Source organism: Rissa tridactyla, chromosome 2, assembly GCF_028500815.1.
Source record: "Rissa tridactyla isolate bRisTri1 chromosome 2, bRisTri1.patW.cur.20221130, whole genome shotgun sequence".
Classification (NCBI taxonomy): Eukaryota; Metazoa; Chordata; class Aves; order Charadriiformes; family Laridae; genus Rissa; species Rissa tridactyla.
Window position 1 is genome coordinate 99,135,176 of NC_071467.1, and position 72,089 is coordinate 99,207,264.

At 41.7% G+C, this 72,089-nt stretch overlaps 1 protein-coding gene across 3 annotated transcripts; it reads right to left on the bottom strand.

Moving 5' to 3' along the window:
* Positions 1-1,167: 1,167 nt before the first annotated feature.
* Positions 1,168-58,857, bottom strand: MBOAT1 (membrane bound O-acyltransferase domain containing 1). Of its 3 annotated transcripts, XM_054192793.1 has the most exons (14): positions 58,730-58,798; positions 49,673-49,786; positions 35,060-35,205; positions 34,441-34,518; positions 30,626-30,721; positions 21,009-21,064; positions 18,735-18,789; positions 15,834-16,017; positions 14,029-14,221; positions 10,831-10,934; positions 7,954-8,018; positions 6,437-6,569; positions 5,081-5,232; positions 1,168-3,007 (listed from the first exon to the last, which is right to left on the bottom strand). In XM_054192793.1, exons 4-14 carry the CDS (start codon positions 34,488-34,490, stop codon positions 2,875-2,877), a joined length of 1,221 nt encoding a protein of 406 aa, XP_054048768.1. In that variant the 5' UTR covers positions 34,491-34,518; positions 35,060-35,205; positions 49,673-49,786; positions 58,730-58,798; the 3' UTR covers positions 1,168-2,874. The 3 variants fall into 3 exon arrangements, with proteins under 3 accessions (XP_054048768.1, XP_054048766.1, XP_054048767.1); XM_054192791.1 differs by lacking the exon at positions 49,673-49,786 and having other exon boundaries at positions 58,730-58,857; XM_054192792.1 differs by lacking the exon at positions 49,673-49,786 and having other exon boundaries at positions 2,868-3,007; positions 6,502-6,569; positions 58,730-58,857.
* Positions 58,858-72,089: the final 13,232 nt, after the last annotated feature.

Below are 72,089 nucleotides of genomic sequence, written 5' to 3' on the forward strand. Positions count from 1 at the left end.
CTTTCTATAAACCCAAATTTTCGCCCCCTGAGAAGAAGAAAAGGAGATGAAGACTCAGCGCAATGGATTGAGAAAGGTAGCACAAAAGTTAACAGCCTTTTTTCAAAGAAAAATTTTACAGCGATTTAAATCCACTCTGCATTAGCTTTGCAGGACTGCCGTGTTTGGCTAGGTAAGCTACCTAGCCTAACAGCAGACCCCATACAGCAAAGATTTTAGCTAATGTCCTTCTCGACCCCCACCCGCTCCAAGCTTTAAGACTAATTCAACCGATAAGTTTCCCTGCAAATACATTTAAAAAGACCATTTCAATTTTAATTCACGTAACATATCATATTAAATCCACACGACCAGTTCTCATCGAAGCCCGGGGTTCCTGTTTCCAGGGAGAGGTTCAGGCTGAGAAGACAACGTGACAGGAGAACAAGAGTTTGCTCACTAGCCCTGACTAATTCATCACATTGCAGAAGCTGAAACTACAACAGAAGTTGACGGTATTAGAGTTAAGCAAGTTCCACTTAGGTGAAACACCAGAAACCGCACTGATAATATCTGGCCTCTCTTGAATGAGCAGTTTGGGAAGGGCTGCAGACCAAGGTACAGAGCAGATGATACAAACCCGCAGACCCCTTTGAGTGCATTTATTTTTCCAAAGCAGGCGGTAAAGCCAATCTGCCGGAAACATTTGCCTTCTGCAGGCTTGCCGAAGCCCGGAGTTGATGCGCGTTACGCTGCCTCTGCCAGCACTCATAGCAATTCATTCCAGTTTCTGGGAGGTGAAGGCAGACTGGCTTCAGCCCACAGGATCCCATGGCCAGCAGCACCCAAGCCCCATCCTCCCTGGGGAAGCGCCCCGGTTCCCTCCCACAAGAAACAGGGCTGGTGCAGCCAGACCACAAGGGAAACATTAGATGCCCGAGACGCAACTGAGGCCAGTGCCACAAGGAGAACACACGCACGAGGACAAATAAGGACTGACCAAGTCAAGGACAAAGCTGCCACGAGAACAAGTGGGGGTCGTCTCTGTTTCAGCAGGAGCAGTGTGTAAAGCCCCCACGCTCTGTAAGATCCAGTAGACCTGAACATCTCCCCTCACAAGCGTGAGGGATCTCACACCCATTCACCCGTTTTCACATCAGACGTTTGCGATTAATAATGCCAGACGGCGACACAAAGTAATTTGTTTATTCAGATCAACCTTTTAATCCCATCTCACCTTCAAAATAAATTACCAAATAAACTCTTTCATGAACTATGCTCTAAATCATGAGTTGGTCACAGGACAAAAACTTCCCACCAGAGAAAAGAAAAAAAATCAAACTTTTTTTGGAACTTGTTTTGGTTTCACCAATTTGTTTCTTCCAAAAATGTTAGGATTCTGCAAAATTTTAATCTGACATAAAGATCAGAACGCAGTAAACAGCAGATTCTTTGCTCAATCACACGTCAGTTAAATGATCATAAAGCAATACCAATACTTTAACAAGGGAATTTCTTCTACTAAATCCAAAAAAAAAACATTCCTCGAAAACAGTAATTTTAAAAAATGGTTTAGTCGGTTTTGATGTGTCGTACCATCCCTGTTTTATTGGGGTAAGTGGATTTTAGAAAAATGAAATAAAAAACCTGACACAGCATTTTGCAGCGGGTTATCTCAATGCACAACAAGCTCTTAGAAATTAAGCCTCAAAACATCCCTGTAAGCCAAGGACTTTACAAGCAGGGAAAGTTGAACCAACAGGCTAAGTGACATGTCAAGATCATATAAGGACGTGGTCTTGACTCTTGTGATGATCATACCACATCACAATATTTTCTGGAGAATGATTTATTAGGACTATGATAATTACCGCTCAGATTTCATGTTAGTGTTATACCGCTGGAAAGTGACCCCTCCACAAGACAGGATGTTTTGGAGTAGAACAATCTGATCCATTACAAAACCTTTTCAGATTTAACCCGTAACTGCAAGCTTTAAAACACTAAACCTGCATGGCCCCTCAGTTATTTTGACAGTGAAATGGAAGTGCTGCATCACTCTAAAACCTCAAAGTAAGGCAGACGTAGCAACGAGCACCAGCTGCATCATTAAAGAAGCACAACACAGGGTGTATGTCCCTTCTTTTACTCTAAAGGGTGTTGGTTTTTTTCGTTTTGCTTTTACTTGGCTTTAGATTTTGGCCTAGCCAGTTGCCAGTGCTCCCAGACACCTATTCCCAAGGGACGTGTCTTGCCCTCATTACCAGCAGGTGTCACGTTTGAAGGGACGTGAAACACCCTTGCTGCCGAGCTCAGGCTGAGGTCCCTGCTCCTGGGGATTGCTGGGGAAAGCCCCGCTCCCTCTTCTCCCTGCCAGGGCAGAAGTCAGCACCAGCACCTTGAGCAACCCCCTGCCCGTAGTTCTCTAGTTGCATCATCTCTCTCCAGAGCCAGGAGGTGAAAAGCTTCCCGGGCCAGCTGCCCACAGCGCCAGGCTATCAAAAGCAGCTGGTCTAACTCTTTATTAGCTGCTTCCTGTCCCTCTAATCACCAGATTACTGATTAATTGTATATTTCTGTAAAAGAGCAAAAAATGCCTCTCTGTGTGAAAAAGTTTAAATATATAAAAACACTTCATAAAAATATTTACTAAAAAAAAAATCAAAATGCCCCATGAGCCTGTAAACGTTGCCTGTAAAAGCTCTCTTAACTGGAATAATTTGAAATACAGTCATCCAGGCTCTTTTCTGCCCTTTCCAGTAAGGTTTTAAGATAACCAATAGAAATGCCACCTGTTTGCTACTTCGACCCTCATCCCACCCGTTTTTCTTCTTCTTTGCTTGTTTCCAACATGACAGTTTGATTTCCCAATGTCAGCAATTTTCTTTGGAGGCATCATTTGTCTTTGCTTTTAACAGAGTTCTGCGTGGCCTGATTCTGAGGCTTTCTTATGGAGTGGGCTTGAGGTCTGATCGGTAACACGAGCAACACCAGGATGCTTAGAACGTGCATGTGAAAATACATAGACCTGGGAACAAGAGCAGAAAGAGAATGTTATATTTTTGTTGGTAATAGCATGAATTGCACAACCTCAGTAAGTCCATGCAGAGTTCAGTGCTGAGGGATGAATGCAGAAAGTATGAACCTGACCTAGAATGCACAAAAACACACCCTTGAGTTTCACACAGCCTATCCATGTGGTATCTGCTGGCGTCGATGAAAACGTTGCTGTGGATGCTAATGAGGCAAGGAATCAATCAGCAAACTCCATAATCCAAAGTCTAACAGCTCAGATGAACCCATGTAATTCAAGTCTAGTTTTATTCAGCCCATCTCTCTTGTAATGTTAGAGCGCACTAAGCCTGCTTTCTGAAGAAACACCCTTCACGCATAGGATATAAAACTTGTACAAGTTTGTTTTTTTTTTTTAAAAAGTGACAGAAAGAAAAAAAAAGTCATTCCAAGTGCTGAGAGCTGCAATAAATCAAAACACTCAACTTTTAACTGGGGAAGGTCCAGTAATAATGTTTACAGAAGGGTTGTGTTTCTGAAGGCAACTATTCTGAGACATCATGATTTGACATCTAATTAAATATCACCTATTTTTATTTCAAATAATTTGGTATACACAAGATTGAGCAGAAATAAAAGATACTTAAACCAATTACTTGAGGCTCTGTCAGCCTGGGAAGGACCACATTTGGCAGTGGTGTGGTCCAGCTCTTAACCACAGAGATGTACCTGTCCGTGGTCTCATTTACGCTTCCTATCACAGTTCGGATATCCTTGTAAGGTGCTTAAGATCATTGCTAGGTGTGCAGTGCTCCAGATTTCCTTAACAGTCTCTAAATTTAAGTGTTAACTACATTCAAAGTCACTAGGGCAAACAATATTAAGGTGATGACCCAACTTGGGGCAAAGATGGAAAATCATTTTCTTAGTTCAGAACTTCGGTAAAAGTAACATTTCTGCCTTCGTGGATGCTGGCATAGTGCTAGCAAGTTCTCTATATGTATTTATTTCTGTAGTTTTGATGTTAACAATGTAATCTCACACAATTACATTAATATTTGCTACATGGAATGGCCTTTTGTAGCACAAAGGGAACCAACTTCACTTAGAGGGCAAATTTATAAACCAGTTTAATATCTTAGTCTTTTCTCTCCTTTTTTGTTTGATTGCTGTTTGCTACTTTTGCCTTGAAAGACAGAAAAATTAGATATTAACAGGGTACTTGGGAAAGCACCTTACCGAAACTAAGAATGATTTGGAGTCATTTTTATATGGTAAGTTTTCTGTGTTGAAATCAAACGTTTTAAGAAACAGGGACTGAAAATGTCAAAATTCAACCCCCTTCAAACAGTCTTCCTGACAGCGGCTATCTTGACTACCAGTTTTATGTCTTTTATGTTAGAGGAGGGAATTGTCTTTCTTCTTAGCCAAAACCTGTTACTCTATGTTGACAGTTCACTGTAGAATGAAAGAAAAGTAAGTAAAGCAATGTAGTCCAGTCTCCCTTTTCAAATTACTTTCTCAACTTCTTTATTTCAAATTATTTTTATTAGGGTATATCCAATATACTCTGCAACACCACTGTTTTCTTATTCATAAGGAATCTAGGGAAGTATTCAAAAACAAAAGCATACTCATTTCAAGAAGTAATGCTCTGCATTAGGGAAGGCACCCTCCTTATCTCCTGCTGACTGATCACTTCTCCTGTTCTACACATTTGGCAGCTGGAAACGTGGTCTTTTCTCATCGAGTCCTTCCAACTGCCAACTCGCATTACTCTTGAACTCTCCAGCCTTGGCCACTGTTAATGGTTGAGACTTGACTGTTTGGAAAAAGGAAACTTAATACAAGAAAAGTCACATAAGAACACAGAAAGACTGAGAAATAGAAGTGAAGTGCTCTGCTTTGGCATAATTATTATCTCATTAAGTTACAGGAGTGCAAAAATCACCCCTTACACGTTATTAAACATCCTGTTTGAACTCCTTTCAAATTTGATGAAATGCCAACTGCTTTTCAGTGTGGTTTGGATTATTTAGTAAAAGCCTGCACAGGTCTGGAGAATAACAGTCAAGAGTAGAGAACTTACTTGTAGAATTTAATTGTGGGCTCAACAGCCAACATAACGAACGGTGCAACAGTATAGCACACGGCCAGCTGAGTGGCAACCCAAGTAACAACATCGTAGGCTATCTTGAGAGGCACTGACGAGAGGAAGTAATGTCTGCAATTGTTTCTTATCTGCAGGTCAGGGAAAAGTAAACAGAAAATTATATAAATCCATTTCTTAGGCAAAGTCATGCAGACACATTACAGCATATGACTCTCCACTTATCCTCGGCATCAGTATTACAGAAAAGTTCGTACACCCGTTAGAAAGCACTAAGACTAGGAAGACAGAAGTGTATTGACTGGCATATCCAAGATCCCACAGTCAACCAGTGGCAAACAGAGAAGCGTCCCCCAGTTTCCTCTGCGATAATGACAGAGAGCAGACTCTCATGCTGGGTATCTGGCACAATATGTTTGGGGAGGGGAGTTGTTATGATTTGATCTTTCCCTCTCCTGGTTTGATTTTTTTACTGGTAATCAACAGTGAAACAAAGTTACTTTAAATGAACAAGTATGTTTTTATACCTGCAAGCATGTGCTGTTCCCTAGAGATAATGGTTTAGCTTCACATCTATGAAATCCTCATAAATGAGAGGCAAAGCACATGTTAAGACTGCATGTTCAGCAACCTGCTCTAGCCACAGCGGTTAATATTGATCACTAGTTTAATTCACATTTCAAATTGACCTGGTTATTTATCCATAGTCAAACTCTGAAAAACCATAGTGGTGCTTTCCAGCCCTGCACAACTGCCTGGTTCAGCATGAAAGATCAGCAGTGATAAATTTAACAGCGATAAATTTATCACTGTTCTGTCTTTGGTGACTCTACCCAAGATGAGGCCCATAAACACAGAGACCAGTTTACTGCATCAATTTCATCCACATGAAAGAGTTCAAATTTGGGCTAACGCTCAACCCATAACACCTTCTTGTGAATGATTGCACCCAGAGCTGATTACACGCCAGCGTATAGGCAACATGACCTAGCAAAAGCCTGGACTTGAGCTTAATCTTGGATCCCAAGCTAATCTGACGGCATGGACATAGCCGGTGGCTGTACTACCAACTGTACACTCACAAGCAATGTTTCCTCTGACAGCCAAGGACAGCATTGCAGCACATGCAGAACTGGTGTTGGTTATAACTGCTGGGGGTATTCGGTAATTAGCATCAACACAGAACAAAGTTCCGGTGAACATCAAGGCCACGAACGCATGAAAGAGGGTTCACAGCAGGGACAAGTTGCTTGACTATGTCAGGGTGGTTCCTGCAGTTGACAGATGGATAGTATCTACTATGGGCCTTAGAAAAGAACAATGAAAGGTACATACTGCTCTGGCTGCGAGCGTGATAAGGATTCCAGTGAGAAATGTAAAATAATATCCAGGATAGATACCATGCCACAGCGCCGACAGGATAAATGTTAACGCCGTAGGGTACCAGGGAGCTCTGTCATAGCAAACACTGCAATGACAAAAACAAAACAAGAAGCAACTGAATACAACTGATCAATGGAAACTGCACTTCAAATCCTTCTCTGTTTTTAAGGTCTTATTCTGTTTTCTTAACAGTTTTATCTTTCCTCAGTTACAGACAAGGGCATGAGGCACTCTCCCTTCATTTACAAGGAGCACTACATGGAAAGAGGAAGCACGCTTTTATGCACTGAGTATCCAAAGAGCACCTGTACACATATTCCTGGTGCGCATAGCGTTTAAACAAATAACGGGGCAAAGTAAACAAATAACGGGGCAAAGGGCAGGCAAGACTTCTCTTTCAGCTTTATAGCTCTATCTGGAATCACACACTACCCTTCCAAACGCTGATGGCAGATCGAGAGCAAGTCGAAGGACAGAGACGTGACCCCATCCTTCACTGGTGAACAGCGGTATTTTTAGGCACTGTTATCTGTCATGCTGGGAACAAAAGGGAGCGCTATAAGCTATTGTAAAGCAGGAGATTCCTGCTAACTTCAGCAGCCCAAAACCTTACTCCGAAGATGCAAGCGAATGATACCAGTTCAAGAATGCACCAACTGGTCTATTTGGCTATCTGAGGTTTAACTGAAATGCTGCGTTCCAAAGAACTGAGTCAAGATAATGCACTTTTTATCAGGAACATCATTTGAATCATGAAAAATAGTAGCCATTGACTTTTAAGATGTATATATTTAACAACAAAGATAGCCATGATAACTACAATAAATCTGTGCCTGCATTTCAGACCTCACCACTGGCTGTACACTGAGCTTTAATCATGCCAAAAAACATAACAAGTCTCACTTGGACTTATGCTAATATTTATAAGTGCCTTAACAGTCACGGGTTAAAATCAGATCATCTCAGTGCTTTAAGAAGTCTCTTCTCTATATCCTAAACAGGGACTCCTTAGCAAGCATCTTCTGGTAACTCCAAACTGGACTACAATGGGGCTCTGAAGATTTCAACTTCTCTCCAGTTCTAGCTGAAATAGATCCCAGTGACACAAGGCTCACCTCCAGGAGTCGTACACATGGGAAACATAACATAGCAAAGTGAAACAGTGCAACAAGAATAACGGAGGCAAAGAGCAGCCTAAAAGATGCCATCAAAATGCTATTACTTTTTATTATGGAAGATCTGAACAGTTCGTTTATGGCTTTGCTGCTCATATATAAAACACAGGCATCTTACATTTGCAGCAATAAAACTACTGTACCAAATACCCTTGTATTCCACCAACTGTTGCAGACACAGGAAACAAAGATAGACAAGAGGCCATACGTTTATGAGATTCACCAGTCGGTGTTTTTCCAGGCCATCTAGAGGTTTTGGGTTTCACAAGCACATTACTATTTCATTATTCTTACCGTTTTAGCCAGGCAGCTGTCTGAATGTTCCAGTTTTCAATGTACATTTTAAAACTTGTCGCAGTCTAAGAAAGAAGTTCACATGAAATGTTAGCACTGAAACCTGTAAGATAATACTTGCATTTTAAATTAGAGAGGAGATACATGGAAAAATATTAATTCTAGTAGTAAACTGTTGTGAAGACTGTGCCACAGTCCATCGTTGCACTAATATGTTTTGGGAGGGACATTAACTAGGCTGATTGCTCACCGCTAACATTTGGCACTTGCTGTAAAATCTCACTTTGTTTTGCAAAATTAAATACAATGTTTGGTTATTTTTCAAATTAAAGGAAATCTGAAAAGCTTTCTTGTTCTAAATGCTTGGCCTTCCCTTCAGTTCATAAACAGCTTCATTTTTGGAAGAGATATCTTGCCACCCATTACGCAGTCTGGATTTCCCTAGAGTGCTACTAGAACAAAGTGTTATGAAAACTAAAAGAAATGCATTATTATTTGGAGATGGAAGCGGGAAGACTGAAACACATGGACCAAAAAAAAAAATAAATTTGGGACTAAATTTAGAACCCAATTCTCAGCCACTGCCCAGCTTGAGAAACCAGAGTGGACTCCAGGGTCCTGGGAGAACCACCTGTACCCTCACATAGCACCAGTTCCCCCAGCTTTAGGGGACTGCTGGGCTCTGTTCAGCACCAGTTCCCCTAATCCTGGTCAACTTCACCTCTGGTGGTTCCCCATGCCCACTCCCTCTTGCTCCTTGCCTGCTGACAGAAACTTCTGAGGACCCCCTCACCAAGCAAGGACGTGATTCTGTGACACCACATTATTTTCCTGTATCAGCTGAAGGCAAGGGCACACTGAAAAGATGGATTAAAAGCAAAGGTTTCCAAGGGGAAAATGCAGACATTTTTGCACTTCTACACAGAATCCTGAAGGCTCGCACTTCAGCGTCTGTGTTTAAAGAGTTAAAATGATTAACAATTCCCAATGTGGTACTGCCACATTTTAATTGCATTACTGCACCAAGCGAAGCCAAGAAAAATATCATTTCTCTTCCAACTAATTTTGTCACTCTCTTTTGGCCTCCTTTAAGTTCTTCTGTTACATTACCAAGACAGACAGTAGTCACTGGCTGTCAAAATATGCACGCTGCCAAGGCTTTCAAGTCCCCAACGTGTGTTTAGCCCATTCACATTTTAATGCCCTCACAGCTCTTGCTATGTGCTTATCTTTACTACAGATCAGGTAATTTCTTAGCCATATTTAGCACTGAAGTTCCCAACTCTTAAACAATTTTGCATATGCAGGTGGCTATACCTGCTGAAAACGCACTGTACAATCACACTCAAACTTCAGCTCCTGGAATTGTTGTTGGTGCGTACAGTGACAGTTCAAGACTTTCCTAAAGTAATGGTCTCTGTAGCCTCTCTTTTGATCATTGCACACGTGACCAAATCAATGGAAAGCACTCTACCTATGCTCCTGAAAATAATTTCTCCACCCTGATCTCTATTGTCCGTGTGACCAGGAAAGGAAAACGTTTTGAGGGGCCTACAGTTCAGTTCGTAGAGGGGAACAAAGGCTCCTGTTTCCTTAATTTGGCTTGAATAAAGAGCGTTGCCTGCACTTCACTTTCCTCCTTCAAGCAGAAATTGCCTCAGCCCATCAAGGTAGGAATCACCTCCTGCCCCCAAAACCAAATCAGATATTGATTCAAGATCTCAGAGTAGTATCTAGAGTGCTGCCATCATCAAGGAGCGTAAAGCATTTCTGGGCTGTGTATTCTGTACCGCTTAAGGAGAGATGTTCACTGAGGATTAATTAAAGTAAAAAAAAAAAAAAAGGCAGAGAAAGGATGTTGAGAAAGAGAGAATGTATAAGGATGCTTCCAGTTTTGGCATCTTTCAATGAAGAATTACACGGGCTCTTTCGTTTTTGAGAAGAGCTATTACAGCACATTCACTTAGTCACAGATCATTCAGCAATAAAGCAGTCAACTTATTTTCATCTGCTTTTCCTTTTAAAATCATAACTACGGAATTACAGGAGGAAGCTCCTCCTATTTCTGAAGAAAAGAAACCTTTAGAAAGCAGTCTCAGACACAAACATTATCACATCTCACTGGCATTCACAAAATAGTCTTCGGGGCAAACAAACTACAATTGCCATCTTTTGCATTAGAGAAACAAACATAAATAGCTTACAAAAGACTAATGGATGTTAAAAGTATACCACAGTCACAAGAAACATGTGTGACAGATGTTTTGAGAAACAGTGTGGTTTGCTGGATGGAGCTGCAGATCGGCAGCCACCTAAGCTCTATGTGGCCCTGCCAGTTCCCACTCAGGTTGCTCAGTTTCCACCTGTTATCTCTCCAACCCTTGCTTTTCGGCATTTACAAGAGGCACTCCAGGCATGTGCAGGGACCCAGCCCTCGCAAGTGTTTGTGCAATGCCTACTTACGGCAGCCTCTTTCGCTAACACCACCCATCTCAACTGGGTTGCAAAAGTGGAAGACTGTTAGAAGTAAATAAACAGAATCCACCACAGATGGTAGAGAATCATAGCTGCAAGCAATTTCCTGACCTGCTGAACTCAGCCACTATCTACAGTAATTGACTGCTCATTTATTAAACATCTGATTAATCATTTATTAGTCCTCTATAAACTATTTAGAAATGCAACCTGAATACAGAGAGTGATGAAGCCTGTGTGACAGGTGCTTTTTATCTGCCCAACAGATAAAATACAAAACCTCTTCACGTTAAAGAGGGGCAGCCTGGTGGCACGGACTTATTTTCCTTCCAGCAAAGCTTCTCCCCATTATCGTGCCCATTTCTCTATAACTATGCCAATGCAGTCACTTTTTTAACTCACCTCAATGTTCCAGATATTCAAATTGGACAACAGGTCCCAGCGGAAAGTGCCTTTTTCATCAACTCCACTGAATCCATAGCCAGCTGCATTGTTCACTGCATCTGCTGCAATGTCAAAGCAAAACAGGTCAAATCAGACTGCTGGAGGAGTTGTGTTTTCTTACAAGTCAGTATGACACTAAACACGCGTTCAAGCCAGCTCTCTTTCAAAGAGAGGCTTACTCTTGGCAAAGGGGCATTGCTATAAGGCAACAGAAGAGTCATTCCCTCTAGAGGAAAGACTAGAGACTCCTTGGCAGAAGAAATAAAATAGTAAAAAAAACAATAGATAGAAATCACTTTTCCTATTATTTTGCCTTTATTATCCATCTGAGATAGATAGACAAGTCGCCGTAAAATGAATGAGCATTTTCCTCAAAAGGGTACCTGGATGTCACAGCATTTTCCAGAATTCCGAAAAACTGTAGTGTCTCAAAGACATGCTTTACCGTCTCTATTAAGAGTTCCAACATGGTTGTTTTAATTAAGACTTTCATTCAGACTTCCACAGACAAAGCCTTTGGTAATCCTGTTGCTCAGTGCCCCACCATCTCTACAAACCAAATATTGAATAACTTCAATTATAGACTTAACTACTTTAAGTGCAAATAAAAGCTTGGGTAACAGTAGGCATTTCACATGCTGCGCTCCCGTTCTTTTCCAGGGCGCCAGTCAACTACCTCCCCTCTCGGCCTTGCCTGGGAGCCACCTCATCACTGAGTTTCAAGATTCTGCTTTTAATGTTCCCCTGACAGAAATCCTCTCCCAGAGTACTAAGAAAACAGAAGGGATTCATTATTTCTGGATCACTAGGTGTAGCCAACACTGAGGATTACTGGAAGAAAAAGGAAAGCGAAAAATACAGGTAAGGCTTTTCATTCTAGATCATTTACAAAATACAAGCCTGGTTAAGTTACGCTTTAAGAAGGTCACCATTTCTTTCCCAAGAATGAAAACTGATTTTGCTTTGTAAATGCTATGAGTACAGGCACAAGGTCATGGAGAAGCCCTAATGCACAAAACCAGGGACAGAACCTAATTAAAAGCAACAAGACTAACAATAAATAAATAAATAAATAAATGAGCAACCTTCTCTAACCTGAAACTTTCAATTTTATTTTCCACTTTACTAAACGAGCTAGATTCTACTGAGGGAAAGAAAGGTCTCCAAGTTTTTAATTCTCTCCCTGTTTAAAAATACCCAATAAACAGCAACCCTGCCTGAAACTGGCCCATAGGACCCTGCCCAGTATCAGAGACTGGAGCTGCATGTAACTGTCACCCCAGAGAAGGGGGACTCCTGGATTTGCTCCTCCTTGCCCCAGAGGTAGCAGGGACCAGTTAGTGTTTCTCTGCCAAAAGCAACAAACCAGAAATCCAGGGCCATAATAATACAGCAGAACCGTCAGCCTCTCGCTTCCCAGCCTGCTGCCTGCAGAGCAAGGTGTGAAGCGCAGAAGAATTGCAATTGTCCACCCTCGAATTGCTCACAAAACCCCCATCTCCGCAAAGCTCAGCAGAGGTTTCCCTGCTGACTTGAACGGCTCTAGGGTATCGCTTTCGCAGCTCCTTGGCTGTAGGTGCTCAGTCTCGAATTGGTTTCATCGACAGCTCTCAGTTAGCTTTGCAGCCACGTTCCCACGACTATCGCTAATGCAGCAAGAAGCCAAATTTTCCATCTTTCCATGGATCTGGAGGAATTCAGCAGTGTGGCTCAAGGACAATAACATGCCTGTCCTTTTCTGAGGACAGGACGTGCTTGTCGGCCGTTTCAGCAGGCACTTCCGTAATGCCCTGGGCCATGTCACTGGGAGCTAAACTGCGAAAGGATAAAGTGCCTGCTGTTCTGCCTGGATTTGCAATGTGACTAGTAAAGGCCTCACCCTCCAGTATTGATGCATGCTTTTCCCAAATCCCCTCATTTGTAAGACGTTTCCTACAGCCTCTGTGGCTTAGTCATGTCACAAATCCAAGTTCAGTTTATCCCTTCGATAATGGACTTTTAGTTAAATATAATGCCAGAAAAAACAGAGGGAACAATTTAACATTGGATCCCACAAAAACAAGTTTCTGAGCAAGCAATTCTTTATCTAGCAAGCCTTTCCCATCCCACACATGCCAGTCCTGGCTGTCTTCCCTTGTTCTGTCAGTTTTATTCCCAGCAGTTTAATCATAGCCTTGCAATGAATTTCCCTGGCTCTTTCCATCCCATCTCAATGACACTCTTCTCAGTTTCAGGTGCATGCATTACTGGCTGGGCTTTCAGGATCTCCCCTACGCACAAAGTCTTGTAACACCAGCAAAAAAATTCAGTGTCTCAATTTTCAGCCTGGCCTAGAACAATTTGACTCCTCACACATAGATGGGAAAGGTGACTTCTGAAAGGAACAAGGTAAAATACAAAAAGATTATTCTGACCACCCGTCTAGCTGGCTCCCAGTAAAAGAAGTTTGCTTCTCTCTATAATGAGCCCTCTTCCTTCTCTTCTCCTTTTCCTTGCAGAGATCCTTGGGTCCTTCCTATCACATCCTTTGTTCCCCACGGGTTCTCCAGTCCTTTCTCTTGACCGCTCAAAGCTGTTGTGTACACAGGACCCCAGAGTGCCTTAGAGGCAAAGCCTAACCTCAGCCCCACAACAAGCACTACAGCCTTCTAATACAGATGCACGTGCTAAAGATGTCCCTAAAGGAAGAGAGAGGCCTTTTTGCACTGTAATATACTTGTAAAGCTTAAGCCAGTGTGACAAATTTTAACTTCCTAACCCCACTGATATAAGTGGCAAATGATGAACAAAGCATAAAAATCAAGGTTTAGAGGAGGCAAACTTTTTTTTCCTAATAATTCCTGAAAAATTATTTTGGTACAATCACAAAGTTCTAAGTAAGAGGCAATCTTTACATTGACTTTACTGGTAAGAAGCTGAAAAGCTCCAGAGGCAGGGGATGTCAGACAAGCTAGAAGATATTTTATGCACATTTTTTCAAAACTTTTGACATTTCCCCACTTCAGTGGGGTCCACTGCCTACAGGAGCACATGTACATTTCCCACATGAACTACAGGTTTAGCAACTAATTCCCCCCCCCCCAATGTTTCAGACCCCCTCCCCCATTTATGAACTTATTTGTTACCCACAAAATTAGGGGATGTAGCCAGACTTACCTAATGTCCATGCAAAGTAATACTTTGGTTTTGCTGCCTGTGTTACAACATACAGGTAACCAAGTCTTGACAGGAAGGGTGTTTTATCAAGAAATTCGTTATCAATAATATATGCCATAGGAAAGTTCTTGGTAAGTGTCAAGAATAAAATGAGAGATACTAGTGTGATACACAGCTTGTACATCACTGCTCCCTAGAAAGCACAAACAACAATGAAACATTCATTAGAAATGTTTGCTTAAGGGGAAAAAAAAGGCAGTGCTCATGACATACAAAAACAATGCACTTCAAGAACCAATACAGTTAGCAGTTAGCAGTTATGATAATAATTAATTTAGAAGAGGTGACAAAGAAAAAGCCACAGTCAAAGCTTTGGTTTAATTTGGTTTACTGAACTATCTATAGACAGGTAAAAAGGACAACCAGAAGTCAAAACTGGTGATGAACTTCATGAGAGATTCCTACAGCAGTCAGTGGAGGTCTTAAAGTGAGCAGGGAAACAAAAAACCAAAACCCTACAATGGAAAGCAGAAATCTTCCCTATATGCACTGTCACCTCCTAGAACTAAAGACTGGATTCCTCCTGGAAGCCAAAAGCATTGGCCTTCAGTAGGTCTTACTGTCCTGCTACCATCCAGAGGTCTTGCTAAAAATCACTTGTCCAAAAAGCGCATACCTTCCCATGATATAGGGTATTTACTACACCACAGTGTTCTCTATTACAGCTCCCTAGCTTTCTACATACTACTATCAACAATCATGTCAGCAGTTTGAAGCTTGATTTCAAATACACATCAGGAGTAAACTCTCCTTGATACAGTCATAATTAAAAAGGTAAATCTGGCACTTGGGTACCATGTAAAAATTGACTCACATTCTCAAAAGACTAATAAAAGTGCAATATACTATTGAAACAACAATGCATTTTTTAATCGCAAGTACTCTTTTTATATATTCTCCATATTCTGGAATAAACTAACGTGCAATTATCTTTAATGTAAATTTTAACGTTCTCTGCTGACTTCCATCTAACATGACATAGGCCTTATTCTGACCTCAGTCAGACTAATGTAAATCAGAAATAACGCCACTAAAGTCAGTAGAAATACAACCGTGTGCAACAGGAATCAGGTATGCATAGGCATATACTCAACTTCAGAGGAGACATTCTGCACACGCTCCAAAGCTACACATTCAGTGTCGCTTTAAGATAAGAGAGAGGAATTTTGTTCTCATGCTATGTTATCCTGCCTTACAAGACGGTCATTTTATAAGAAGGCTTTAAGCAATATATAAAAAATATAAAATAAAATTAGCGTTAGTAGTATGTAAAAAATGACCCACAAGACTTCTTAAAGTGTGAGATTCTCTTGCAAAGCACCTGGACAAGCTACAGTTTCTGATTAGCCTTGACTCATGTACTTCTAACATCTCCTACACTACGAGTGAGATTTGACTTCTTTTTTTTTTTCCTGACATTTCCTCTTCTGTCTAGAGCTGAACTGCCACTCCTCGTTGTCAGAACCTGCAGACCGTTCCCATTGCTGCACAAAGGACATCCATTAACCAATGACCTCTTTCGCAAGCCAAACGAATTTGGGGAATTCAAGAGGAAGACACCAGCCCCTTCACCCCTGACCCTGTGATAAAAACAGCATCCACTTCACAGAAAAATACCCACTGTAACGATTACTGGGAAGATAATCCAAAAATGGTTTTTCTTCTGAGTTTTTAATTATGAGAATCATGTACAAAGCTGTACTCTCCTGCCCTGTGCAATAAATCTTTGTCATTTTAAAACTTACAGTTGGAGAAGGATCAGGAAGTCTGTCATAACCCTTCTGCTTCCAGTTCACTTCTAACAGTTTCATGTGCACGTGCCTCCCTTCAATGAAGGCTATATAATCCTTGTAATTGCTGCAAGGCCCAGCTATGATGCTCATAAAATTGAGGAGATAGCTTAAATACTCTAGCAAAGAAGGTCTTGTCCTGTGAAAATCATCCACACACAACAAAACAAAACAACCAAAACAAAACAAGGTAAAACACAGTAAAGGCTTTCACGAATGCTTTTTGTTGTACTGTCTGCCTCAGTCCCCAACTCTCTCCTACCACCCTCCCCCCAGCTGAGAGTTCACTAGATCTGTTTTGGAGAAGATGAAGCTCATCCTCTCTTATATCCCACTGACATCTGGCACATGGCAGTCAGAACAAGGGTAACGTGGAAGTGCTTACGCTACAGGTGAACTTATTTGAAAAGTTGTAATCTTATCACTAGAAACATTTTAGCTAAAAGCAGTCATGAATTTAAATACCCACTCTCAAACAAATTGGCTTGCGCATTTTGAACAGGCCAGCAGTACCAGGAGTGAGAAGCTGGTAATTGTTTTTGGACATCTGTCCAGGATGTCAGAGACCAGTAACGGCTGGCAGACCACAGCTGAGTAACCGGGGTCTCACCAAGCTGTGCAATGCACTGCTTTGCCTTATTATGCAAACCACAGGGCGGGCAGCATTTAAGACCAGGACTCTTGGGCCAGAGAGGAGCTCTCACCCAGCCTTCAGTTCAGCCTTCTGAAAAATGGGAAGCGTGATGTGAGACATAGAGGAAGCGAATGAAGAGGCACTCTGTCCTACTGTGCAAATAAAGGAAGTAATTGCCTGTATTGCATCACGGACAGGAAAAGGAACTAAGGGGAAAAAACACATAAATCAAAAGACAGCTGAAGACGAAAGTCAAAGGAAGTCCATCGTGTTCATTATTTCCATTTTGCAAGGGCATATCCCACAAGTTTCTTCGGGAGTTTTACATTAGATATAAAATGAAGAAGATCCACTGTCCTTTCTACAGATCAGTAGGATGGAAAAGAAAGATGCACAGGCCTCTCACTGCTAGTGCAAACTGTAAATTGTTGGGTGTACTTTATTTATGTGGCAGAAAACACCAACATCCAAATTCTGCACTGAGATACACAGTCCTCTCCACGGATGTGCTAATAGTCACCATCCAAGTAAATGAGGAGTCCCCAGATGAGAACAGAAACTAGGGCACAGGGCTCTCCCATCCAAGACACAGATGGACACACATAAACCAAAACCCACTTAAAATTCTTTCAGACCAAAACATAGATTTCTAGCAGAAAAACTAAGCAACAGTTAAATGTTTGCTGTTGCCTTTTATTCTGAAGTGGAATTAGTTTGAATAAACAGTTAGCTTAGCCAGGATTTTCTGCATTCATCCTGCTGGTTATTGTAGATGTTGGTGCCTGAATGATATGTTCTCTGGTGAAAGCATTTCATGGAAAGGTGCAGCAAACAATTTGGGGGAAGGCTCATCTTTATGTTCTGCAAAATCAGGTCCATGATTTGGACTTCTGAGCTCTACAGTAAGATTGAAGTCATTAGTTTCAATTTAGCTTCTGCACATGGGTGGGTGGGGAGACATGAGCAATGCATGAAGGAATGTACAGAGGATGAGTGAGAAACAAAAACAGACCAAGAACAGGAGGGAAGACAAAAGGCTGTATTACCAAAGGGGATTTAAAACTCTTCAGTTATGACTTGTCTGCCACCGACACTTGAGCTATTGGCATGTACTTTTCTATTATGAGCTCATCTACTGTACAAGTGAGGAAAAAAAAAAAAAGCCTGTTTGGTGAGAATTTGACTAGAATTAATCATATGGTCACACGGGCCCAGTGCAGTTAAACTTTATGCGGTGAGCTTTAAAAATAGACACAAAGTTGTAAGACTCTCCCTACAGGTTTTTTGCTTCTCAAGAAATTACTCCCTTCTTACTTTTAGAAGCTCATAGGCAGATTTTCTGATGGCTGACTCATCTGCCTTACAAATGAAGGAAATAATTTCCCTGTCCTTAAACAGACACTTCATGGTGAAAAGTAGTTCCGGTTCTAAGGCTAATTCTGTAACACTAATTCTTATTTAAAAAAAAGGAAAAGAATTCACCTGCATCCTGCACTTGTACTGAAAGACAAAATAGAAAAAAAATCAAGGCACTCAAACATATGATCAACATGCTGTCTCCCTCTGAAAAATGAGACGACTAGTTACATAATGTGAAGGATTGGGAATATTAACATTATGGAGGGAGATGATAGAAAAAAATAAAATTCCCGTGTCCAAAAATTGTGGCAAAGAAAATCAGTGTCACAGTCAAACCGAAATGGATTTTTACTATGCAGTGATGTGCTGACAGAGAAGGAGTGTTCTACGTGCAAAAATGTCACAGATAGGATGAAGAGAACAGCCAAAAAGTCAATATAGTACAGTCTTAGCCTGAATATAAAAGAGTTGATTCCGTGAAGACTAGTTTTGTTGCATGTGGAGTGTATATTTAAGTCAATGAGATGCTGCCAAGTACTTCAGTGCTTTACTGACCAGCACAAGGGTGATAAAGGCCGAAGCCCTGGATTGAAGAAATAAGGAATATAGCAGCGAAGCTATGTTTGTTTAAGGAGGGCATTGACAGCAGCATTACAAAAACAAAACTGCTCAAGGAAATAGAAAAAGCAGATAGGACTTTTGGCTTATCATGGACTGGGGAGAAGCAGGGAGCATTTTCATGGCTGGACCACTAAACTGGTTCTGACATTGCAAAGGAAAAAAACAGAACAACCATCAAATTGAAACCCTCAACTTCTTTGGATGAAGTTAAACACAAATCACTAGGGGAATTAAATTCTTACTTTACAGCAAGCCGATTTTGCTCAGCAGTGAGTTCCTCAGCTTGTCGCCCTATTCCTAGAGAGAAAGAAAAGTCACATTAGATCTTTCCGAAAGCCAAACAGTGACAGCCACCCCTAAAGCCTTATGTTTGCATCCCACGGATAACTTTCTAAAGCCATAAGCTTCAAGATTTCTTTGTCACAGGCAGTTGCAATACAGCCCAATTCCCAATTTTTAGGTCAAGTATATTCATGTTCCACCCTACCTCTTTACCTCATTCCCTCTTCCTCACCCTTGCTACACTTTCAGGAAGAGCAGCCATAGTATTCCCACACACACAATGCAACTCGCAATGCCACCAACTGGCAGCGACCCCCAGCAGCCTCTGCTAACACTCCTGGGCTGGAAAAACCTCTGTTCCCAGAAGCTGCTGGCTCATTTAAGCACAAGCCTCCCGCTGGCTCCTTGGTGAGAAATGGAGCATTTCACAGCAGGAGGAGTGGGCAGTGGAAGAGAAACGGGCTCTCAGGAAACAGAAGCTCCACTGGTGTGAACAAGCAGCCTGGCTGCCTGCTGCTGGAGCAAGCTTAAATACACGCATCAGTAATAGTCTGGAATTGTACAAGGTCCAGACTGGAAGGGCAACCTCCTGTTGAGCGCACAAGACCTTTGTGGGCAGAGGTAGAGCACAGACTTGCTGTCCCAGAAAAACTATGAAAAAATATTGTAAGATGGCCAGCGCGTAAACAGATGTTGAACATAGCAAATATCTCAAAACCTTCACTCTGAAGCTTTAGCTGCACATACTGTGAGGAATCCCACTGGCTTCAGCAGAACAACTCACCATGGGATCAGTCACAGCACTTGATGCTGAGCATGCATATATACTTCTTCACAAGATCAGGGGCTTGGCATCAATTAACACTACTATTCTAAACATACTGGCCGTAATTACCAATACGCGTACACAAGATGCATCTCCTAAAAAGACCGCTGATAAACTGCACATTTCCATTCTCTCTCTACTATTTCAGTTTGTAAATACTGGGAGGGCGTGAGTTTCAGGGAAACAATTAAGCACCTAATTACTTAAAGGGCTGGGTATTTTCTTTGTCTGTTTCCATTTATGGACAGCTGCGTTACATTTTTGCAAACAGAGATTTGTCACTGATGCCTGAGCTGCAAGCTGCCTCCGCATCAACTGCTCCATATATGGATGTCCACAATGTAATAAGCCTTTTCCACCATAATTAATCTGTAGGATTTCTGGTTTGCTTAAAACGCTTCTGCCTCTGCTGTTATCTTTTCCTTTGTCGGTTTACCTTCAATATTTTAGGTGTGCATCTAGGCCACACGCCAGTGTGGCACGCAGCGACACCCGAGCTGGCTATCTTAAATAACAGAAGCAGAGAAGCCCCAGCAACATGAATGTCAATGCCAAGGTCAATTAGCCGAGCTTCAAGCTGCACCCATTATAGCCAGCTAAAAGCATTAGACCCACTCGTGTAAACTTGGCTTGTGAACAATGCCAGACCCTGCACTACTCTGGTGTGGCCATCACTTAAATCCTAGATCATAGTATCTGTATAGCAGGCTACTTATTCAGTCACCCACAGCTCATAACGCGATGCGCCTGGGACCATCAGAAGTTCACCCTGCAACATCAGGAGACACGAGCAATAACAGTACTGATGACAACTGACATTTCTAGCCTTTGCGCTGTACTAAACACAGGCATTTTACTGGGAAATAATAGTGGTCTTTGTCACAGCACAGCACAAGACTGAAGACAATGCTATTTTACTTGCAACTGTGCTTCTCCCTGCACTGGGAAAAAGCTATTGAATTCCATCTCTCACAACTCATGGAGTATATTAGCACTGAATATATCAGTGACAGCATATTTTTGCTATGCTGACATTAATGGCATGAATGACATTAATGTATCAAATACAACTCTTGATTTTTGAGAATCAAGAACAGCTTCAGAGAGCTTAATGGAAACGCACTGTAGCATCTAAACAGTGGATACTGGCACTAGCTAAAATCCAAACTGGGCCCCAAGAAAGCAGAGCCCCCAAAGGGCAAAACAGTTGTCCTCATTACTGCGAAAACAGTTGGAACCTAGAGAACTGATCAAAACTTGAAGTTTCTCGTTTTCCTCCACAAAGCATTTTTCTTCTTCATTTGGAGCAACTTGCTGAACTACATTCATCCACTCCGTAACTCAACCACGGAATGTGCTGGAATAAAAAGGCTGTCTTCAGGACATGGGAAGAGATTCCTTTTCTTACCATCATGTAACTGGCATGCAAGTGTTGTGATCTTCTGTGTAATTATCATCAGCGGACTATAACAAAGACAGGAACAATAGTTACGTGTCTTGTAATACAAATTATTCCCAACTTTCTTACTGAACGTCTTTATCCCTTTAAAAGGCATAACTGTATTAGCAACAAGTGGAAAACATCCAATTAAAACTGAAGGAAGAACTCAGGCATAAGACAATTGCCTGGGTTCAAAACAACCGTGCAGTAACTTGCACTGGAATTTTTAATTGCTAAGTGCACACAAAGCCTTATTTTACGTCTCCCCATCCTGCAGCAACGCAGATTGTAATTCAGAAGAAATTGCACTGCAAGGAAATACCAGCTTCTGCAGTTCACTGGGCTCCCTTTCAGGCAACGACCAAATTCAAGCCCCATATGACATAAGACTAGAATACAGGAATCCTGCAGTAACATAACTCTGGCTCTCCTTACCGTTAATCTCCTATTGTCTGTCTTCTCAGTGCCCTAAAAAAAAAAAAATGTCGACTCTGCAGATACACACGCTTATTTCCCCATATGAATAGCCCTATCAATTAGGACTACGTGCAAATATCAGAATAGCTGTCAGTACAGCAGAACTTCCCACTTGCTTCTTGGCCATGCAACTGCCTTGCGGACAGCCCATCCAAGATGTACCATCCAGCTGGGAGTGTTTGGGCACATGGGATCTGGAGCCTCCCAAAAACATCATCTAGCTGTACCTGAGCCACACTTACAGGCTACACCACCATAGCAGCTCTGGAGCCAACCAAACAATCAGCATAGGAATAGCCATAGGAATGACGTTCAATAGGGCTGCTTATACTTCCCGTATCCAGCTTTATGGAGCTTGTTAGCACTGTAAACAAATGTGAGCTGCTGCAGCTAAGGAATAGAAAAAACGCAAAACTCAACTTGGTGGCATCAGGAGCTGGTCCCCATGAGGGTAAAGGACACAGCCAGGAGCACTTAGAGGTACGAAAGAAGAAAGATCAGGGGAAAACCATAGGGACAACTAACCAGTCCCTCATAGGCAGAGGCTCCAGGGCTAATTGTGGTCCACATACAGTTTCTAAGGGCCGTGGAGCCCTAAACACAAAACCCGGCACTGAACACCTGTGATCTGGAAGGACCCATGGCAGGCAAAGTGACGGATGAACACCTGCTAACGCTGCCTCTCCCCAGCTCTCTGCCACTGGGGACACCAGCACAGCATGCCCAGATTTCACACTACCTACAAGACCTTCACAACCGCAATAGCCAGGAGGTTGTAATGGGTGGTGAGGATACATCATTATTTTCAAAGCATTATTTGTGATGATTATATGTAAAGCCAGGTCCACAGAAGAGATTTGTCTTCTCTGAGGATTAATACAATGGATTGTTTCTCAATTTGGTGATAAATTATCAACATAAACCATACAGACGTTTCCACTTGAACATAAATGTTGTCTTCAACACGGAAATTAAAACCCAAATTTGGGTACATGCTATTTACAGAGTTTGACCGGTGTATGGATCTTTTTCAAAAGACGTAGATGATTATTCCAAATATTATGGCTATTCACTTTACACATTGTAAGATATTTTCTGGAATACAATGAAGGAAAAAAAGTTGAAGGCTTTTTTCTAGTTCAAGCACTGTATTTCTCAAGCTAAGAAAAGAAAGCAAAAGTTACATTCAATGATTTCTCTGTCTAAAATAACAGTCAAATATTCATGTTCTGCAGAGATTTTCAAGATATTCTGGATCATCCTTGACTAAAATCAAGCTACTGGTTACAATCAAATGTAAATCCAACAGCTAAGATAAACTGTTTGCAATCTGATTATCCCACTGTGATAAATCAAACTGATTTTACAGATAATTACTATGCTAAACATGGTAAACACCAGAATACTGGAAAAAGACATTCTTTCGTCCTAAGTGGTCTTTTTTTTTTTAATACTAAATATGGCTGATCTTTTTCAAGAGTTCACATATAATTCTGCGTGGGTAATTTGCATTTTCTACCCAAAACCAGAGAACATGCAGTATCAGCCAGTTCTTGATCAGAAACTATTTTTATCATTTCAGCAGTCTCTACTTGAAATGTCAGTAAAGAAACTTGCACATAAAATCCAGAACAAGCTTAAATATACACAGGCCTGGAATACAACCGTAACACAATGGTTGGTACAGCAGCTCTCCTTGGGTCACCTAGACCACTGACTGCAGCTAAGGAATGGATGAATTCAACAATGACTTTTCACCTTCCAGACAACTCCAATATTTTGAAATAGTCATTCTAATTTTTATTCCAATTCCTTTTTCAAGAAAAGTTATTTATAAGCTGTTTTCACCATTGTCTTCAACATCCTGTTCCTCAAAGTAGATTTTTCCATTCAGACAAAGTTTAGCTTTGCTTTCAAAGATACGTAAATCCCAACCCTTTAAGCATATGAAAAAGCAGATTTTTTTAATCCTGAAGACAGACAGAGGCTGTCGGCAAACTAGCAGTTCTACTGCAATAAACACAGATTTTTATTTTGTCAGTGCTTGACCTTTTAGCTTTATGGGTGAATATTAACACTTCTTTCAAATTGGCTCACTTTGTTGCATATGTTTCTTACGGCAAGCACTTTATGCCAATATTGAAGTGGGTAACTTTAAACCTCAGGCTCAGTGCCAAAACCGTATGTCTTTAAGTGCCTAAATTTAGACACTTGTCTTAGAAAGTTGGGCCCCCCACCATAAGCCAAAGAGAACCAAAATGCAAACAATCCTGATGTGTTGATTAACCGAGGGAAGCAGAAGTGCAGCCTGTGCTAAAGTCATACAACGTATAAACACAGAGAAGAGAGAGGTTCTCTTCTTCATCTATATTAGGAATTCATCGCCTCATTGACGGCACATTGTAATCCGGCAGAACAAGTCAGCCCCTCCTGCATTTTAATCAGACGGATGGTCTGCCTCCCTCAAATCCCAACTCCAGAGGAGACACGCAAGCACAAAAGTGACACTGCGGACTCCATGGGTGGGAGGGAGACCCACAAAGTGCATCTGAGATACCCTGAGTTCTCTCTCCTGCTACCATCATATTACACATCGACATAGCTCTTCTATACTTTACCTGGGAAGGTGAAAACCTGCTGTACAGTGGCAATGGGATGACACCCTCTAAATCTTTCACAAGGTCAGTATCAGATATCATTAAATGCTTCACACAACAGGTAAGCAAGGTTTCAGGTGAACAGGGAGCATCTTCCTGCTCCCTCACCTGTCTACCATTCCCCCACTGACTTGATCTCACTGGGGGACCAAGCCTTCGCTGTAGGAAAGGGCAGAGCACGACAAAACAATGGCAGTACTGGAGCTCTCCCTCCCTTCTGGCACCCCTTTGGGGTGTGGAGGGCCCCCACCTTCTGCACATCCACACCTGTCCCTCTCCTCCCTGGGGACTCACCAATCTCTCCTTATCACACACATACACATAGAGCAAGTCTAAGGCTGTTTTTGTTTCTTCAGAATGAAAAATAGTCCTTTCCCCCACATTTGCAGAACAATACACAAGGATGCAAGTCTTGAAACAACATTAAAAATTAGATAAGAAAAATACATTTAATTTAGGGGGAAAAAATAGTAACATAATTTCCTAAATATACATGTGAGTTTTGATTATTAAAACTTGGCAATACCAGAGTATTGGATTGTCATTTCTATTCAGCCTTTCAAGCAAGTTCTAATTTTAAACAGCAATAAAACCCTGAGTAATTTAATACATAAAATAGAGCATCACATCACATATAGTCAACTGTTTCTGACATGGTAATATTTCAAACCTTAGACTCCACTGGGAAAAGTCAGTAGTGCTACAAACAAGAATGGGCGTTAACAAAACTATAAAACTTCAATAACCTTTCTTTCTCACAAATTTTGAGAGATGCACAGGTTATTGTAGTGGGGCAAATTATTAGGTTGAATTAAAAAAGAAAATCTACCTACTATACTTGCATTTACAGGTGAAGCATGAAGACCTACCCCTAGGAAGGAAGCATTTGAAATAAAACCCATTTAAGAAGCCTAAACAACTTGAACACCATCATATTTGAACACTTTCCAATTGCTTTGCAGCCACATGCAAAGTGGCAATTCCACATCCTCTCCTCTTCACCTATCTTACTAACCACGACGGTTACAAACTAGGACAGAAACACAGAATTCAATTTACCTGTGGTGTGATTCCACCCCCCTCCCCCCGCTCCGTGTTTTCTATATTGGCTAAGATTTTAATCTCAGGTTGTAGCTGCGTTGTACCTCCTACACACAAACTACAGTGGCCAACTTTTAATTTAAAAAAAAAAAAAATTAAAAAAAAAAAATCAAGAAATTGCCCCTGGAAGTCAGTGTGAAATAGGAAATTTCAACAAATAAAAAAACAAACCCAAAACTGTCTTTACCTTAAGTTAGATGCCTTGAAAAATAAACAAGACGACAAAGATGCAACAGTTTACAGAGGATGCTGAATAGAGGGTTTTACCCCCCCTAATTAAACCTTCCAAATGAAAACATACCACTTAAGTGTCATTTTTAAACATGGCTTTTTCCAGTGAAATAAACTGGCCCAGAAATACAGGTCAGTGGAACTAAAGATATCAGCATCGTTTTGTAGCCTGCTGCAGGGATGCCCCCTGTACCACAGGCTGGCTTCTGCGCCGAGCAAGCTTCGATGCTTGTAAGAGAAAAGACGTTTACCAAGCAGACTCTGCCTGACCTTCGGTAATCCCATGGAGGAGCCTGGCACACGCTCACTAGAAATAGTTTCCACTGACCTGATTTCACTAAAAGAGGAGGTGGAGTCAAAAGGCTCATTGCAGACAAGAGCACAAAACAGCAAACACTTGTTTCAGGTTTATCTCTTTCGCCCTGAAGCCATGACCAGAAGTTCACACAGTCACACTCCGCTATGACATTAAACACGCTGCCGAGGGGATTGCCGAGCCAGAGACACCACAAGGGCTTCATTGGCAACGGGCTCGTACTTGTGCTTTCGACAGCAAAATGAGGAAGTGCTTGAAGCACACAGAGGAAAAAATACTCCACTAAACATGCTCATTCCTCCAAAGCAACTTCCAATTTGCTTCATGTGGTTTTTTTGGTCAAAGCTCCCAAAGAGCGTTTCTTATGCCTTCACGATAGAAGCATTTCACTTAAAAAGAGTATTTACTTTTGGAGAAGTGTCCTGGGATGCACTAAATGTGTGGAGCTCTCTAGTAGCGACCGCCTGCTTGAATTCTGGCTAATTCCCACATTGCAGCTCCCGCAGGGCTTCCATGTAACCAATGGCCAGTGTTGTCCGTGCAGTTTCAAGTGGGCAAACGCCCAGCGGAGCAGCCAAGCAGCGAGCGGGCATGGAGACCTCACCGACCTCCCCTTCCTCAGCCTGCACATGCGCTGCCGTACTGCCTCCGGGGACTTGCTGCGGACCAAAGTTACCCACAGCTGCTGGAACATACGCGGCAGGCAGTGTATCGCACTTCATACATTTAAAAGACAAGGAAATAAAGTAAACCAAAACAACTGAACTCGCAGGACCAGTCAGCATTTCTGCATGGTGTTTTAACATGGTAACAGTACACCTATGTTTGTTTCCATCAGCAAATGTATTTGTACTTTTGTTCCTTTCTTTTGTGGTTGATACTAAGCCACTGAGAGGGCAAAAACCAGTAACAAAGCATCTGACAAATATTCACTGTCTGAAGTGACACTTCTTACTAAAGTATCTGCTTATAGGGCTTTTCGAGAGGGCTCTTTCAATGACTGTCCCTTTCTAAGTGGTTTGCTGAGAACGCTGCTTCTATTCTGCATTTGGGATAAAGCGAACATGAAAAGGTGTCCATTCTTTCTGGAGACCGATGTCCACCAAAACACTCCTTTAAGAGGTACAGATTTGACATCTGTAGGGAGGAAAACTGCTCAAGTCCCTGATAATTCAGCTTAGGTCTGTCTAAGACCAACAGAAGACTAAAAGCAATGCCAGTGTGTGTGTATGGTGACTTTCACAAACAGAGTTTCTTTTCTGTAACGAATGGCACCAACAAACTTCTATATGCACAATCATTCCCTGACATTCACCAAACGAGCTACAACATTAGGAAATTTTGCTCAGACACTGCAAGAATTCAAAGAAGAAACCAAAAAGCTCTATGGTCTTAATCAAGCAGAGGATTAAAGCAGACACAACTTCATATGGATGAGGAGCTCCTCTGAATTCCATGCAGATGATCATAGGCACATGGCATTTGTTCATGTAGGTTGCTAGATTGAAACCATATCTATTACTAGTTTCCAGAAATCCCAATCAAGATCCCTTGTTTTGTTTTAAACTAATTTTTCCCTAAAGCCATGATATTTCCATATTCGGCCTAAACCAGTGATGCAAAGAAAAAAAAAATAATCCCAAACTGTATGTTAGTATTACCATTTTTATAAAGTTGTATAGAAACCAGGCAACTTACCAGCATAATCCTCTTAGCATAAAGAAGAAGAAATACAAGAGAGAAAAAGAGAAAGAAAGAGTTAGGATTTAGTATTCCTAGGTACAATGTATAAATGCCATGGCAAACCAAGCAAAATAAAATATGCATGTTTCTCTCAAAGACTGATTTGAATGAAGGGGGAAGCACAGCATTCAGTTATTTCACAATTAGTGTTCAAAAAGAAATAGTTTTATTTGAGAAACTAGTCAGGGGAAAATTCCTAAATTGTGTCACCACATTTTTGTGAAATAATATAAACAAAAGATTTTTTTATAATATATATACATTTTTTTAAAAGTAATTAAAATGGAAGCGTAGCAAACTAGAACTGGTTTTCATTAAGACTTGGCACGCATTTTAAGAAAATGGACTTTTCACCTAAGCACTATGCAGTACATGAAACACTCTTAAATCAAGAAATTGCTGCAAGCAGCTTGAGTACAGTTTTGATTGTGGGAGTCAGTGACCAAACCCACCCTTTGCATCAGTTAGAAGAATTAACTAGTCATCAGTACAGAACAAGTTTTCTTACTTCTTCTTAACGTTGAGGTGGTGACTCACAGTTTGATTTTCCATTTTACTTAAGGCATGACTCAAAAGCTACCTTGTTCTCCGTCCATCTCTACCTGCATTTTATAAGCTGTGTTCTCAAAATGGGGGGGACTCCAGACAAACAGCACAATCAACTATTACTAGAAACACAAAAAAAAATATATTCGCAAGCATACGCCAAAAGGGTTATGCATGCAAACTGTTAAGTGCACAAAGCAGGTCAAGAGAGCAAACGAGGTTTGCCAGCTTTTAGCACTGACATTGGGAAACACTCATTTAACACCCGGCTCGTCAGGAACCGACATTGGAAAGCTGATGGCACTAGAACTGGCTACGTGCCTACGTGACATGGATTAAAACTTCCTCCTTGCAATCAGATATCACCAGAGACTTATGGGATACTGAGATCTCAAACACATGTCAGCAGATGACAGGCTTTTTGCTTGCTCTTAAAGATTTCCTTAAATCCACTGTTTTGCCTTCCCCAGCCACATTCACCCAAAAGGACAGGAGGCTGGAGGGAGATGGGCATCACTCCATGGATTCCGTCTTGGTTGTTTCCGAAGTCCTGAGGGAGAACGCTAAGGCCACCCTTCCAGCCAGGATGCTTCCCTATTACCACACGCAATAGATGTGGAACCATCCAACATGGGAGAACACGCAAGAGGAGGTGCAGTTGCTGCTCATACATGGCAAAACTGTGGTCAGGGAGTATATTTTTGTCTCTCTGGGTCATCACATCTGTTTAGGTACATGTATAAAGCCTCAGTGGGCATATATTATATTTACATCTGAGGAAAAAGGGTTTTACAGATTTATAAGGCTGACCTGGGTTTGAGCATTTTGGATTGCAAATTTTTATTAATACCACTACAATATTTTTATTTATTCTTAGTTTTTAAAATATGCCATGAAGAGGTAGTTCATATCCATACTACATTTTCCAGTTGCTTACTACTTGGCAGTTTTATGTTTGACTGAAGTTTAGGAATTGGTTTATATCTTGAAGCATCAGAACAAAATCAAAAACAGAGTAAGTTCAGGTATTATTCTTTCAGTACCGTTATTATCCTCAAACTCATCATTAAATAAAAGGAACTCCCTTTTCATCAAAAGTGCTACTTAACCTATAATATAAACAACCAGTATTCCTCTTCTTCCACCCCCAGTCTCAGCTGGATCTTTATTAAATGTCTTCAGAGGGAGACAGCTAATATGCCTCACAGTGCATTTCTGAACACACTATTTAGAAAAGAATGCTCTCTCGTATTTCTCTCTCCGTGTCTATCTCACAGAGCTATAGCATTCCAATCCCATTTATAGGCTTCTTGGTATGTCATGCTCTTTCAGGACATGCTTTTGTGTATTAAAAGAACTGCAGAAAAAACTATAGAACTAAATTTCTCTAAATGTACAAGTTCCCATTTCTGCCCCCTCCTCTAATAAAAAACTCCAAACTCTCAGAACAACTCCCCCCCGGCCATTTAATTAAATGCTTCAACCCACCACCATCTCACACAGAGACACATGCACATAGACAGCAAAAACTCCAGTTGCCTGTAAGACGACAGAGGTTTGCAAGAGGCATCTCTAACTTACTGTGCCAGTTTACAGAGGTTTTTCATAATACGTTACTAATTACTCTGTATTCAAGACATTCAATTAAACAAGTGGAATACAGATTAGCACACTGTTTTTAAATCATGCAAAAGTATACTTTCCTCTCATATAGAGTAAGCTATCTATATTTTTGCAAAGCATCCTCTACAGCTTCAGTGAAATCAAACAAGAGACTACAGTGTATATGAAAACACTTCCACAGAAACGCATGGCATATAGAAAGTTGTGCTATTTGAACAGCAGCCACAACCTGTCCCCGTGAGAGAACCCATAAGACCGACCAAGAGCAAAAGCTGATTTTGTGCGTCTCTGCCCGGGTTACCCACCCACCTGCCAGCTCGCCCAGCCACCCAGACCCCTGCCCAAGCCCTCATCTCCTGCACGCTGCAGTGCCTGGGGTGGGAAACACCTTCCCCGTTGGGACATCAAGATTAATCAGAACAGGGGGAAAAGATGACCCAGAGCCAACGGCTGTGCCTAGGAAGGTGGGAGGAGAGCTGCCCACTCCACCTCTCAGGGCAGAACCCAGGGACCAGAGCACCGGCCATGCTGCTCGCCAGGGCTATCAGTGCTCTCCAGCACCAGCAAGCCACTGTGCAGACTTATCCTCCCAGGCTGCCTAGGTGGAAGTCTAGCTAACCAAGCTCTACCTTCCTAATTAGACAATGTCTAGCAAGAAAACAGCAGAAACAATGAGTCAATGCAAAAAAAAAAAAAAAAAAAAAAAAAAAAACCAAAAAAACCCCACACTGTTTATTCCTTCCTTTAAAAAAAAAAAAAAAAGGTCTTAGAAAAAGCTTAAGGGAAACAAAATTACAGGTGATCCATAGATAACATAAAAATTACACTTAAAACATACTGGATTCAACTAATACTAATTGACACAGGACACAGCTTGCACACTCACTCACCCGGAAAAATCTGTAGTGAGAATACCATAATGAAATATGTATATTCGGCTTATGTGGCACAACGTGAGGTATCCCATAGCTACGACAAAGGAGTACCTAAAAACATAACATACAGAACACATAGTTACCAACACAAGTACCAACAAGAACTAGAGTCCCTCAAATTGGGTTTGGGCTTGTTTAGGAGTAGAGTTTGATTTTTGCAAATTAGGTTGTTAACAAGTCTGAAGCTATGTTACAAGATGTGGCAGAAATTTTCAAAGAGGACTGATGGCTTTGTGTACCCAGCTTAAACATTACTAAGGTGTCTCCTCACACCGCGGGTGGGCAAAAAGAAAAGAAGAAATAGGATCACTTCAAGTTGGGCATTTCAATTTCAGAGTTCCCACCCTCACATATTATTTTGAAATTTCTGATTGTATGTGCATTGCTGAAGTTATCCACTGCTTTTTTAATCTGTAAGTGTTCTTTATTTACACGTACAACACTTCCTCAGAGCTACCAGAAACTAAAATATTTCAAGTTTAAGGTATTTTCTCTCTTCTGATTTTGTACAAAGGCAGATAATGACACGTAGCCTAATCTTTCCAGCTCTACATGCTGAAATATGCCATCTTCCAGAAGAATCATAGAATCACTTAGGTTGGAAAGGACCTTTAAGATCATTAAGTCCAACCGATGACGCACTCCTTAAGTAGAGCGTGACAACTTCTGTTTTTCAAGATGATTGCTAAATTATGTCAGGCAGGACAGTAGCATGACTCTATCTCAAGAGTCGAAGAGTCTGAGGACTGGAAGTATTGCAGTGTCTAGGTGCGGCAGATGAAGCCCTTCATACCACTAAGTTCTCCCTGTATTTACCTGAGCAAGAAAGAAGATACTGGGGAGATAAGAAGTGGACGGATATTTAGAAACAGACTGACACATGAAGCAAACTAGACAGTGCAATGGAGAGCTGGGAAAGGCATGCATCACACAGACAGGTCTGGACCACGTCTGCTGGTGTCCCCTGCATCAGGAGAAGTTAGCCACATGGGGGACAAGATGCAAAGACATACAGACTACAGAATGAGCCTGCACATCCTACACACCCAGCACAGCTGAGCCACAGGAGGTCAGGCAGGCTGGTAAGTACACATTACCAAGCAGGGTGCCCCCAGATCCATTAGAGGATTGATCGTGGTAGGGAGCTAAAGGCGAAATCAGACAAGAGGAACAGTCAGCAGACAACTGAAAATGAGCCAGGCCTTTGTCAAATCATGGTTGGCTTTGAAAGAAATGAGTTTTTCCTCCCTGGGGACTAATAAACTGAAATGTGAGTGACAGTGATGGATTGCAAGGCAACCTGCAGGTCACGCGGCCCACAGCGAACAGCTGGATGAAAGGCAGACTGAGGGGACACGACAGCTTCTTCAGGAGATTTAGAGCAGAATTTATCTTATTTTATCTGGGTCAGGCATCCAGTCCAGCCTCAGCCAGATCCTTGGGCTCCCTCTCATCAGCAGAGAACAGCAAGCGTGCCTCCAGAGGCAAGTCACCCAGCTCAGACACGTAATGGCGATGGACAGGATGAAGCATCTAAAATAAGCCTCAATGCTTAAGTGTAAAGCACCTAGATTGAAAGGGAGTGAGCAGGGAGAGAGATACTGAATTGCTGCTGCAGCTGGCAGCATTTCTGATGCTGGATTAGTTTGTCCATTTACAGGTCTTGAAGGCTGGCAGCCTCACCAGAGAGCAAACTATCAGAAAATAACCAGGGAAAGGGGCATGCAGGTTAAACTATGTTGTTTCTTTATGTCATTTGTTCACTTCCACTTGCATTTTGGGGGGAAAAAAGCCAAGTCTTAGAGTCCCACTATGAAGGATCAAGTGTTCTTACAGGCTCTCAGTATGAACAGGTCCCGCCCTTAAACTGGCATTTTTCAAGCTTATTCTCAAGCAGCTTGAATACACTGTTATTTTGCCAAAATTAATAATGGGGATGTATTTTGAGTCACACTGCTATGGCTAGTGGAATACAGTTTAAAAGTCCTAACCCGATCCTCCTAGCCCTCCTACGGTTTTTCAGCATGTTGGATTGCTATTTCACATTGACTCAAATCAACACATTACTATCGCGCAGCAGTGTGCAACATTACATGAACTAACTTAATTTGTGTTGCAGTATACAGGTTTTTTCCCCATTGTGACTAATTGGCTAAACAGTAAGAGTGAGGGGGTTTCCTGTTGAAACTGTGCTTATTTCCCTACCACCACCTCAACTTGACTAGGAAGACATAAGTAAGTACTGGATGATTTCCTCTGTAGACTTGGTTCCTCTGATCTGCAATCAGTAACTACCTGATGATCAGGAGATGATCAAGAGACAAGTAGTACACATTTTTAGCACCTTTTCTTTCTGGTTTCTGGAAGGCACTTCTTTAAACATTGTCCAATTACTTTTTTTCTTTTTTTTTTTAATTATTAATTACCTCTGGACTTCTGGGCTATACACTCTGTGAGAGGCTGCAAAAAACCTCGATTAATACCTGTCTTGCTCGTGCAAAATGCTTGTGACTGCTATAGACAGGCCTGTTGTTTACGGTTCACGTTTTTAAACAATCCTAGAGAAATCGCAATTGATGATTAGAGTGGGGCTCCCTCAGGAAGTGCTAAAGAAGGGGAGATGATTATCTGAGCATGAGATCCTCAGACAGCCCTGACCCTGAAGACAAGTGAAGAAAGGGTTTCCGTTCCCCAGCCCAGACTGATGTGGATGTGAGCATTCAACAGCAGCTACAGAAACAGCCACACAGCGTAGAGACAGAAATCACCTGTAACACACCGAAACCAAACCATTGTATTAACCACATGCTGTTAGGGAGACCAACGCAAAAGTAAAGAAGTGGGAAGAACTGCCAGCTCGTCCTTCTAGCCTGCTATAAAGCAGCAGTTTTACAAATAAAAATTTCTATTTGTGCAGATTGATGGGAAGTAAACAACTCCACCTACACAATTTTAAAAGCTCCGACGTGCTGAACTCTATTAGAGAGCATGGGACCTACATGAGAAGGCTCAGTGACTGGGCAGAGAAGTTCTTCCACATGAACCTCCTCTTAGTCAGTGAAAGAAGCAGACATAACTACCATGTAGTTTTCATTTTCATATGAAAGCGCTTTTTGTCTTTTGGCCAGGAAGGCACTCATTTGATAAAGCACTTTAGGAGTCTAGGTGTCTTCCTTCCTCTGAGACATTTGCATAGGGAAAAGAAAGATCCCACAGTCAAGAACTTCTCATGATGATGCTGTAAGCTTCTGCTTAAAAGCAATGACATTTCTGGTACTTTCTACTTTTCAAGCTCAAAGCCCAGAACCAAATGCAAGACTTAATTTTGTAGATCACTAAGTTAAGCTGCCACAGTGACCTTATTTGAACTACCTAACTCAAGAATAAGTGGAAAATACCTAAAGGCCAAACAGCAAGGGGGAAAACACATTAAAAAGAATTATCAAAAGCGATCCTCAAGGACACAAGACTAAGGAGAATATGACTTCATTATGTTTAAGAAACCAGAGGTTTGGGCATAAATTATTAAGTCTGCAAAAGCCAACTCTTGAGGCCAGCAATTTTGTAGGGAAATGCAATGTATCAATGCAAAAAACCACAAATTGAAGTTACAGCTGCTTCTGTAACTGAATGAACAAAGCTTCTGCAAGTAACTGGGAAAGAAAAGCAGGAAAGAAGAGAAGGTGGTCCCAAAAAACCCTCATGCTTCTCCATGAAAGGAGAGAAGTTGCCAGAGGGGCAGCTCCAGACTTGCAGCCACATCAGCTCACCTGTGGATGTTGGGAATACTCGCCATATTCATAATGCCATAGTTCATCATCACCAGGACAAAAAGATGAATGGAATACCTTGAAGACAACAAAGTGAGTATTTAGATAATTTCTACGTGACCTGGAAGGGCTGGCAGTTCAGAGCAAGGGAATATTTTTCCATGCAAATGACATGAATGTGGTGTCATATCACAGTATCAGTAAACATGAGTTATCACAATGACATCTTTATAGCCTGAATATCCAACATAAATTAATACTTATTGACAAGATACTGTCAATGTGTTTCATTGAGAGAAAGAGCAGCCTAGCTCAAAATGCACATTCAAACTGGACGCATCTTTTCCAAAAGAGGTATCTTCACAGCAGACTGGCGTGGCTTTACCTTCCAGAACAAACTTCACTGATTAAATACTTCACTTATAAATACTTTCATGGTTCATTTTACTTTAAGAGTCTGGTATGGTTATGCTGGTTAGGAATTACTGCGTTTTTTTAGGATAACACAGAAAGCGCCTTAAGACTAAGAAGGTCTAAAAAGATGTAATCCAGAAAAGCTGATATGAAGTTCAAAAATATTTTTACCCAAGCCTTGTCTACATGGTGACTAAATACTCACCACCCAAAGCAGAAGACAGCAAAGTATATTCCAAAGAGGGTGGCAAATGCATGGCGAACAGCAGAGCTGGCATGACTGGGACCCAAGTAAATACGAAACCAAAATGCAGCCAAAAGTGCAAACAGTTGACAGGCTACAAAATTGATCTGCAAAAGACAAACAAAACAAAAAACAGTTGTGATTCTTAGAGGAGAGGGGGAAGGAATCTCTCCATTCTCAGAACAATAAAGAGTGGAGCCAGGAAAAGGGAGTGAAAAAAGTGAGAGCAATTAATCTTTTGTTTCTTAGAATTCTCACTTGTGAGCCCAAGCGGTAACTTTCCTTGCCCAACAACAGAAGGGATTAAACAAGCACGTAGCCACCCAGGAACTCAGACTGAAGGAAGAGTAGGCTCCAGCTACCCGCGGTACGGGCAGGCTTGGAGCGGTTCTCACTCTCTCCCCGGGACAGGGCTCTGCTACACTGCCAGCCACCCGGCACACCAGCCCAACCCAGGTGCAGGGGACACCACTCTCCTTCCTGTCCTCTTGGTGGGAGTCAGAGGCCCAGAAGCAGACCGGAACTCTGAAGCATTGCCCCAGTGCCTGACTTTCTCCAAAACCCCTCCAAAAAGGGCAAACCCAACAATCCTGATGTGACGCTATTTCACAAGCAGTAACTGGACAGCTGCCTTAGCTGTCACGCTCCACTCCACAGCATCCTCCAAGCAGGCCTTTCAACTTACCATTTTTTTTGCAGTACCAGAGTGCAAAGAAAACAACTTTGCCCTACCATCATGCAGACAGCTAAAGGAAAATGCTTCTCAGCTGTTCTTTGCCAAGTGGTCTGGTCCCACTGTAAGGGGCACAAGACAGGTATATGCAGAGGGCAAGCAGCCATGACTAGAGCCTACTCCTATCAGACACAAGGACAAGCAAAAGCTTCAGTGTCCTCAGGGCAAAACCGACACCAAGCTGCCTTCTTCACAGAATCATAGAACCATAGGGTTCAAGTCACCTTCTCTTTGGCAGCCTCCGCAAAAATCCCAGAAGTCAGAGGAACAACAGAGCTCAGGAGCTGTCTCTAACAGAGCAATACAGCATTAGGATTCAACATCCGTAAGTCCAGCCTGGACCCTAGACAGCTGGAGTTAAATTCATTTATTCAGCTGCAGTCTCTTTTTTTTTTTTTTTTTTTTTTTTTTTTTTTCAAAAATCACCCTGAGCTCTCCAGCAGCTAGTCATCCCAGACTGAGCAAACCTAAATAGGCTGCAACATTTAAGCAATCACTTGGATTAGAGGATTATCCAAAGCCATCAATCCAGGACAGGATGATGCATCTCACTCTGAAATGCTCTGACATGCTGTCTGTTCAGAGGTGGTTGAATTCAGCCAGGCTTCTTGTCAAAAACATTTACAATGTGTTTAACAAGACACTACAGCCCCAAACTGCTTTTACTGTGGTGGACTGTATCCAACAGGGTGCTGTTCAAGCAAATGCTTTTATTAAAGGTTTGTTAGCTACATTGCTGCTCTTCTTTTATTTCAGTGGTGCAGGCAGCCGTGCAATGGAATAATGCAGTAATTTAAGTACTTAGGTATGCTGAATCTTAGTTCTTTGGAGCTGAGACAGTATTGATTTATTTCTTGTTCATGTAAGAAACCTGCATTTATAACAGACGGTACCATAGAACTATACCCAAAAGCAAGTAATTAGCTATGTCTTATTATGACAATACTTTACGCTTTATTTAAATAAGATAATTCTTATTTTCCATGCAAGATTTAAAAAGTAAGAGAACAAAATTGCACTGGTCTCACAAAATCCAGATGCTGAAGTACAAATCCCAAACTCTCATCTGGTCTATTAGCATACAGTTACACTCAAAACACTAACTCCTGCCCCTCCTTCTGCAGCCAGAGGTACCACAGCAATGGCTGAAAAGAAGACATTCCCCTACAGGGCTGCTCTGATTGCATCTTTTCTAAGCAAGTTGCCAAGACTGATGGATGCCAATTTATCAATGACAATTCAGTGAACCTTAACCCCACGTCAGCCTGCTCCCACGTAGGGTCACACCAGTACATCCAGCGCAGCTCAACTTTGTGGCACGCAGAGCCCCTCTGATTCAGAATAAAGAAGGAAAGCGCAGAGACTCCAAGAAACCCAATGTGGCTGATTGTTTAAAAGATAACACCCCCTTCTGTGCAGCATCACTCATGGATGCTGTACACCAGTAAAAAAACATCAAGATAAGCAAGAATTTGCTTTTCACTTTCATTCAGTTCTTGTATGTTCAGTTCAAGATGTTAAAGATGCTGGGATTTCACAGGTTCACACGCACAGCAAAATGAAAGTGCAAAATGCCATGGCAGACACATTTGTAATAGCATGTACATAATTAAGGCAGGTAATGCCAGCAGCAGCAAAAGGCAAGCAGCAGAGACTTCGTCACAAGCTAACATATAGTATACAACAGCACAGCAGCCTTGCATACATACGCTGTTGCTTGCCTACACTATCAGTTCCTCTGAGCACATATCACCTGTGCTACTTGGGTTAAAGCTAGCACAGGTACACCAACCATGCCACTATCACACCTTCATTTTGTTGTACAAGTTAACCAAGGCTATTTCTTCTCTGCGCTGTTTCTGCAAGAGTTGGGGCAAAGCCTTGTACCAGGATAAAAGCAAAAGCACATGCTAGCCCTGCATTTCAATCAGCTTTCAATTTATAAGGGTTGTTTCTGCTGAGCAGCCAAACATCACAGACTCAATGTGCTCAGCAAGCAATAATCTCAGAATACTAGCTTATGCTTTTTGTACTGAATTAAGCTAGAAAGTACCTTACAAAGGAATGGCTACGACACACCATTAAACGCTACAGATATGATTTAAAAACATAAAGATTAACCTTCCTTTTCAGGATCTGTAAATGACAGTGATGGTGTTGAAGAGGCACAAACACACATCAGGATTCCCAAGTGTGATTTGAACATGGTGTGACCTACCACAGCAGCATACAGGAAGTGAGAAGGCTGCACCCCAATGCATTGCTTGGGACATCGACTCCCAGATACAAAAAAAAAATGCAGTCTGAAATGCAGAAAGAGAAGACTTTTCCTCACTGGATGAGGCCATTCATGCTTTTGCCTTTGCCCTCCCTTCTGAACTGCAGCCACCATAGCTCTTCAGCAGCTTTCCAGATTCCTCTCCTCCATGGCCATGTTTTTCTGACAGGCAGCGCTGCCCCTAAACACAACATGCTGCATTTGTTTTCTTTGTCTACCATTAAGGCTTTCAGGGTGGGTTTTTTTTTCGTGTGTATTCACAGTAAGATATTACAAACAATGTGATTGGTTTTAAAGGATCCATCAGCAGAGGGGTTGGTAGAGGAACACCAACGGACAGGAAAGCCAGGTAAATACAAGAATTACTGATAAAACCTTTCTGTCATCCATGAGGTATTTGGTACCTGTTGGACAAAAACCTTGTGCAATAGTATTGGAGAATACTACTTTTATCTGTCCACCTGTAAGCTTGCACTTAGAATCTGAATACACCAAGGTCACCTCTGATTTCTGTGGAGTTCAGTCTGAAGATCAAACTTAGCTGTGCAGAGCTCACTGCAAGGTCTAGCACATACTTCACTGCAAGATTGACTTTCAGAGGTGCTAAGCAATTGCAGAATACTTCTGTAGATCAATCCCTTCTGCATTTACCTGAGCCAACCTGAAAGCATTGGATAAAACAGGTCAAATCTTTTCTTAACTATAACCTGTCACAAAGAGAGGGAGGGAAGTTGTTTGTTTCTTGGGTATCAGGAATGCGAGACAAATGTCAAGACACCAGTAAAACCAGGGAGCTCCTTTCCAAGTGCTGAGAAAATTTGTTCCGCCCGGCAGTCTGAACTCTGTATTTAAAACCAAGCACTAACATTGGTACCAGACCAGATCTAGCCTGTTCTCCACAGAGCAGTAGAGGGATATGACAGCTTTTCATACGACTACCGCCTCTGTTTAGTTATTCATATGTAACATTTTAAACACATGCAGCATTCACATGCATACACACAAGGACTGGCAGTTCATCCGACAGTGACTTTACTTCATTCATTTTTTAACATTAATTTTATTCTTCACTCTACATATTTAAGGTACCTAAGTATATAAATCCCTAAGACTTTAAGAAATGTACTGCATCACAAGTGAAGTAACAGTCACACTTTCCTGCCTTTCCCTTCCCAAAGAGAAAAGCATTCGTGTGTGTGTGTGTGTGTGTGTGTGTGTGTAAAAATAAAAACCCTTTTGGTTATTTCCACTGTTGCTAAAAACACTTTGTAAACAGTAAATTGAGGGCTTGTGAACATCGATGAATGGTGTCCACACAGAAATAAAAAAGAAATTATATTAGAATTAACCCTTCTCATTCCAACCCAACATTATAAGTCATTTAACCCATGTTTTTAGATAGTCACATCTATTCCGTGTTGCCATCAATTATTTTTTTCACATCTGGTTTCAACTCTGCCAACAGAAAAGAAACACTTTTGCTTTTCACAGTCATTTTCTTCCATGCTGTAGCGAGTAAGATGTAATAAAATTAGGAATCAGAGCATGTGATATGTTGCCAAAACAAGATATTATCTTCCTTTCATTTTCCATGATTAAACACTGGAAGACAGAAAGGCAGTCTCATCACAGTATCCTGCAACGACATCTGGAAGACCTGTACCTGAGTCACAGCCAGCTGAAGGCAGCCTTGCAATGCAGAAACAAGATATCTGAACTTCTGGAGAGAGAGAAAATCTGGAACAGCTCCAGCCCAACTAGGTTGATGATTATTGTTGTCTAGTTAAGGAATCCTTCAATATCCAACAGTTTCGACTTTAAAGGGCCAGATGGATCCAGAACATGTAAACACCAGGTACGAAAAATGAGAAAAAAAATAAGCCATAGTTCCTCCCCTTATCCATTCAAATTCTGTAGCAGCAATAATTCAAAGCAATGTTTAGACTGCAAATCTGAGTTTTATACAAAGCTAGCAAACAGGTCAAACCAACCAACTGAGCACCTATGATGTTGACACAAGAATAACCAAACATAATGGTTTCAGGATCCCCTATACTATTACGCCAAAATCAAAGCCCTCAAAGTACATAGAAGGTAAACTCCGTCTGCCTTGAGCCTTCGCATCTTCTCCCATTTTTAGTAGCATGAAACTAACTTGGTGAATGCTGGACTGGTACTGTAGGAAGGGGAAACACCGACTCCTAGCCATCTGGAGTCACCTTTTCAGTCATCTCCATCAACAGGCAGGGCATTACATGGGAAATTCATCTCTTCAACTTCATAACCATTCTCAGAGGAAAGCCATAAAACTTTTTGCTCTGTCTTTTATTGGGTCCCATTAACTATCTGAGGGTGGGCACTTTTAAGGGCAACAGCCATTTGGCAAGTCCTGAAATAAAAGTTCCAAATACCTGGCATCAAATACGCTTGTCTCAAAATCTCATCATTTGGAGGACATAAGCCCACTGCCCATAACACTGAGTGGGAACAATTATCACTGTTTGTTCTGGGGGCAAACTGGCTCCCTGGTGAAGGTTAAAAACAAAAAAAAAAGGTAGCAATTTACCACGTTCCTCTAACAGAAAGTCATGGAGCCACAGTGCATTTCCAAAAGGACACAGGTAAATGTGTTGTTTGGTGCACTGAAAAATGACTGAAAAAACCCACAAAAATCTTATGAGGAGAAAGTGGAAAGTGTTTTTCCCGTCTAGAAGTTCTTGGGATGGGAAACAGAAAATACAAGAGGAGGCAAAATCTGTGTTTATACCCTTCCATCAAATCATCACGAATATTCTTGGTGCCCACTCACCGTAGGTCATGGTAGGCTGCTAACAACCCACTTCAGGAAGTTTCAATTCCCCTCATCCCACAAGCCTCGCATCTGCAAATCACCCTATTTAAGGAAGCGGTAATAGACATTTGAGAGTTACTAGATCACACTCTAGGAAGAGATAATAAGTAAGATTAAGCCCATAGTCTGTTATTTTAGTGCTTTTAACATTTTCTTTATAGTTAACTATGAGGAAGAAGTATCCTGCATTCTGTTTTGACCTCAAAAATACTTTGCTTTTCCTTTACTACTTTTTTCCTCCCTTATACTAGCAGAAAAACTGATCTCACTTTCCAAAAATCTAGGAGGATATAACAAATTGACCACACAGTTCTCTCCAAACTCCAAATGGCAATTAAGTCCATTACCCAAACCAGACAGCCCTTTGTAAGCAAAATTCCTATTAATGCTATATAATTCATTCACTATGAAAATCACTATGAGAAATCACACTGCTAATATGTCACTTGTTTGATGAGAAGGTGCTGACGTGTCCCCCACAACATACCACCTTTGGACAAAAAGCAGGCCTGCTGCACATTCATACACAGAGGTATGAGTGTTAGGCTGCCAGAATACTGGCGGCTAGCACCCCCGTCCATGCCCGCTTCAACAGGCAGCAGGTGATGCAGACTGCCCTCAGATTACAGATACCGCAGAAGATACCTCTACTTTTATTCCAGGCCTTGCGCTTATCAGCCGAATGAGAGAATAAGGGTTTACACCTACATTTCATCTGCTGAACAAAAGGGTTGTTCAGTGGCTCAGTATAAAGATGACATCGTAGCCCATGGTAAAGATACTTCGTATTTGCTGCTATCTACTAATGAGCTACTGAGCATTAGTTTAGGAGGCTGCTACGAGGTTTTCATCTGCCAAATTAGAACTTCTCCTCTATTCACTAACTTACCACAGATCACCAAACAGCTGTTTTCAGTATTTGGAAAAGCATAAGAAACTACTGACAGCAACAGCAACTCCTTCTCAACTCAAACCACTGTCTGTGGAGTCCAACAGTGCTTGGGCAGTATTTTGGAAAAGGGATGCCATAATAAAACATTCCACTTTGCCAGAGATCGGCCCCATCTTCCAGGATGGTGTCTTTCTTGTAAAGAACAAAGCAAGAACTACAGAAGGGCAATAACTTGTATTCTCTGTTTAAAAGATTATTTTGCACATATAACCAAAGACACCTGGCAAACAACATGTTTAAGTTCACTTTGCTGGCGACACTTCTACTTTGATGTTGAAAATTAGGCCTGCTGGTATGATAGCATTTCGTAACATCCAAATTGTGATATTTAAAATGGGTGTGTTAAGAATGAGAGAGAGAATATTCTTTAATCAGATCATCTCAAAGATATCTGATACTTAACTGAAATTTTTCAAAATATTTTGATCTTCCAGACTATTTTTATGAACCGTAAGGACAAATATTCTCTACAGAGATCACTTAACTCTATGCGGGAAGGTGACAAACGCCCCCAAAAAGAGGGCAATATCACAGAAATCATGTCAAGTTTCCTACTGTTAGAATTTTGACTCGGGTTTCCACAGAGGAGTATTCCTGTAACATCATCTGTGCATACTCCACGGTGGTATCGCTTTGCACAGAACTCAGCGCACCAACAGCCAGCATAAACAGCCATTTGTGAAGAAATCAGAATCAACTGCCGCTTGCAAGATGCTATACTTCATGTCTACATCCAAGCACTGTGAATTGCAAACAGCATGGATCAGAGAGGAGACATTAATTTACATTGGGGAAATACTGATGTGACTACTGAAAAGTCACATCTCTGATATTATACTGAAACAACTCATTTCTCTGACTTTGTGTTGTCAGAGTCCCATAGAAGATTTTGAGAGGGCAGAAGCAAAGGTTTGAAAATAGAATTTCTCTCATAAGAGAGAGAGAAAAGCATATATGCATGACCAATTTAAGATTACCGTCGCCTGTGGAAGCAGCACCAAGTTCTCATTAGCCCTGGCTTTTTCGTTGCTGTTGCATGTGGGATATGGAGTTGGTAAAGTAGAATATGCCAAATTGCCAGTATTTTGGCCTGTTGTGCCGTTTTCCTGGGTAAATTCTGCTGTTTCCCTACTTACAGGGTCAAATATCCTTCCATGATTTAGCCTATAAACTTGAAACAGATGTTCTTTCTGGATTACCTCTATGAAGCCACTAGCAGAATAATCACTAGCAGGACACACACATAAATATAGCTATAGAGCAGATTAAACCCTGAGTCATCAGAAATTTTAAAAGAAAAACATTTAAGTCATAAGTAAGCTTGAGAAGTCAAATCTACATCACAATGCTAAGTCACACACCCACACATTTACCTTTGATGGCTGATAAATTTAATGTGTGGACCTGATCCAAAAACAGCTTTAGCTTGCTGTCAACAGCTCTTACATTGAACTGTAATGACACTGTATGTTGAACAGATGTTTAAGTAGTGATCATTTATGTGCAGCGATGTTCTGCCGCTACCTGTAACTCAGTAATTAGTGTTCTCTCAGTGAGTAATGCCAAAACATAGCATGATAAAATTCCCTTGTACCTGAGATAGCCAGCACTAATTCCTACCTGTAATAGAAGCAGCAGTAAAATCAAACAAGCTGGAACTTTTAGTCATTCAGGTTGGGTTTTTTAAACCAGAATGCCTTTAGGTTGTTAGGAGAGCTGCCTCATTTCTTCAAATTACTCAGCAGTGAGGTAGCACACTAATTACAGTACCTTTAGCCACAAAAGAGTACTTTAAAAAGAATCATTTGACATACCTCTGTGCAGGTATAGTATCACATGGTATAACATGGCAGACACATCCAAAAGCAGAACTACAGCCAGCAGGTCAGAGTATAGAAGATATTTTAATGAGAAATGGGAAGAGAGGTGCGAAATGTTGTTATCCAAGCAGTAATTTTGGCAGAAAAAAAAAAAAAAACCAACCCAAACACCAGGACTACCAGCCTTGCTTTTCCAAAGCCGTCACAGGAAGTAGGAAGTCACTGGGATCTCATACTTGTAGCAAAGGTGGCATCTTGTACCGCCTACCCTCCTTGCTTATGCGTAGATTCATACTGATGCAGGGAGAACAGACTGACCTTATCACATTAGTCCATCACTCCAGCTTTTCTCACAGGGTCCATTCAGAAGACCCAATTTAAGCATATGTAAAGTTAGGAGACAGATGCTGAAGTGAAAATGAACAGAAACAAGGAAAACAATAACTCCAGGAGAGTAAAATACAACAAAGCAGGGGCTTGAGTGCCTGCAAAGCTTCCTCTGAAAGTCCCTAGCAACTTCCCATGGCAGGGACACCACAGCACTCTTTCCCACCTTTCTTTGACACCTGTAGGGCTCAGACAACTAACTGGAACTTGGATCCTTAGTTTTCATAACCATTGGTTAAATACACCAGTTACCCATCTTTTTCTCCGAAATGAATTCTTGGATAACAGCTATTGTTCCCAACTGGTCTTTTCAGACCTGATGAGTGCTCTCAAAGCCCAAACAATTATTTTCACACAACCTGTGAAGAGCGTTGCCTAGCCCAACACCATCACCTCATCCACCACAGACAGTAGGTCAGCAACAAAAAGGAAGCAGGACCAAGACAGGTTTCATCAGGCATGACCCAGCTCAAGCTCACCAGCCTCGAGCACTAACTGCTCCAGAGATTTCAGTCTGGTTTCTACTTTTGTAGTCTTCAGTAAATACCTTCAAAGTAGCAGTACTAAGAGTAGCATCAACACAGATCTGCATTTTCCCCCCAGATTTAAAGGTTTAGTTTTTAAAAACTTACAACACAGCACAGCAAGTCAAGCACCTTTTCACTTTGTCTGTGTAACTGGCATAAGTACGTAGTTGATTTATTCAAACTGCAAAGAAGGAAGACAATACAGACATATGTGCATATACCCAGCCACCCTGCTGGCACGTCTTTCTGTGGCTTCAATATAAATTAGATTCCCCAGATAGCAATGGGAGTTGCATGAATGTAGGAACGGCAGGATCCTTATAGCAATGTTTCTAAAGTACCTATTCAGAAACATGCTTCCAGGACAGATGAAAGCCTTGCGCCTGCATATATTCATCAATTTAAAAATAAAACAGTAGGCTTAAAGTGCAATCCTTCACTAGAATGGGAACTGTCACATCTAAACTAACTTGCCCCATTATTGCTGTTGCAATGTCTGTGCAATTCTATTTTCAGTTCCTTTTCTATAGAAAAATGTGTCTGTGGTCTTTAAAAATACACACCAATACAAACAGAGCAGTTTTGTTCACGTTATCCCAGTGATATCCCAGTAAGTGCACACAACAGAAAGAAACAAACATCAGTAAGGGAAAAAAAGTGCCAACTTCACAAGTTATTCTAAACCAAAAGAAAGTTGGGTGGCGCTTTTTTCCCCCCACTGTAGAATCTGTCAGCACTGTGTTAAATTTACGTGCATTATTCTTGGAATTAAGTGGCTTGATCAAAGACTAAACCTTTCAGACATTACAATGGTATTATAGAAGAATTGATTAGGCCCTTACACATTGAAAATCTGGAACATCCTGTATTTAAACACTGAACCATGCTCATTGTAACTTAAAACAAGGGCACTGTAAAAATTAGCATATTAGGACATGCTTTAAAAATTTATGCAAGGACTTTGCTAGAGGAAGGGTTAGAATTTATCTGTCCTAACACTGATGTCAATACCTGAGCTAGTCTGTCTAAATTTCTTTTATTGTCAATGGGGAAGAAAGGCAATTCTAAGTTGCAATTCATCTGATCCTAAAACGCAAGTCTAAACCAGGTACTTCTACGATAAAAGTAATCTAGATGAGTAAGTTTAGATGTAAAAATGTACACTGCAGACTTACAAAGAGGAACATTAGCCATACTACAGGCATTAACTTTAACAGAAGCAAAAAGAAATCTCTGGACTGTGAAACTGGACTTCCATTTGGTTGCAAGAGATGAAATTTTCAAAAACAAGCCACAGTTCCTGGTGCTCCACTTTTTGGTTTACCACTTAAAAGACACTGTGAAATGGTATCATATTCCAGAACCTCGTATTCTGCAATAACTAAGCCCACTTCAAGTGCCTGAAATAGAATTGGGGGGGGGGGGGGGCAGAAGATGCCAATTAGTTGCCACTTCTGAAAAAAAATTACTATCTACTGCCAGATATGTGTGGAAGAGTTTTAGGGTAATAATGTTCCTACACAATGGGTGCAGTCAAATGCACCCGGTTTCCTGCTTCCGCAAGCAGGTGCTGCAAACCTCAGTTCTTCCTGTCCTCTTCCTTGTCTAAGCAGTTTTGTATCTCCAAAACACCCAGAAACAGCACTTACAAAAGAAGGGAAGGAAAACCCTTGTGAACAATAAAGAAAATGCTTTCAGTTGAGCTTCAAAACATCACTTCAGGGTACATCAACACGGAGAGGTGAAGATCTATGTGAAGATCTATGTTCTTCTGCACATGCTCCAACCTAGCAAAATACTGGGCACAGATCTCAGGGTGCCACCATACCCTTTCCCAGGCTACAGAGCCACAGAAATTGCTAAAAGAAGTACAGAAGATATTTCCAGCTACCTTTCAACATGGAACTCCCTTGCAGGCAGAAGAGGATACACAAAGATTTTGGGAAGCCATCAGTAAGCGCCAAGGAAAATCTGCAGTGAATCTGCTCAGATGTTTTTTGGTTGGGTTAATTTTCAGCCAGCTTAACCTGTACAGATGCACAACTGAGAGTTTTTTTTCCACAAGAGAAGAAAAAGAAGCATGGCAAAAGGGGAGGCAATATATACAGAACCACCTTTTTTATTAGTAAACTTTAGTCAAAGCCATTTCTTTGACCGGGAAAATCACACTTTCAGTTTATATTTTGGCAATTACCTTTGCAAGCATAACAGTAACTCACTCTCTTTGTTTCCATAAACAATGTAAACTTTATATTCTGCAGTTGCTTGCAGAGTCCCCCATTTCCACTGTGGCCCTTGATTCTGCTGGCAAGCAAATTTTCTAGATAGCTTTCTTCATCATTTTTTAGCCTATTTCCAAAAAGCTGTGTATGGGGATGGTTTATTTTATTATATTTTTTTTCAATTCAAACACAATTATCTTTGTTTCATTCCTTTGCTGTAACAGTGACCGTGTAGAATTAGCAAGCTTCCAAAACTGCCAACTTCAGATACTCGCTTTCACAATCGTGAGATTTCACAGTCATAAAATACTGCCCTTCCCTACTGTTCCCTATTGTTCAAAAGTAAAATTATTGCTCTATGCTGTTTAATATAAAATATGTTTATCTAACCTTCATTCATGTGGGCTGAAGACTTATTTTTAATCCCTTCAGAACTGTGGCAGGAAGAGAAGCCACCAATAAAACATGTACAGTGACAATATCCTGTTGTGGCTGGTTTTTCCTTCCTTATTTCTGCTCAGAATTTGCAGCACGCTCACTTCATGCTCATTTGTTTTGGATCCTGAACCATGCAAGACAACAAGAACGTAGCCCCAGCTGTTTAGTTATGCCTGTGTGACAAGCACCTTACATCTACAGCAAATATCTCTGGAAGCTGAACTTCGGAGCATGTCTAATTTTAGGCATTTAACTTCAGGCTCTATTGAAAACAAGTAACTTGGAGATGACAACCACTCAGGACTCGGCGCAAGTCAAACATCTCAACCGTCACTACACTAAAATATCTGGAAATCATTAGTATCTTTCCAAAAGTCATGCCCTGAATGAATTCCAGGGGTTACCCCCTCCAAAAAAAAAAAAAAAAAAAAATTTCCTAGTTCTCAAACTTAGCAACCAAATCAAAACAAAAACTAACAGGAAAACACACAGCATGAGCAAGTATCAGTTGGTGAATAAGCATAAAGAAATGTAAAACAAACAATAAAAAAAGAAAAGATACTTAGATTTTGCTATAAATTAATTTCATTTGCACTATAGTATATTTGAGAAAAAAAGATTTAATTTCTTTGCCTCTTTAAAAGCATGCTGCCTTCTTCATATATCTCCCACTAGAGTTCCATACTACTATTTGCATACAATACAGCAGAACTTTGCGTTATAACACTGATATTTTCCAAAGATAACTGACATATCAGGAGGAAAAAACCCACCCACGTTTGTATTACTTAGCCACAGTATTATAATTTTCTCCAGGTGTATTCTTGCCATGCTTATGAGTCAGCAATAGCAGAAACTTAATTTGCTTTCCTTTACAAAGGACAGCAATCATTAGGCAACAGGAATAAGTCTAATTTTTTCCCCTTTAACAGTTTGGAAAAAAAGAAAATAATGCCCTTACATTTTACAACGATTACAGTGATGCTCCTACCATGCAGTGGCAGGCAAACTATTGTCCAAGAAACAAAGTACAAGAACAAAATTCCAGAAACTCCAAGTGAGCTCTTCTCAATATACCCTATGAACTTGAACAAAGCCAGGGAAAAGAAATTCAACAATCCTTTAAGTTGCATAAATAATTACAACTTCTTTTTCAAACAAGCCCTTTGCATATAAAGCCTAAAAAAACATGCTTTAAAAGAACTGGGACATTGCATGATCCAGACAGCTGGCTTGCGAAATTTATTTCCATCTCTCTTTCTATCGCAAGCTTTTATACCACTAACATCTGGCTATCTCAGAAGCACTTTGAGACATCATTTCAGGTTTGATTTTTAGCAAACATAAGATATCTCAAAATGCAGATGGACTTTTTCCCACTGTTACAGTAGCACTAAAGTGCAGAGTGTGGTAGCATATCAGCTTCCCTGATGCTGGAAGCCACCCGAGCAACCAGCAGCATGTACTTTAAAGCAGATGAGGGAGAGCAGACTTGGAAGGGGGATGACCAGGGACCTTGGTCTGCACTGTCTGCTCTGACAAAGTCTCTCCAGGGCACAAGACAGTAGTTCCACCTCCCAGCAAACAAATGAGGCCACCATCTCATAGGCAGAAATAGTCCAAGCAATTGCAAAGACCCAATTCTAGATACATGAAACAGAGGCACACCTGCCATTTAGGGTCTTCTAAACTGGTCTGGTACGTTGCTTTTATTAGTGACTATGCTCAAAAACCAAAGTGTCCGAGAAAAAGAGAAGGCAGATACAGAATCAATTTTCTCCCAATAATCATTTAAACCCTGACTCAACTCTATCCAGGTGAAAAAAACAGGAAGCCTGACTGTTAAGCAATTGACGTAATGGTGCATGTAAAATGTATGATTGATAAGCAGATAACAGCCTAGTGATCAGTATGTCAGAACCCTACCAAAGGAAGAGGGCAGGCTACGCCAGACACCTGCTGGTGTAGTCTCTTCAAAGAGAATATGCAGATGACGAAACCATCAAATACAGCATTAAAGAAACACAGCATAAACTGAACAGAGAGGAAATGCTCAGCATATAGACAAAAAAACCCCTGCCAGTTAAAAAGCAGAACAGACAAGTAAGAGGATAACCAAGAGGGAAACACATTGCAAAGTATATAAAGGGCCAGTTACTTTCTATATAAACTGATAGAAGGATAGTTGTAGCTTGAGCTCCTTGAAAGCGGAATGTTGGAGAATTGACCTCTCTTGGGAGTTGGCTGATCTTCCCTACAGAGATCTGCTGCTTCTTGCTGTGTCACCATGTGAAGAAACTCAAGCAATAAATCCAGTGTCAGGTCAAGCCCTGGGAGGGGATGACGACTCTAGGAGACCCACTCACCTGTAACAGGAGCAGCTGCGCTTGGGACTGCCATCAGTGACTCGGGATCCCAAAAGCATCAGCAACACCAGAGGCAGAGCTGCCAGAAACCAGCATCTGCAGACGGGACGGGCCCTGAAAGGATCCAGCAAAAGAATACGTACTCCCAAAAGCTTTCCCTTTTAAGCTAGGAAATATCTTACTCTGGATACTCATGTTTTTCATATAAACATCCAAGTCCTCACTGGCTCTGGCCAAGTTCTTGGCCTTAGCAGCCCCCTGTTGAAATGGGTTTCACAGTCCAGTTCTGGACTGCATGAAAAAGACCTTCATTTTAATCACTGTTGAATCTGCAGCCTTCTAATGTTATCACATTTTTCTCTTCACATGGAGAAACACTGGGAGACAGAAAGGAAGAAGTCCTAGATCTATTTCATTTATGCTGCTCACGTATACTTTCACCACGATCCCTCTTAACAATCACATTTCTAAAGCAAACAACCCAATTCCTTCACTTTGCTTTTGCATGTTTAAAAAGTCTACCCTGTAATTTTTCCTCTCCTATCTTGTTCATATTTTTATTCTGGTTTCATGGCAAAGAGCTACAGTCATCTTCTGATTTACAAGAGCAACTGCCATGGGACAGAAACATAATTATGTCACCCATTTCCCTCTGCCCTGGACCATTCTTTGTTCTAATCCTCATTTTATTTGCTCGTTAGCATCAGCAGAGCATCTCTAAAACTTTATTTCTCCAAACTGCTGAGCCCATTTTCCTCTCTGCAATGTTACGTTTGCAATTGGGAACTAGCGCCCTAGCAGAGAAGTAGCAATAAAGGTAACACTAAATCAAAGTTACATTCTCCAAATAAAAAACAAACAAATGTTTCCTTTCTTAAGAGTCTATCATATTTCACAATGTACCACAGCAACATGCCTACACTTTCAACATACTTGTATAAATTAGGCAAAACCCACCCATACACTGAGTGCAGTGTTATTGTTGCTGTGGCAACTACAGACCACAATTTTTTGCCTCAAGAGAATTCGCATAAACACAAACATCCACACAAAGGCAAAAACAGCTGTGGGTGCTAACAGTGTCTACAACTCTACTGTGGATGTGTAACACTACCATCAAAAACTGGATTTAATTCAAAGAGTAAGTCCTTTAACTTCCCAGTCACTGTCTCCAAACCATTTGTCTACACTTGTTTTTCACCTTCAGTACAGCATAGTTGGCAGAACATCCTGAGAAACCCTGCAGCATAGGAAGTATAAATGTAAGACAACTCTGCTTGTGAGCGAACAAAGTAATTCTAAAACTCTCTCTCAAATAGATAAATTGTTGCTCTACCTGGCATTTGCGGTATAAATACTTACTGCAAATCATAGGAGTCAGTGATTTGAACCTCCCCTCTGTGTGTGCGCATGTGAGATAAACAAAGTCAATACAGTCCTACTCTTTAACACTCCCTTGCACTGATAACAGGAAAAAACCTACTTTCACCAGTTTATAATGTCATTTAAGCTAGGTGTAAGAGTTAATAATTAAATCTTTTCTACTCAGCAGTCCTTTAAAAAAAAAGTTTAAAATAAAACCGATACGTAAGCATGAAAACAAACACTGAAGTTATTTGAGAAATGTTGGGAGTGGGGGGTCCTCAAATGTCTTGGGTTTTGCCTTGTCATTTTGCCTTCCCCATTCCTGCCCTATCTGCATACCAGTGCCAAACTGCACTTGAACAGAAAACCACAAATGAAGAATTTGTTCAAGTCCAATTAGAGCTTTTGTCACAAGACCAGGGCCTGTAGAAGAAGCAAACGCTCACCCTGTGCACAACAGCCAACAGATGAAGTTTCCTTCTTGGCCTGAATTTGTTACTTAGTTTTTTAGTATTCTGTGTGCAATCCAAAAGGCCAATCTAAAGGAGTATTTTCTTGCCTCCTTTTTCCCTCCCAGATGTCCCCAGCCTGACTCACTCACTGAAGACTGCAGAATATAATCTGACCAATAACTTTTAAAATTGCTATTCCATAGGATTAACAGATTTTTGTCTGGGACTTACCATGCAGATACACGCACTCTGGCGTTGTTTCATTTTATTTAATTACAAAAATATGTTTAGCAGGTTTTTTTCTCACATTATTGAGATTTCTTTTTTTTTGAGCTTGAAATTTTCTTATCATGAGGGAAGACCAAAACACAGTAAAAAAAACTATTTTCCACCCAACTCCATAAAGGATGCAACATACTACAAGTAGCTCCCCCAAAAAAGTTCTACAAAACACATTTATGTCAGAAACTATTGCTTGTACTTTTGTTTTTGCTTTGGTGCTCACCTACGATTCTGCAAAAGCTGTTTAAAATGCCTTAAGCCAGGGAAAAAAGGACTGGTGAAAATTATCATTCCCAATCAAGATCTTAAGAAGGGAGAATGATCAGATCCCACCTTGTTCTGGGGCAGGACCATCCTTGACCATTTTTCTCCACCTGCCGTTCTTCCCATTGGCAGAAGCAGGACAGGCTGATCCAGCCGAGCCCCGTTCACAACAGACTGGATTCCACACTGTCAGAAGTGACCAAACAAGCCTGACCAGTGCTATGCTCTGAAGAAACCACCAGGTGAAGGTCAGAGATTTCCACTATGCCTATCTCACCAAGTAGCGCAGCATAGCAGAAGCGCGTCTGAAGAGCAAAACGGCTGAGGATGAGGACCCCACGTTCACATGACTCGTTGTCGGGAGGGTCTCGCTTCAGAGAAGCTGAACTCTGGTGCTGCAGGCTGCGTGCCCTGCAGCAGCTGAGACACTGCAGGCTCCTGGGGCACATCCATCAGCTCCATACTCTCAGAAAGCAAGCCTGCGCTGATGCTCTGGGGCCACTTCATATGCAAGGTGTGCTAAGTGGGGACAGTCCAAAGATTCATTCCCAAAGCGCACTCCTGATCCAACCCACATGTTAACATAAACACTCCCACTATTAGTAAGGGACAGTAGAAATTTATGCATCATGCCGTGCATTTAAGAGCAAGCCTGGCTTTCTGGAAGCCCTCCTTAAGAACAGTCACTAGAATAGCCTAGCATCCAGGAGATAAGGTTTGGTACCCTCAAGGTTACCCATTACTACTAGGTCACATACAGAGGGATTTTTTCACTCCAAAAAGAAACACAGCCCATTGACATCTGACTTTTCACTTGGTTTTGGACAAGTATAGAAGGCCGGATTCACCTCCACACTGATGCCAATCCCTCCCCCACCCAGAGATTACCAGCACCACTTGCAGTTTGGCAAGTCCACCTCGAGCACTGCCTATTCTCGTGAATGGTAACAGGAGCCAAGGAGCAATCAGGGCATTAAATACCATGCCAGGCTGGCCAACGCACAGTAAATCCTAAGCATCGGGGGCTCCCCTGAAAGCACAGAGCCAGCTCTGTGCTCAGTGACTAGACCCCTAGGCTGGAGCCCAAGAGTCTTCGTCACTACTTTATATTGTCTCAAAATAGCTGCAGAGCACCACTAAATCAGTGCTGGTGTAATTAATGTGCAGAGAAGGTTTCGGGAAACTTTATGCAGCGCTTCAACATTTATTTTTCCAGATCTCATTTAACACAAATGAGAAGGAAACTGCTTAAAAGGGGGAAAATTGCAAGTGGCTGATTCCAGTTGCACTTTTGTCCCTCGCCAAATGAAAAACTTAATAGGACAGACTTTGTTTTCAAGGCATGAGGGATGTGGAAATATTTACACCCATAGTATCAAGACATCAGCCATGAGGTTCAAGACTGCAGTGCCAAATTGAGTGAGAACACGTCAAAAAAGGCAGCACACGTTTCCAAGGCAGAAGAAAATGTGTATTATTGCAATTGTTAGTAATAGCTGACCTGAACAGAAAGAAATACTTTGGAAATAGCCTTAATCTTCGGAAAGTACTATACCTCTGTCTCAGGAATGTACAGAATCTTGGGCTCTGCACAAGTTAGAGAGTGAATTTGCTCTAAATGCCGTGCACCCCGCTGCCCTGCTTGCAGGCACCTGTTCAACTGGGGACCCAAAACAGGGTCAGCCAGACTATGCCTCTTCCTTAAATCAAGTGCTATGTCCTTCAGGGCATTGTAGTAAAAAGATAATGATTTCTCTTAAGGACGATAGTTTTACAAAATCTGGCTGCTTGAAAGTCAGAAAATATCAAAATTAAAGTCGGCTTTGGCAGCCTAAGCAATATGTCTCTATAAATGTGTTTTAAGGTGTTGATTTCAAATTTAATTTTTGCTTACTGTTTCTCAAATAACTAAAAGTTACACAGCTTTATTTTTTGCAGTTGAGGGTGTCAGGCAGGAAGGCGTTAAGTCTGACAAGTACAGCTGCAATTCAAAATGAAAACACTGAATTTTCAATTGCAGAATGACTGGCATTAGAGAATTAAAATGTAGCATAGTTCATACCAAACATGGACAGTTGTTCCTGTTGCCTTACAGTAGTTTTATTCAGGTAAAAATCAGATACTAATCTCACTTATGTCTTCAATGAACTTCCACCTTTATTTATCTTGCTTCAATCTCTAAAAATGTATTTTTTTTTCCCTTTCAGCACTACATCTTCTAATGCCTCTACTGATGACCATTAAAGCAACCTTAAAGTTTCCCAGCCTAAGTCTGTTGAGTTCCTAGAAAGCTATTTTTTTATTTGGCTTTTCATTGCACAAGAAGTGGATTAGAAAAACCACGCAAAGAGGCTTGGGACTAACAAATCTGCTGACTAGCTAAACCAGAGAGCAGAGAAGCAAAACTGAAGTTGGACAGCAAAAGAGCTGCAAAATGTGAAGTTCAGCAAAACAACCCCTGATTTTTGGATGAGAATTCATGTGGATTTTTGTAAAAGGAAAAAATATACATATAATTTTTTTCTTCTTTCTCCTTTTTAAGCCAATTTATCAGCATGCTTTGGGCAGAGAGCTATTCAAACTCAAGGAATAGTGGGAAGACATCTCTAACACTTCAACTATCCCAAGACTCAGAGGCATGTCCCACAGTCCCCCCACAGAGTTAGTGTTTTATTTAAACTGCTGCCACAACATAAGTATGCAGACCAGCTCCAATGAAAGGATTAAAATGAAAAATAAGGTGTACACCCAGCAGCCAAAGCATCCAAAATTAAGTTTAAAAGCACATTTTTTCCCCTTTGGGGAACCACGTCCGGCCTCATCAATGAAAACACTAAAGTTAAAAACCCTCTGATATAAATGATATAAACATGAGAAGATGCTCATACAACATTGCCTTTTTTTTTTTTTTTTTGAGAGTACCCTTGAACATAGAATGCATTTCCCTGAAAGTCAACAAACTTGGTACTGTCTGACATAGGTCAGGGTAAGGCCTGTTAAAATGTAAGGTTTGTTGTGCATCCGTTGAGGATTTGCATTTGGGCTGATACTTCCGAGACAACAGGTAACCTGGGATATTAACAGTACTGCAAAATAACCTTAAGAAGTGAAACTTTTTTTAATAAAATGTCTTAACCCTTTGAATCTGAATTACTTCTAGAGATGCCTAGTGCTTAGGAAGGCATGGTGAAAACTCCATGTGGATAAACAATGACATTAAACTTACTTTTAATATACCTTTAAATAGCATATATATTTCTTCACTGTATTTATAAACACATGCCTCTGTTTACAAAATTTACACCATTAAAAGTTTAAGCTTTAACTTACCATACCTCACCGATTTATGCTAGATGATGATGTCTCAAAATTGGTGATTTAGGGCATATATGACAAAAAAATATATACTTTGCCAAGTCTTACTGTATAAGCATACTGGATGGATGACATTCCAGAATCAGTGATTTGGGGCATATGCGACAAGAAAAAAAACAACCCAAAACTCTTTTCCAAATGCTGCTGGAGGTGTGTCATTGACCTAGCCAGATATTTTTAGAATGCAAGTCAGCTAAACTTCAAAGTCTACTTTCCTGGGATATGATGATGAATTGAACACAGAGAGTCTTTTCATCCTCTTTCAGGCTCATTAATTTTGTTACTGAATATAGCACTTCTTAAAAAATAATATTTCAATGCTAAATTCAAAGATAACTCATCCACTAAAGAGACATGCAGATACATGCTCAGACATCAGGATTATTTTAGCATCTAAAGCAGAAAACATTGCTGTGTTCTCATGCAGTGCGCTGTCTACTAAATAAAATGTGTACAGTCTGCCAGGTACACAGTGCAGCTAGGAATTGCACTCTCTGTAATTCTGCACTGTTTTTAAACTTAAGTTGTAATTTTTCAAAATGAAGAAAACAACCAATGTGAAAAATGACATTTTCATATTTATCCATGCTTCCCATAGTGAGTGATACAATAACTGCTTATTAGATGACAGAACATTTTCCACCTACCATTGCTTCAGCTTTTCTGCCCCTGCTATGAAAGAGTAAAGATTACGACGTTTATTTTTCGGACCTGCACCTCAATGTTTTTTCTGGTCATTCTCATGGACTGAAATCTCTCATAGCACAGACCTCATGGAAAACCATCTCTATAAAAGAAGGGAAGAGTCCTTTGTGCACTTAACAGAGGCAGACATACATGGCTTTAGACCTGGAGGGTCTAAACTCGTGTGCCTTTGCCGCTCGCTCTCTGAGCGCTTCTCGGCATCTTTGAAAGCTCAGGGCCAGCCATGGGGAACTGCCAGCTACACGGACTGGAGGGAGACTTAGGCTGTCACCATCCAACAGGCCGAGCATGAAGTCGCTGACATACATTGACAAACCAGAGATTATCATCTCCCTGTTGCAGCCTAGCCACCACATGGAAGGCCTAGAGAGCCTGTTAGCATCGCAATAAGGGACTCGTATAAAACCAGCCCCTGCCAGACATGGGATTCATACCTAGCAAAAATAGTCTTTCATATGCAACGCTTAGTTCTGTGCAGAGGTGTGACTGGACTTTTCCCCCTCAGCAAAAGCCTTGTCTTATTCTAATGAAGAAGGTAACCAACCCATGTGGCAAAAGAGCTCTGTGAACTGTTGAAAGTGTTATTATTTTGTTTCTGTGGGCGTAAGCACTGCGGGTTGGAGTTGAAACTCATGTCGCTTGAGGGGACAGTGGTGGCACACCGCTTCCACACAGCGATTTGGGTATTTCCTACTTCAGGGCAGCAGAAATCCCTGATGCTTGGCATGGTCCAACACACTGCAGTGGAACAAGAGGGGTGTGGGAGACTTTTTTAAATGACTGATAGCATAATCTCACAGGGACAATGAAGCAGGGTCCAGGGCCGGGGGGGGGGGGGTGGAGAAGGTGATTTTCAGGTGAGGAAAGCTGCATTTCAGCAGAGCTGTGCTGCAGTTCTGCGATGAACTCCAGCAAGGGGGATGTTCCTCACAGCCCAGCACTGCTCCATGCCACTGGAGGCAGTGGGGTCATTCACACGGACAATACCTATGGTTGCACACACGCTCACACAGCCCAGCCACACCACCAACCCTGGAGCACATCTTCCCTGCTTACTGGTGTGGGTTCAAGTCACAAGCTACCAGGCATACAGGTGCCCACCATCAGCACCCACAAGACGGGGCCCTAGGACAAACACAGCACATAACCAGATGCAGTGAAGCATCCTCAGGCCTGGAAGAGCACAGGGAGAATTTTCACCACAGACAACATCGTCTTTGTATCACCTTGGCTAAATGGAAGGACAAGTTTTGGAAAGCTTAGGAAGAAAAACTGCAGTCTGTCAAGTCTTCATTGTTCAGTGACCCAGTCAGCCTAACACTGTACATACGCCATGGCATCACAAACAAGCTGAAACAGTAAACGTTTGCTATTTCTGGTGCCTTTGGTGTTCCCCTATTCATCAGTCATGGCACAGAATACCTCAAAAAAGAAGCTATCGCTATTCATGCACCTTCTCCTAAATTAATAGCTTATAGATAATTATAGGCCTTTATTGTTTGACTGTTCTAGCGTTGAGCAACAAATCTCTTTTTTGCATGAAAACCTGTTTTCTGTTAAAAAAGGAAAAACTGGCATGGTTAGATGTAGGGGTTTCATCCATAAAATGATTTATTTCTTACTCAACTTTTAAAAACAAACAGTAGTAAAAAACGACACATAGGACCAGCCACTCTGCAAACAGAAGAAAGCAAATAAGTCTCAATCTTCTGTTGATTTTTACCAGCGCGTCTCTGCTACCCTGCTTCCTTAGAGCACGGCTCGACCTCCTAGTAGTTCAGTGGAGACTTTTTCTCATCGGTACAAAACTTCCAGACCGAACTTCCTCCTTGCTGACAGAATGCAGGAAGGCAGCAGGTGCAGGCAGGCTTGAGAGACAATAAAAGGTGGCGGTGGGGAAGAGATGTTTTCTGCCTGTTAGGGGTCAGCTTAGCTAGGAGGCTGTAAACAACCAGACAACACCGCTGCCAAAAATATATTAGGCAGTCCCATAAGACCGCTTTCTCCAATGCGTGCCTGTGCGTTTCACGCCTCTCCATAGATGCCCTTTGCAATTCCATCAGGGGCACTTGTACCAGGCTGAAAAGAGACTTCTGTGCCGCCTTTCTCCACCTCTGCAGCCACAAAAGCAGTGCCTGAACGCAATGGCTTCGTAGGGAACACGCTGCATCTCCGCTCCCAAACAGCTCCCGCTCCCAAACAGCTGCCCAGAGGCGGGCAAGCACCTGAGCTAGTACTTAAGCGTGTCAAACTTTGCCGCGGCTAGCGCAACGCCGCGACTTTCTGCATCCAGCGGCAGCAGCAGCCACTTCTGGCAAGACCACGAAAAGCGCCGGGCATTGCCGGGGAAAACAGAGGGCTCCTACGGCAGCGGCAACCAGCCCGCCCGGCGACGCCGCCCGGCTCAACCCCCGCCCGGCCCCGCCGTGCGCCTTCCCCTCGCCGAAACCCCTTCCGACCCCAAGGTTTTCCGCGGGGGACGGTGGCCCCGCTCCCCGCCCCCCCAGGGGCCCTTTGGCAGATGACAGCGACGGGACGGACACTCCTCTCTGCCAAAGAAGCCTCCCCGCCTCGGCACCCCCCCTCCCCAGCACGCCACGCCACGCAGCCTCACCTGGTCCAGCGGGATGCCCAGCAGCCCGCTCAGCGGGTGCAGCAAGGTGGAACCGGTGGTGCGGTGCGGGGCGCCGGGCGGCTCGGCCATGCTGCATCCCCCCCACCCTCCTCCACTTCCACCGCCCGTCGGCCACGCGCCCCCGGCCCGCACCGCACCCCACGGCTTCGCTCCGCGCCGGCCGCCGCCCCGCCGCGCCGGCCGCCGGGCCGCAGGGGGCGCTCGGCCGAGGCGGGGCCGCCGCCAACGGCCGGGGGCGGGGCGGGCGCTGGCCGTGCCCCGGCGGCGGGGAGCCGGGAGCCGAGAGCCCTCGCCGTGCCCGGGGCCTCACCTGCTGCCGGCAGAAAGGAGGGGGTGGGGGTGTGCAGGCGGCCGAGCCCGCGCGTGGGGTTTGTCCGTTATAACGGTCGGATTCGAATTTGAAAAGCAACTGCTCCGTCCTGAGGGAGCGTCCCCGTCCCCGCGGCGTCGGGTTTGTGACGGGAAGTGAAAAACATCCTGCGCGTCCCCCGACACCCCCGGGGGTTTCCCCGGCCCCGCGGCTGCCCGGGGGCGGGAGCGGGGCGGAGCGGAGCTGTCAACGCCTCACGCCGCGGTGGCCGTGGCGGTGGCCGGCGGCGGGAGGAGCGGACGAGCTGCGGGGGTGGCACCACGGGTGGGTTGGCGGGGTCTCCTGGTGCGTGTGGTGACAACGAGTGGGCCCGGTACACGTGGTGACAGCGGGTGGGCCCCGATGTGCGTGATGACAGCGAACGGGGCCTGGTAGGGGTGCGAGGCGCCCGCTTGCAGTGGCACCGGGCCGACCGTGCCACTCCGGGTGGGTTGGAGCCGGCCAAGGAGGGACCGACAGTAGCAGCTCGACGTGTTTTCCCGCTTTTTGCAGCTTCTTGTCAGAAGCGTTAACTTCTCCAGACACCTGCAGGGCCAAGGTGACAGTTCACAACTGCCCCAAGCAGAGGAGAGTTGGAGTTTTCCCCCCCCAAAAAAAAGTTGTAGGATGTGGGTTTTTTTATTTTTAAAAATTTTTTTAAACACAGATAGGTTGTTTTCAGTCATTACTTAGAAGTACTGATGTTTTTAATGGAGAGTTACCAAGCATTCAGCCTGTGGTTCATGTCGCTGGAAACTAAGATGCGTGTGATTTGGGGAAGTGGTGACTTTTCCTTGATAGGGGAAAAAATTAAAAAAGAGTAGGAGTTTTAAGTGAAGTGTTTATCTTGTAAATGGAATACGGCCATTGAGAAGGTACCTCTGCCAAGATCATCTATCTGCAGGAGGAGTGTTCTTACACTTGCCCCGGACAACGTTGTATTGTGTTGCAAGGAGAGCTCGGGCAATGTTGCGAAGCTTTCTGTTCCACTTATGCTGCTGATATGCTTAGAACCTGAAATACCCCATAGATTCTTCACAAGCCCAGCTGCAGGCTCTTTAATAGGCCCATCATTTTCTCTTCTTCCAATAATTGCCAAATGTGGAAGCTGAAACCGTAGTTGTGGCTTAAAACGGCAGCATGCCATGTTCCAACTGTCCTGCTTATACTGTGCAAGTGAGTGCTGTGCTGGAAAACCCAGGCAAAAATTGTTTGGTAGGGAAGGAGTTTTACAGCAACAACTTTCTATTAATAGTATCATTTTAGTGGTGCCAGTTTGAAAATATATGTATAAAAAAATATATACATACATACACACACACACATACTTTAAGTAGGGAAAGTAAGTGGTTTGGAAGGACTGGGTAGCCATGCATGAGTTCCTAACATTTTCCATTAGAAGTCCCTCCTTACAGTTGTTTAAAATTTGTCAGCCTGAAACTATCTGGATGGAACTTTCCATGGGCTGTGTCCGCCACAAGCAGGCTGCTTGTTGAGCTTCGGCTAAAACCATTGACCTGCTTTTGAAAACAGAACAAAAATGATTTATTACACACACGATACAGATGTTCTCAAAGCTTTTTCACTGTGGAAATCTTGTACCTCTGGGATGGTGACTTCAAGTTTAGATGTGGTGGTTTTCCTGGAATCAAGGAAATGCCTTTCGTTGTCTTTGTGAAACTACTCAGAAGTGACCAACTGCCAGAGTTCTGGGGGAAAAGCCAGACATAATCCATGTGGAGACTCAGGGGGTCAGTATATAACGTCTCTGAAGACCATCAGCATTCTTCAGCCCTTCACGTTTCCTCCATGTGACTGGATTCCCTCTGTTTCTGCCACTATAGGAGCAGAGTGGGATATCACACGGCTGTCTCTCTATAGTCAGTACTCGGCCATCTGGGCTTTGTGCGCTGGTGGAAACAGCTGCTCCAGAAAACAGCTGGAAAGAGAAAAGGACAGATGAAGAAAGCCAGGAGCACAAGCACAAGAAGGTGGAAGATGGCGATTCTGGAGCGGGTTAGCACAAGAAGCCCAGTGAAGGGAGCTAGAGCAAAGTTGGCTACAGATAAAAAGGCACAGAAGCAAAGGGAGCTATGGTTAGGAGCACAGAATCGGTGAGGGAAGTGTATCAGTGAGAAGGGGGTGGGATAGAAGTTTGTTAAGAAAGGCAAGATAGTATTAAGATGAAAGCACTGGGGAGAGAGACAGGAGAAGCTGTGAGTGACAACAGGGGAGGAAAGAAAACTGGAATTATTATTAGAAAAATTATTACTGTTGAAAACTACTGTTGATGAATTTCAGTGTTCCTTTTCTTGTTTAGCTAGTAGCTTTGAAACACATAAACTCCACAGCTTATAGTCATGGAAGGCTGGTACAATCCCAAAGAAGGAGAAGGTAGATTCCATCTCCAAACCTGAACTGTCAGCAGGAGGGCTTGGCATGATGTCTCCTCAACGCAGTCTTTGGTTCACCTCCTTTTGGGGGAGCTTTTCTAGCTTGGTTACAGGGTGGTACAGGTATATGGAGCCAGTAGCACAGTGCATTACACAGAGTCTGTGCCCCTGGAAAGGGAAGCCCTCCTATAAGAGACACTTGGACTGGCACTGCATGGAGCCAAGGGGCATTCGACCGGGCTAAATCCAACTGAGACCACACTCCTGGACCCAGACTGGCTCAGCAAAGGTACATTACTGATACACTGCATTTAGACTAGAAAGCTCTCCTACACCCTACCGTGCTGGAATGGACTCACCCTGAGTATCTTTGCGCCAATGTCGTATTTGATTTATAAACTAATTTGCACATGGAAATTGTATGTCACTGCCTGTTGCCCCTTTCTCCACTGGCAAGACCAAATATAAGGTGTAAAAGTAGCCATAACCTGACAGACCAAAAGGTTATTTAGGTCTGTTGTCTCTGATGGTGACAATTGTGGATGCTTGGACAAGGTGTAGAAGAAACGTGGCAAATACAGAGCAATCCTTTTACTTCATACTCTCCCAGCTTCTAGCCATCAGGACTTCCCAAGATGGAAATTTCATCTGGAATATCATGTTTGATAGCCACTGATGGGACTATGTTACACGTCTAATATTTTTTTAATTCAGTTATATTTTTGACCTCTATAGTATCCCTTGAGTTCTGCTATTTAATTATGTGCTGTATGAAAAAGTACTTCCTTTGATTTGTTCTAAAGCAGGTGCCTTGTAATTTCATTGGGTGCTGTCTTGTTCTTGAGCTGTGAGAAGTAAGTGAGTAATCATTGCTTAATCCCCCCCCATGCTATTCATAACTTTGTATACCCTGAGTTGTCTCTTGTCCTCACTGAGGAGTCTAGTCAATCTCTCATTATATGTAAGTTATTGGTATCTTTGTTCTTCCTTTTCATCCTTTTCTGTTTCTGTTTTCGAAAGTGAGAGACTACAGGTATATGTGGTAACATAATGTTTTGTTCTCTATTCCTTTACCACGAATTCCTAATGTCATCCCCAGTGACTTCAAAGTCTATTATCGCAAAGGTAATAGGTGATTTACAGCCTAACATGTACGTATAATCAAGAGTTGCTTTTTCCTGTTTACATTTATCAATATTAAATGTTAACAGTCTTTAAGTTGCCCCACAATACAACACTGTGATCTGTGGAAGTTGTATCTGTCAATGCACTGCAACTCTATAATGAAACTTTGATTATCCTGAATTATTTCATATCCTTGCTGGCTTCATCTTCTCATCTCGTTTTCCAAAAACTTAATGTGTTCAACAGGACAGATTCCTTTGTATTAATTTCTAACTCGTCATTTATTCTCATCCTTTATTTATTTCCTTTTAAACAGCTATTAAGCCAGAAGAGAGTATTCACTGCTATTCTGTGATTATTTAATTTCTGTGGACGTGAAACCTTACCCTCAATAACCTGGAAATACAAATATACTTTCTTGGTAGGATCACCCTTAGTATTCAGGGAACTTGAATGGATTTGTGATGTGTAACTTCTGTACAATGGCTATAGTTTCCCCATTATATCATAGTTACCTGAGTGTCTACTCATTTCATCGTTTGCTCTGCAGTTTCTACCCGTTTGCATATGGAAGTGAGTGCCACTCTGTGATTCTCTGACCCTGCCTGATTGATACGGTTCCATATGGTGAGTGTTACTCTTCTGTGGAAAGTTTTGGTTTATGATTCAAACAGTAGAAGACAACTCACGGGACAATGTGGAGAAGTCACAAAGACAGTCATTTAATAGTTAGGAAATGCAGGAATGAAGGTTGCCTGTGAAGCACCCAAGCATAGCGTAGCAACGTTGTGAGACATCTGGATTGATCTCATGAATAGAAATGTTAGTCTGCCACTAAAAAGTCCCTTTTATTGTTGCACAGGTGTTTTAAACTCTGGCCTTGTCAACACTGATTTTGGAAGAATTCAGAGCAGGCTGGAAAAAGGGGGCAGCGGGGAAGAAACTCAGAATTTGATTCCACAGTCAAGGAAATGATGCGAAAATGCCCATAAGGCTTCTTAGATGTGTGAATGAAACTCACCAGACATGAGCTTAAAATTATTCCTGTGCTCCTTTTGCTTCAGAATGAAGGGGAATGGGTTTGTTTTCTAATCGTCATTCCTTTTGACACTGGAAACTCAGGCATAGGGACCATGGTGGCCTGTGGATGAACTGCAGGTCTAGAAGATGTACGGTATTGCAAGAAACAAAGATGAGCAACTGAGAGATAAAGTGGTTGGGTATTTTTTTCTAGGTAACATCTGTACATCTGCATGGCTGTAAAGTCATAGCACTGATGTCCTTCACCAGTGTCAAAAGAGAATGTTACCTACTGAAGGAGGCTTCAGAGGTCATGGGATAATGATTTTTAATATTTTCGAGTAATAGTGAATTAGAATCAGGATCTATTGATGCAAAATTAAAGAAAATAGAACACAATGAACAGAGGTTTACATATACTTAATAGCTTGTGATTTATTCTACCAACATGAGGCCGCCTGTGTGTAGACTTGAAATAATTTTGCAGCCTAGTTTCTTTTCCTGCTGCTGAGAAGGATCTCTTGACTTTAATAAAACCAGTGGTCATGAGGCAGGCACATGTAAATGTAGAAGGATTCTTTTTTACATTTACTAGTTAACTGAAAAGAAGATGGTTTATATTGGATCTTTGTGTGAGCTCCACTACTCAGGAATATTTTGAGATGTAGAAGACACTGTGTAATACAGCTTGAAACTAAAAACATGGAAAGGCATTTTGTGATTTACAAACTGAGAAACTGCAAAAATAAAAGTTTAATAAGAATTAATCATAACTAATATGGAAAAGGTAAAGATTCATGGAAATAGTTCAGGATCCTGACAGTAACTGTTGGACATGTGGAGATTTCAGTTCAACTACATTTAAGGAAATCAAGAGAAGGATTTTATAAAGAAAACAGATGATGTCCAGGCATATTGAAATAATGTTTTATATTAAAAGACTGTTTAAATAATGATGTTGTATTCTTAAGAAAGGATTTGCAGAAGAGTCATGTAAGAGCAAATCGTAGTGCATGAAAGTTTTTGATAGTAACAGTCCTTCAAAATTCAAGGTTTAAGTTTACTAGGAACCATCAGTGTATCCAGCAAAAATCTTCTTACCTATGCCAAATGAAAGCAGAACACAAAGCTAATTTAATATAGCATGACTTTTCATCTTTGCATTGTACTTCACCAGCAACTTGTTTTTCTTTAGTATCATCCCAGTCTTCACAGTGCAAGTACCTTAGAGTTTGTTCTCTTCTACCATCTAGAGGGGAAACTGTACAACACAGAGAAGTCATTTTAACTTTGCCAGAAAGTTAGAGAAATAGTTCCAATTCCTTATATCATACTTGTTTCCCAGAAATCCTTTTTGCAGTAAATATAATAGGTGGGGAAAAAAAGATTTTGGAACCAGTCGAGACTTACAGTTAGCAGAAAGCTGTTCTAGTGTTTTTAAAGCTGTAGGTGTACTACTACAATTTTATATCATGAAAAATTGAACTTCTATAAGCAAAAAAGCCCTTTCAATTGTAGTTAAAATTCTCATGGAAAAGATTAAATTACATTGCAGGAATCGTTCAGTTCTGGTGCATGGATTTAGGGAGTCAAGATCTACAAAGTTTTTTGTCCACTGATACTATCGAATAACATTGTTAGCTAACTCCACTGCTCTGCAACATTCATAGCCTGAATAAGATATCCAGTAACACTAGTGCTAACTGAACACTTTGTCCTACAGTACACTGTTAAAGAGGTCTAATTGTTTGTACAACTATTCTAGTTGTGGATAGTCATGACTTTTTCAAATAAAGTCCAAAGGAAAAAAGAAAGTAGGGATAAGTATGACTTAAAGCTGATGACTGTTATTTAAGACAACCAATACATAAAATATGTAACTATAAGAAATTCGGGATTGTAAAGATTTTCTAGTCTGTTTCATAGAAATTGTCTTTTTCTACTTTAAATTGGTACTTCGTTACTCTGAGGTAATACCTGTACAGATCTAGTCAACACATGCTCATCTAAAAATCTCAACCATGCTGTCATTGTCTCTTGTTTTGATTACTGAAACATTTTTTCATACAGCATTGGTAAATTCACCCTTGTCTGATGAGAATGCTACTGCAAAGTGTATTTCCCAAATTCACCTCTTTGAACACGTCACTTCTATTTTTGCATATTCTGTTTTGCTCTGCCTTGTGTCATTCTTCCTTTTCTAGGTTGCCATTTTCTGTCCATCCACCCTAAGACAAGCGTTTAGCCCTTATGTTAGATTTTTCAAACAAGCACTCCTGGGTTTTCTTCTGAACTTGCCCTTCTACAATTAGGAGTTGACCCCAATAAACATGCAAGATTAATATACTATCCTCTTTTTAATTACTTCTTAAAACTTTTTTTTTCTTATTGTTTCAAGGCGGGGGGGGTGGAATGCTTTTTCACTGAAAGCTTGTCAACAGAGAGTTGTTATGCTGAGATCACAGCATATTCGCTGATTAGTGCTGTCTTATTGTTTCCTTGGCCTCCTATGCCAGCTGGTCTATATCCAGCTTTGAATCCTGCCTCCTACTTAGATCGTTAGCCCCTTCAGCTGGGGCCGCCTGCTTTATTCTGGGCTTGTATAGCATCCAGCAAAATAGGGTCTTCCTCCATGAATACAGCTGCCTGGTGCAGTGATAATAAACGTATTACTGCTGTGATTATTATTGTGAGTAGAATATTTATATGCACACGGGAAAGGACTGAATTCAACGCCCAGTAAGCTCCACCAGAAAGAACATGACCCAATTAACAATGAGACCTTTAAGTGTATTTTCATCACTGGCAAAGGCAGGACCCCTGCTGGCTGATCTGTAAAACATTGATGATGATTGTTTTAAAGGCAGCCACTTAACAGACCCTCCTGGGTGAATCAGTTTGCGTCGCTGCCTCAAGCCAGGATCATCAAAGAAAGCTTGTGGATACTACAAGGAAGAGAAACTGAGACCTTCACCTTCAAAGTCTCACATGAATCACATCTGTCAGCAGATATTTTATAAACTTAACATGGATGTTGGCACACCTTCTGGCTGTCCCATAACTGCAAGGCGACTTCTGTAGGAAAAAGGAGACCTGGTTAAAGAGAACAATTTAGATGAAATTGAGCATTGTCTGCTTTAGCAGCTGCTCAGAGAGAGTACCGTGCCTATAGTATTAAGTGACTGCACATGAACAAATTCCAGGTTCCTTAGCAGTGCAGGAAAATAAAATGTAATCATCTACCCCACTATAAAGCCGGGCGTCCAAATAAGTGTTTAGTTTTATTAGCGGTCCAACTAGAGCAATCTGCTAACACAGCATGCATTTCCCACAAGGCTAAGATGGTGCAGATGCATAGAAAACTGGGCCTCCAAGTGCCATCGGAACAGTGCAACAGAAGAGCACACAAAGATTATTTGCACTGAGGGGCTTGATGTTACATGGATAACACAATCCCAACATGTATTGAAAAGATGTTTGAATATTACCCTGGCTGCCTCAGCCCTACCATTTGTCTCCTCTTTCAGAAGTCAGCTCTCTCACCACTAGCAGCAAGCCCTCTGCCCAAGCTGGCAGAAATGTCATGAGCTTGTCTTTGCTGGATGTTTTTCACTGCATATTTTACAGGGTCGTCTAAGAAATGGGTTGATTGGCAGTGATGCAGTCTGCTGGGTTAAGTCAGACGTTGATGAGTTTCAGCAACTGTTGTCTTGTTCAAGTGATGACTCTGTTAAATACTTCGGGGAATTTTCAAGTCCAGTGTGAAAGAAGTGATGGAAATGACTGATGTAGCTGAAAGTTCCACTCACACATTGCTGGCAGTAGAGATTCACTGAGCATAAGGCCAGAAGAGACCCTGCTGGTCACAAAGTCTGAAGTAGTGTGAGAATATGATATATGAAGCTTCATTTTAGAAGGATTCAACTTCCCTTTTGTCTTCCTACTTTACTTTTCTTTCCACTAAATCAGTTTTGGACTTTATTTGGAGAATATGTATGTATTACTTTATCACTGATAGGATGAGGGGTAACAGTTTTAAACTGAAAGGGCGTAGATGTAGAGTAGGTATTAGGAAGAAATTCTTTACTGTGAGGGTGGTGAGGCACTGGAACAGGTTGCCCAGGAAAGCTGTGGATGCCCCATCCCTGGAAGTGTTCAAGGCCAGGCTGGATGGGGCTTTGAGCAACCTGGTCTAGTGGGAGGTGTCCCTGCCCATGGCAGGGGGTTGGAACTAGGTGATCTTTGAGGTCCCTTCCAACTCTGACAGTTCTATGATTCTACTTTTGGTGCTTAATCTCTAAACTATTAGATGCTTCCCTTACAGTTGAGGGGAAGTTTTGCTCAATTGCTTGATTTGTTTTACATAGTTTCCATACATCCATGTCAGTGAGAAGCTGTTGAGTTTCACTACAAAAAGCTCTTGCCTGACTTTGTATGCAGAAGTGGCCAAGGCATCATGGACACCTGACCTCTCAGAAACTCATTTGGTATACCTAGTAATGGAGCTTGTCTCAGAACAGAAAATTAAAGGTTCAGATTGAAAAAGGTTGAAGATTGAAAAAAAAAAAATCCACTCTGGTGAGGTAACATAAGCTTTTTGTAACAATTATTTCTTGTTCAGACTAGAGGCTAGCTTTAAGAAAGGCAGGTACTCTAGCTTTTAAAATTGCTAGGAATAGAGTTATAATCCTAGCAAAGTTATTCTAATGGATAATTGCCCTGAGAGACAGAGAGAAAAGGGAAGAATGAATACTTAATGTAGAGGAAGACCTGATTCTCCTGTTGTCAACAGGCAAAATAGGAGTTGTAACTTCATAATTTTTGTAACCAAAAACCTGATTATCTTTAAATCAGAAGCCAAGTCTGTTATTAACTCTTATTAAAAAGGAAATTCCAACTTCAAATTGCCACCTGAAAATTTAAAATACACCAGTACCTTCCCAGTATCATTTTTTCACATAGACAGTACGTGGTGTTAACAGAAGGGTGCTGAAGCTGGTCATCTGTAGTGCTGGACAGGAAGACAGCTAGTCCTGGTTATCAGTAGCACCAGGCAGGAAGACAGCTAGTCCTGGCAACACTCTCTTTAGGTAGGTTGCAGTCCGCTCTGTAATGATAACTTTCGGAACCTTTTTTCTTGTTTTCCTTCAGCATCATTTCTTGAGGGGCAATCAGACCTGCTCCAGAGCCTCAGTTGAACACATGCCTAATGGGGGTCTGCTGTTCCCAGTTCGTTCTACAGGAATATTTTCTTTCCTCTATCCCACTGTTAGAATCCCTGGTCCAATACAGGCTTTCTTCATATGAGGTCATTGCTTCTGTCACTACATGGGCAAAACAGCTTCTTCTGAAGTAGATGACCCAATTACTGTGGTAACAGATGGGCCAGCGTACAATGCACTTGCCAGCTGACTGCTTGCAAACATGTTTTTAAACGGATATCATCATAATTCACTACACAGGAACTGACAAACTGCATTCTACTTGACAGAGTATGGTACGGATCTGCTGTAGTGACAGCCTCCTGTACAGTTAATGAAAGATCTCCTTTTCCATCCCGTGCATAGGCAAGGTTGTCAATAAGGGTGATCGCCATTACGTACTTATTGAACTCCGGTAGTTTCCATTGAAGTCTGCTGCTTGCCCGAGTTATCCCTATAAGGAAGCCTTTAGGCTTCTGATATAACCTGGCTTGATCTTCTCTAGCTAGGCTGCAGATACATCTTATAGATTGCTGCTCCAACTCACTGCTGAGCACCACTATGGACGCTGTATTCTGGCTATGTGGGTTTTTTCAAATGCCACTACTGATTTTAGGGACCTGGTCTAAGATTTTTAGGGAGAGCTTCCTGATGTCTTGAAACCAAGCAGTGTAATGATTTTGGTTAAAATTCAAACCGTAGAGGATTGCAGTTTACATTTACCATGTAAACAGAGGGATGCATCCAAGAGTTGTTTGTCCTGAAAAAGACAAAGAGTGATTCCACTCACGCCACTGCTCCACTGTGTCTACCGACGGGCAGCATCTTCTCCGCACCCAGGCAGTGGGATCAGTGAAATGAAGAAATAGTGGGACAGTATCTGAAAAAGAGCAATACTCAGGACTCCAGCCCCAAGCCCCCATGTATGCAAAGCCCTCTCCTCAACCGCCACAGAGGAACTTATTCAGTGACTGTGCTGCCATGGCCTGACTCTCCCTACGAGGCACTCTGACTCCTGGGACACACGGAAGAAAACAATAGGGTGCAATAGAGAATTAATACTGCTGAAAGTAAATTAACTCTGAGTGTCCCTGCTCAGCAGTCCCTGCTTCCCCTTTCCATGGGATTTGCCAGCTTTTCCACACGGCCCTACACTGCAGATTTGACACTGGGGGAAGGAAGGGAAGGAAAAGCAATGCTATTTGTCCTCTTGCATTGGCAAACCATAGCTTTGCACAGTGATTTTTCCTCCTGTAAGGTTTTTCTGGGCATGGGAGTGGAAGGGCAGGTTGGTAACAGTGCTCCAGAGTTTTACATTAGACTTTTGGAAGGCTAAAACCAGCCCGTGCTGTATACAGGATGGTAAAACATGACCTAATGTTGCAACTCCCATTCTAATTTGCGTCTGCTTAATTCAACTTGGGTTGGATGTGCAGATAATTAAGAGCTGACTGCTTGCTCAAACCAGTCCTTTGGTTTCTTACATATGCTGGTATCATGAAATAAAAGTCCAAATTTGTTGCTTTAAGATCGCTGCAGATACAGCATCCGTCTTCATTTTTATATATGGCAAAGAGTGCAAAACACACAGATAATCCTAATGTTCCCAAGGGACTTAATGGAAAGAAAACGAAAACCACTAAATGATTAAAAAATTTGTTGTGACATCAAGTTATTCCAGCTAACTAAGGTTTCTGAACAAGTTGTGGATCCTGTTCCTAAAAGCAGTGTCCTTTCAGTAGATACTAACTCTCCGTTGCATAACATACTAATTGCCTTCTGCAAATGGTAATAGTTTTACTGGCAGGAATGTTCCTTGTAGATAAACAAACAATCCTTTACCTCCGCAGGATGTGCCTGAGGCTGTCCCATGCATCAGTGAATTGCTTTCAAGTTTCTGGCACCATCTTTGGGGTTCCTCAGCCTTAGAGGCTGAGAGCAAGAAAAACCCAGCTACTGCTTCATAGTTAAAAGGAAACACCAGCAATTATTTCCTAAATATGCGACTGTACTTGAAGATTGTGTTTGGCTTACATTTTATACAGTGCAAAGTTCTGTAACTTAGGAGATCACCTAAGTTATTTACTGCTGAAAAGTAAAACCGAATGGCTTTTAGCACTTGAACTTCATTTCTGAATTCAAGACTGTGAACAGGGAAAGCAAGAAACTGCTTACTTGAAAATGCTTATTACTTATTACTCCAAGCAAATATTTCAAGAGCCTATTTAACAGCTAAAGCGTGAAGAGGAAAGTCTATTGTAAATAGAAGAGAACGTTGTATGTTATACATGGTCAGGAGTATAACGGTAGAAACTTCTAGATGGTTAGCAGGCATGCTGAGAAGCAAATAATTGACCAGCTGGGCTAATAACAAATAGAAATGGATTAGCTGTTTTTTCAAAGCTGCACTAATTGTTTATTTTGACTCTTTACACTATGTGTGTGTCTTTAGCCTAAGGAAACTTGAGAACCTTGAACTTCATGGAGGGCTCTGCTGTGTTTCATATGTCAGAACACATGAGGATAGAAGTTTTAACTTCTGCTTTACTCCAGACTTACAATCAGACTTTACTCCAGATTTACAATTAGTCACATTCATCAACTGCTACTTAGGATAAGTTGTGGGTTTTTTTCCTTTCTAATACATTGCTTTTTAGAATTAGATGGATACTTTATAAAAGACTTCCGTAAGAATACAGAATTGGAGAGGCAAAAGCTTCACCACAATACTATCTGCATTTTCAAGTACAATTTTTGTTGCCAGGTTGCTCCATTTTGACATTGTCCCCTCGTAGTTCACAGTGAAACTGGCTCAGCACATTCCCTTATTAAGGCTTTTCTAGTTTTGAGAAACCACTCCATGCTCACAAAAATCTGTCCCAAAGAATATGATGCTGAAGCCTGAATGTCATCCCTAAGCATCTGAGTTATAGCAGCTCCTTAAATATATGCTGAATACTGGTTTTTTTAAAGAAAAAAATCCCATATTATCAAGAAAATGAACAGTATTCAAAGAAATGTTTAATAAATGGAAAATGGATGAAGAGATAACAAACAAATGTAGAATAAAAATTAAATAAATAAAAAATGAGGAAATAAAGGTCACTTAATTACTGATGACAGATACTTTTGCAGAGCCTTGTTACTCTGACATCTTTATTATATTTGTGGTTATTATTAAATGAACATAGTAAAATTGTTCCAAGGCTGTAAATATCACTTCCCATAACATTTGTGGACAACACAGATTA

Excerpts from the sequence above, each read along its gene's own strand:
- MBOAT1 (XM_054192791.1), bottom strand. The coding sequence starts at position 58,819 with ATGGCCGAGCCGCCCGGCGCCCCGCACCGCACCACCGGTTCCACCTTG. Across the intron at positions 34,519-35,059 it reads GCTGTCTTCTGCTTTGGGTG|GTATTCCATTCATCTTTTTG; the intron begins GTGAGTATTTAG and ends GTTGTCTTCAAG. Across the intron at positions 6,570-7,953 it reads ACAGCTGCCTGGCTAAAACG|TGTTTGCTATGACAGAGCTC; the intron begins GTAAGAATAATG and ends TTGTCATTGCAG.